At 37.7% G+C, this 72,089-nt stretch overlaps 1 protein-coding gene, 1 long non-coding RNA gene and 1 pseudogene across 3 annotated transcripts; 1 reads left to right on the plus strand and 2 right to left on the minus strand.

Annotated features, from left to right (window-relative positions):
• Positions 1-13,200: 13,200 nt before the first annotated feature.
• Positions 13,201-18,212, minus strand: LOC143582482 (WAT1-related protein At3g45870-like). The gene is made up of 5 exons (XM_077065032.1): positions 17,874-18,212; positions 15,703-15,916; positions 14,887-15,042; positions 14,416-14,567; positions 13,201-13,472 (listed from the first exon to the last, which is right to left on the minus strand). Exons 1-5 carry the CDS (start codon positions 18,125-18,127, stop codon positions 13,304-13,306), a joined length of 945 nt encoding a protein of 314 aa, XP_076921147.1. The 5' UTR covers positions 18,128-18,212; the 3' UTR covers positions 13,201-13,303.
• A 2,707-nt stretch (positions 18,213-20,919) lies between these two features.
• On the plus strand, positions 20,920-22,719 carry LOC143582483 (uncharacterized). The gene is made up of 3 exons (XR_013143980.1): positions 20,920-21,125; positions 21,207-21,748; positions 22,382-22,719. It is a non-coding gene; the product is annotated as an uncharacterized LOC143582483 (long non-coding RNA).
• Positions 22,720-35,409: 12,690 nt separating this feature from the next.
• On the minus strand, positions 35,410-38,437 carry LOC143582484 (ABC transporter G family member 14-like; annotated as a pseudogene). The gene is made up of 5 exons (XR_013143981.1): positions 38,393-38,437; positions 37,552-38,314; positions 37,283-37,459; positions 36,772-36,959; positions 35,410-36,223 (listed from the first exon to the last, which is right to left on the minus strand). The product of XR_013143981.1 is annotated as an ABC transporter G family member 14-like (transcript).
• Positions 38,438-72,089: the final 33,652 nt, after the last annotated feature.

A 72,089-nucleotide genomic window follows, 5' to 3' on the forward strand; every position in this document is an offset into this window, starting at 1 on the left:
TGTGTGTGCAGATATGGCGTATAAATTTGAGCCCTAGCATAATATGTGTGCTTTCCTCCAAATTACTGAGGAGAATCAACCGTTGGAGCTTATGATCAACGGGTTGAATCGCTCGAATCCGCTGTTTCCTCTGACAAAGAGCCCCATCATATACAGAAATCAGCACACCGATTTTTGGGGCTCCGCACAATATGTGGATGATCTGAACGGAAGACGATTGGAAGCAACTGTGCTTGGAAGAGAAGTATAGATAACAGAGCAACTTATCCGCACAAGCTTACACTAAAATGACAACTTTGCTAAACTGCTTTCTTATTCACAACAATGGTTGTTGAGAGTCTTTCAAGAGGCCATGGTCTATCAAGGAAACACCAACGAAAGGCAATTTCAAAAAGGAATGTTTCCACCTATATACCGATTTTTAATCCGCCATATAATTCATAGTATGTCATTAAGGCGGGCACACGGACATTATTAAGCTAGGAGTTGGCAACAGCTACTGTAGCTGTATTATATGATCAACCTTTCAATTTTTTAAGGATGATATTTGAAGGAATGGTTAGTAATTCAAGTTTATTATTATTAATATTCAATGAATGATTTCAGAAGTTCTTGACGGGAAAGGATATGTAAAGTTTTGAAGTATTGAACCAAGTGAGACTGTTAATATACCTATGGTTGTGGGGTAAGTTTTGTCAAGTTAGGTGTCGTATCCTTAACTTATTTTGCTACTTCAGTTCTTGAATTTTATTCGTCTTGAGATAGTTATAAGTACATCCTCAGTTCGCGAGCGAATTCCATCACTAAGTGTAACAGTAAAAGAAATCACCCCTCGCGGATGCATCACCTCGTAATCAAAACCAGACACTGGCGCATGAATAGGTTTCAACCTTGACTTGTCTTCCTCATCCAACTGCTCAAAGCATTGTTCGTACAAAATATCAGACGTACTTCCTGTATCAAAGAAGACAACCTGATTGTCTTAATAGGCCACAAACCGAGAGTTGTGCTTTATTCACAATTGGCAATCGTTGTCAGTCTGCCTAACCACTTACTAATGTTGTGTGCTACAGCTGCCATTACTAACTGGGAGCCAGATTCTCAAATCCCTATTTTATTAATGTTAACTGGGTCATTAACAATAGGATTATAACATCGAAAATACTAATTAAATTACTTTTGCTTATTTAAACAGATGTCAACTGATAATAACTCTTCATTCACCCTCAAGACTATTCTTGAGAAAGAAAAGCTGAATGGCACTAATTTTCCTGAATGACACCGAAACTTGAGACTTGTTCTCAAGATGGCAAAGAAGCTCTATGTTCTCGATGGACCGGTTCCATTAGAGCCTGAAAATAATACAGCTGCTGCCAGAAAGGTTCTTGAGAAGCATAATGACGACTCTGCTGAAGTCGCTTGCATTATGCTAGCCACCATGTCTTACGAGCTTGCTAAATGCTTGGAAGATTTTGGTGCCTATGAGATGCTTGAGCAACTAAAGGGCATGTTTCTGAAACAAGCCTGTCAAGAACGTTTCGACACCATGAAACAGCTTATTAGCTGCAAGATGGAACAGGGATCCATTGTTAGTGCGTATGTCGTCAAGATGAAAGGGTACATCGACCAACTGAAGAAACTTGATTATCCCCTGTCAGATGGAATGGCATCGTACTTCATCTTGAACTCTCTTCCCAGCTCTTACGACCAGTTTGTAATGAATTTTAACATGAATGGCTGGGTGAAGACAGTTCCAAAGCTTCATGATATGCTCAAGACAGCTGAGATGAACATTCCCACTAAAACTAATCAAGTTCTGTTGGTTCGATCTGCTGGTGTCAAGAAGCCAAACCCCAATAACCGGGGTTATAACGGTAAAGGCAAGAAGAAGGTTACTATTGCTGCAAAACATGCCATCAACACTAACAGGAATGTTGCAAAGGCACCGCCGCCTCCTCATGAGGAGCGTTAGTGCTACAAGTGCAACAAGATGGGGCACTGGATGCGTAACTGCCCCGAGCATCTAGCTGAGCTAGCAAAGAGGAGGGCCAATGGTAAAGGCTCCTCTAAAGGTATTTCCATATACGTTATTGAACTTTTCACTGTTTCTAGCAACACATGGGTATTTGATGCCGAATGTCGTTACCACATCGTTAATGTCTTGCATGACCCTGAAAACTGGGAGAAACTGAAACAAGGTAGCATGGAACTCATCGTTGGTGATGGGAAGAGAGTCCCAATTCTTGCAACAGGCACGTACCATTTTGCTTGTCCACTGGCCTTGTAGTTACTTTGAATAACTGTTTGTTTGCACCTGGTTTGACCAGGAACATTATTTCGGTTTCTTTACTTTTTGAACATGGTTTTAAGTACGCTTTTAATGGTTTTTCTATTTCTGCCTACTTGAATGATATCTTTTATTTTGAGGCTAAACCTCAAAATGGTATTTATGAGATTGATGTTCAAATTAACAATAATGTATTTAATCTTTCTAAACGTATCAGATCTGGCATCAATGATACGTTTCTATGGCATTGCCAACTTGGCCACATAAGCAAGGCACGAGTTAAAAGACTCCATCCGAAGGGATTCTTGAATCCACAGTACCGGACTCTTTTGACGATTGTGAATCTTTCTTAGCTGGCAAACTCGCCAAGGACTCCTTCACTCATAAGAATGAACGAGCAAAAGATCTGTTAGGACTCAAACATACTGATGTGTGTGGACCTTTCAGAACTATGTCTAGAAAACATGAAAGATACTTCGTTTCTTTTATCGACGATTATAGTCGATATGCTTATGTGTATCTTATGAAACACAAGCATGAAACTTTTGAAAAGTTCAAAGAGTTTCAGAACGAAGTGGAAAACCAACTTGGTAAAACCATTAAGAAGCTTCGATCAGATCAAGGTGGAGAATATCTCAGCTCAGAGTTCATCGCTCATCTAAATGAGCGTGGAATTATTTCACAGCTCACTCCACCTGGCACACTGCAACATAATGGCGTGAGCGAGAGGAGGAATCGAACTTTGCTAAACATGGTTCGATCGATGATGTGAAGAACCAACTTGCGTCACTCCTTTTGGGGTTATGCCTTTATGACCGCTTCCCGCATTGTCAATCTGGCTCCAACTAATAAGGTAGACAAAACCCCATATGAGATATGGCATGGGCGAAAGCCCGACTTGTCTTTTCTTAGATTATGGGGATGCGATGCTTATATCACAAATGAATCTGATAATAAGCTCGATCTACACGGCGTAAAAGTTGTTTTCGTCGGATACTATAACCAAAGCGGTTATTATTTCTCTCATCCTGATACAAATTCGATTTCTATCAAGAGGAAAGGCCACTTCCTCGAGAAAGAATTTCTCGATCGAGGAACTGGAGATAACATTGTCGATCTTGAAGAAATTCAAGAACCACAAACAACCACTGAGGAAGTTGGAGCGTCTGATCAACAAGTTGTTGTTGCTGATACATCAGACATGAACGCGAGCGTTCGCAGAAGTAGTAGGACTCTCGTACCAAATTATAGATACCTATGGCATTTAGATGGTCTCGAAGTCTTATTAGTAGCCGAGTCTAATGACGAACCTGCTAACTACAAATCTGCAATCTTGGATCCGGAATCTGACAAATGGAGAGATGCCATGAACGCCGAGATCCAATCTATGTATGATACCAAGTTTGGAACTTGGTTGAGCTACCTCCCGATGGTCGGGCAGTAGGGAGCAAATGGATTTTCAAAAGAAAAACTGACATGCATGGAAATGTGCAAACCTATAAAGCACGAATAGTTGCTAAAGGTTTTACTCAAACTCAAGGGGTTGACTATGATAAAACCTTTTCGCCCGTTGCTATGACTAAGTCAATAAGGATATTACTTGCCATAGCCGCGTACTATGACTACGAGATATGGCAAATGGATGTCAAAACCTCTTTTCTTAATGGACATCTTTCTGAAGATGTTTATATGGTTCAGCCTGAAGGTTTTGTCGATCCTAATTATCCTAATAGGGTTTGCAAATTGAACAAGTCCATTTATGGAATTAAGCAAGCATCTCGAAGCTAGAATCTTCACTTTGATGAGAAAATCAAAGAGTTTGGTTTTGTCAAAAATGAAGATGAGCCTTGTGTTTACAGAAAGGCTAGTGGGAGCACTATATCATTCCTCATCTTGTATGTGGATGATATACTGATCATTGGAAACAACATTCCTATGCTTAAGGAAGTTAAACACTGGTTGGAATCTTGTTTTGTAATGAAAGATCATGGAGAAGCCGCATATATTATGGGAATAAAGATCTATTGAGATAGATCTAAGTGACTTCTAGGGCTAAGTCAAAGTACATATATTGACATGGTCATTGCACGCTTCTCAATGGACAACTCCAAGAAAGGAGCCGTTCCCATTGCTAAAGGAACCGTGTTAAGCAAATCGCAATCTCCGGCAACGGACATTGAAACAAAACACATGCAAGCAATTTCATATGCTTCAGCTATTGGCTCTATCATGTATGTTATGTGATGCACTAGACCTGACGTCTCATATGCTTTAAGCATGACAGGCCATTTTCAGCAGAGTCCTGGCATTGCCCATTGGACTGAAGTAAAGAACACCTTGAGGTACCTGAAAAGGACCAAAGACATGTTCTTGGTGTTTGGAGGAGTGGAAGAAGAGCTCACTGTAAGGTGTTACAATGATGCTAGCTTCCAGACTGACCGAGATGATTCTCGCTCACAATCAGGATTTGTATTCACTCTCAATGGAGGAGCTATTTACTGGAAAATCTCCAAGCAGAGTTTGGTGGCAGATTCCACCACTGAGTATGAATACATAGCTGCATCGGATGCTGCTAAGGAAGCTGCTTGGATGAAGAAGTTCATTACTGATCTCGATGTGGTTCCGAGTATTCGCAAACCAATCGAGGTGTTCTGTGATAACACAGGTGCTATTGCTCAGGCCAAGAGCCCAGATCTCATCACAGAGCCAAGCACATTCTAAGGAAGTTCCACCTCATACGGGAGATACTAGAACACGGTGACATCATAATAAGCAAAGTAGACACAGATAAAAACCTAGCAGACCTGTTCACTAAGCCGATAACTCAGGACAAGCATGACCAACACATGGATGCTATCGGTCTTAGATTAGCTAGTAATTTGTTTTGATTTAGTATTCGGATGTATGAACATTTAAACAGTTATACTTTTGATTTCACTTTTGATTTAATGGTTAAATGCAAACGTTGAATATTATAATTGTGTTCATTTTAATACGTTTAATCCATGAATATTGTATTCTAAATTATCCGTAGTCGGTCAGACTCGTGGGAGCGATTATGAATTAAGACTATTCTGTTTTTGGACTAAAAGGGTTGACTTCCAAACTCACAGACCTCATTATGAATGATGTTGGATGTAACTCGCATCAAATCATCTTCATGGATCTTATTCATAAGATGCATTTGATATAGCTATGCTCATTTAGTATCCTTAGACCTGAGATACATATTAGAACTTTTGTTTACTAAAGGTATTCTTTGATTAGTGTCAACCGCTGTCGCGTAACTGCCAATCATAAAGGCATTGGTTGGAAGTATTCTGAAGTTCAGTGGGAGTTGTATGTAATCAAGATGGGATTATGTACTCTTACATGAAATGTAATAGTTAGACATCTTGGCGCCTTCGTTGATTCAAACTGGTAAAGTGTAAGGCCTCACCCAAACTTACTGTGTGTTTGATTGGACCACTTTGACTCGAGAACGAAAACGATAATGATTGAACGCCATATGAGATTGATCTGATCCATGTCTCATTGTTCAATTGATGTCTTATACGGAAAGGATAGATGACAACGATTTCTATATTTTCATTATCTTGCAATAGTGTATTACAAGATCTTTTTGTTAATGAATTTAAAATGTCATAACCTGTTGGGGGCAGCCATGTATAGCTAGAACACCACCGGTTGTCAGCGTTGACAAACTTAACCGGAATCCGTCCAAGTGGGAGACTGTAGGAAATATGGACCGGTCCGCTTAAGTCAACGCGGCTGACCGGGTTATGACCCGTAAGAGTTACACCGTGGGCAACGAACATAAAATCCGCTTAAATTAGTTAACCGGTATTAACGAACGGATAGATGACAACGATTTCTATATTTTCATTATCTTGCAATAGTGTATTCCAAGATCTTTTGGTTAATGAATTTAAAATGTCATAACCTGTTGGGGGCAGCCATGTATAGCTAGAACACCACTGGTTGTCATTGTTCAATTGATGTCTTATACGGAAAGGATAGATGACAACGATTTCTATATTTTCATTATCTTGCAATAGTGTATTCCAAGATCTTTTGGTTAATGAATTTAAAATGTCATAACCTGTTGGGGGGCATCCATGTATAGCTAGAACACCACTGGCTGTCAGCGTTGACAAACTTAACCGGAATCCGTCCAAGTGGAAGACTGTAGGAAATATGGATCAGTCCGCTTAAGTCAACGCGGCTGACCGGGTTATGACCCGTAAGAGTTACACATTGGGCAACGAACATAAAATCCGCTTAAATTAGTTAACCGGTATTAACGAATAATTAACGGGATTATTATTTATACTGTTTACAAATAATAAAACCCTAAAGTTTATTTATTGGATAAATAAACATGGGTCGGACTTTTAAACGAGTTAGACTTTTGGGCTTGATTAATATTATTATATGATAATAAATATTAATAAATATTTAATCAAAACAACGATGAGGCCCATCTCTCTATCGCTCGTTTTCATACATATTTAAACTCTAAAAGGTTTGGAGAAAAACATAAGGGCAGCCACAAAACCAATTTCAACATATATAGGTTTTCACATTAAACAAAAGAGCTAACGTCGTCGCCTCCTTAAGCCGCCGACTGACACCGCGTAGCGTCGCAAGTCACCACTGTCCCATCCGAACTCCATCAACTAGTTTGCTGCTGTCGCCGAACCTATTCGCCACCACCGCAAGCCGGGTTGTCTTGGTTCGTCACATAGCAACGTTCGTTGAACCTCGGTGTCTCAACCGGTTATTCATTAACCGATGTAAAATTAAATATTGTCGGTTTGGATTTATATTTAATTTAGTTGTTTCGATTTGTACTCGTATCGTATGTAACCGGATCCTATACGGTTCCGTTAAATGGTGATTACTCATTTTTATTCCGCTTCGTATTCATTTATTAACCAGATTAATAATTATGAAACCAATTTAATTAAACCGAGTTTAATTGTTAAACCGTTGACTGATCATCACTGGATCCCGATAGTATATACACGTCGACCAATATCATCTTCGTTTATATGTAACTACAATTTGTAGTATAACTACTTAATCTCAATTCATATTCATTTATAGACGTGCATTATAATCAACCACATACGTAAATCCACCATAAGTATTAGCCATACTAAAAGTGTTATGATACATGATGCCAATTAAATTTACAAATTTAAAGGACAACCTGTTAAGATGTAAGGATCACTTACCTTCACCAATAGAATCTACTAGAACTTAATGCTCCACCGGCCGCAAGCTTCCACGACGTAACATGCCTAGCAAATTTCAAGCCAACTCGCGAAATTTAGAACACATAATCTAGAATCAAATCAACCCAACATCAGCATTCTTCCATAATATCTTCAATATGCAATATAACCATCAACAAGTTTAACGTAGATCTTTATCCTTTATTAAACCAGCCTGACCCATTTATGTGAAAACATGGATAAGCTAATTTTTGGATTATTTTCAACTCTTTGAACATACTTCAATAGGTATAACATCAGATACTACTATTTCAGTTTTAAATCACAGTTTTACAAACATGTACAGTTAGTTTTATGAAACTTAATGTAGGTGTAGGGTACTTCAAACCTGGTACGACCTTTTATTTATTACATTATGTATTATGTTTATTACATTATTATTGTTTACTAACTAGGCTCATTGGGCTGAGGGTTTGTGGAGGTAACCCCTAACCGGGCGTGACCCAATAAAGGTTAGGGTTTCATGATGGTAGCCATATAGTTTTTATATAAGGAGCCTTCATCATTCATTTGAAGGGTATTCTCTTGGACCCTTGGCCTCCAACATATTTTTGTGTTTGTAAACAAGAGGAAACTCTTAGTAGTCACCTCCACTCCTCCACTTTTCCATGGCAGATGTCGAGCAACCGGGGATGAAGATCAAGGTGGCGGTTCGTTCATCTCGAAGACCGGGGAACATCTGTCACACCCAACCTAAGGCGAAAATGTCGGGGCGTGAGCTGATTGCTCACATCTCTCAAGGTACTATTATGCAATATTTAAAAGTGACAATATCTATTTAATTAAATTCAATTTTCAATTAAATCAAATACAAATAAGTACATAATCCTTAAATACAACAATACAAATTTATATTTCTAATAATCTTGATTAAAATATTCTACTAACTTAATTCTTCACTAAGTCATCACCAACTTGCTTTAAATTCCTATGATAACCAGCATATGCGTATAAAATATAAAGGTTTGTTAACAACTCATTTTGAGTGAGTAAAACACCAGTTAAGTGAGATATAATATAATATATAATAAATAAAGAAAAATGCAAACTGTGTCAAGTGGGATAAGCAATTTAAACCAAAGCATATAAACAAATCACACAAATATAAAGCAAGGATTAAACCGTTGCCATGCGGATGGGCATTGGTTACCAAAAATGAGTTGTCGGTAAGCTCTGAACGATGGCTAACACGACGGGCGTATGATCATACTAAACTGAGATTATATTGGACCTCTCAGACATGTATTCAAGCAAAGCATATAAGCATATAACACATTAGGTATAAATCGTTAAACACACAAGACTAACAGCTGCAAGTTGAGTATTAAATAATAGGTAAATAGATAAAGTATACATACGTCCCTAAAAGATTTAAAATAAGGAAAAAGGAGAGTGATTACTCACCTCGATGATTAAGCGAGTAAACCGAGACAATAATTAAACGAGTAAAGTTCACGCGATGAGTGATCTGATCCAAACAGACCTGAGTCTTATACATTAGAAAATAGATTCAATACCGAGAACATAACCATCGGAATCAATCCAAATGGATGTATAGAACTCCGGTTATGAGATTTTCAGCAAATAAGCGAGCTGGTACTTGGGACTCTAAACAGTTAGTTGGGAGTCGGGTTTTGGTCAGCACACTCAAAATTTCAAAAATCAAACAAAAATGTCTTCTGGCCCGAAAGCTAATTTTGAACAGAAGATAGATAAATCAAATAATCAATCTTGTTGACTATTTTGCACTTAAACGGGTCGGAGTCCAATTGACATGGTAAATCCCCTGAATCTCAGAAACCGATTGAGGGCTTTTCTAAAGGAGATAAAAACCTACAATATTGAAGAAGAAAACTTACCCAAACGAGGATTGGAACTAGGAGAAATTGTGGTCAACGAGGTCTTGAAGCTTGAAAGTCAACGACAACTTGAAGAACTTGACTAATCTTGAAGAAATTGACAATGAAGAAGGGAAATTTCGTGGGATATGGGGAGGATGGCTGGACTTCAGTAGTTTTTAGGGTTTATAGATGTGTTTTGATTTAATATTGAGTATTATAATTCATTTATGAAGGAATCCACTCGAATAGGAAATAAAAAAAGCTATTAATGAGAAAATTGGGTATAATAACAAACAAAAATTTGGCTTGGACAACAAGAAAAGCGGTTTGGGCTGATTTGAAACATTAATTTAGATATTTTGGGGCTTAAGTTTCATTAATTTAGTCGAAAAAATGCAACACTAGTCCCTGTACTTCTATAAATGCGATTTTTAGCCGTTTTAAACGATTTTAAAGGTTTTAAGCATAGTTTAACTAGTTTGAAAGTGATACAAATATAAAAAAAGTCTAACAAAGTTAAATACTAATAAATATAAGATTTTAATAATTTGAAAGATCCGAAATATACTCCCGAGTCTGGTAAACGAATACGAATTCAAATACGAAAACCCGAGTTGTTACAACATCGACATGAATCCGACCAGGATTCATTCCATGTTTCTTCATTGGTGCCATCCGTGGGACATGGCAAGGAACCATGATTCAATTTTACCGGTTTCGTGTATAGATATGTGTGTTTTTCGAGTGATGTATGCCAGATCTGGTTCTGATTTCTTCGGATCCGAGTTCGTTTGAGAAATTATCATATTCCATATTTGTAGATATGAAAAATCCTTTCAGATCTGTTTGTTTTCCAAAAAACCTACTTGGTTTGGATGTTCAAAGCCTCTACATCTGTGGTTTTCGGGGACAAAAAGATATATCTATTTCAAATATGGGTTTCATCATAAACCATTTTATTGGAAGTCCACTGTCACTGATCTAATATAAAAATAGGTACACCTTGCGTAGCATAAGGTACAACCCAACCAGGCATTGTACCCATTAAGGAGACACCATCTGAAAAATCGGTTGTACTCAGTTTTCTTGGGTAGGAACCGTACCTGGTCCTAACCTACCTGGTTACAGCAGGTTTCCATTATTGTTTGTCGGGTTGGGGTTCAGTTCTTACCCGGTTCCTAACAAGAACCGGTCTAAAAATACCAGGTTTCGGGTACCAAACAAAACCCGAATCGTGCACCTCTAATCAAATTGATGAGCCACCGTTATCGCACAATTCTTTAAGAATGTGATTTTCAAGACATAATTACAGAGATTATCATTTATCTTTGCATCAAATTTCAGTGTTTAGAAAAAGCTAGAAGCTTTTGGTATTTCAAATTTTACAATTTTGGTACTTGAACTTTCATACTCTTTTGTTAATTCATATAATAATTACATATTTAACCCATATTCAAAACCAACTACCCCCTTGACTTTTAAACACCATAACTTTTGCGCACGTTAATAGTTTTTTTTAAATTATTCTCTTTAATATGAATATCATATTGTTATACTTCTTTAACTTTAAAAAATTTACATATTATGTAAATATTGGTTAGGATCGACAACAAATCGAGTCAGGCAAGCCCGGGTCATGTGTAAGACCAAATTAGGGCCGGAACGAGTCGATGCAAAAATGGCTAATTTAGTTCGGTTCATGTTGGTACGGTTTTGAGTCGAAAGGGTCAAGTCAGAATAGGTTTTGGATTAAAACAATGCACCGTGCGGGCACCCAACTAGTTTTATTAAAAGCTCCAGCTACTCTACCAAACACTTAAATATTTCTAAAAATCCACAGCTACCAGCTACAGCTTCTAGCCACCAGCTTCCCGCTAGCAACTTCCAGCTAGTTTTACCACACATACCCACTCTCTCATCACCACTATCACCAACCGATCACACCATGAATTCACCACCCCCAAAATGAAACCTCTGCAGATTCTTTTAGATCCAACTCAAATCACAAAACAAATCCGTACAACCATGTCATCGTTGTTACCGAGGCGTAATCCGTCAAAACCCTAGCAACAATGTCGTCACTTTTGAAACTATAGAGGCGGAATTCGTCGAAACCCTAGCAAATCTAGTTATCAAAAATTACCTCTGCCACCACCACCTGTCAGCCTACCATGAAATTTCCTTTGGCTAAATCTGCTCCGCTTCGTCAAAACCCAAAATCGGGTTTGGGGCTAAAAATTCACTCCTCAGGTGGAGCGATTATCCCTCAGTTGTTCGTGATTTTTGGTGTATGAGTTCAATTCTTCCGTCGATGTCATCTATCTCCGGCCAACAACTTCCGTCTACATCAAGATCGGTGAACACAACACTTCCCTGTTTGGTTGTGGTGGTCGGAAGAGAGAGTAGTGGTGAATATATACCCTCTCAGTTGGTCGTATTTGATGTATTTGAACGGTACTGGTGGGGAGTGGTGGCTGGCTAGGGTTTAGGGAAGATGGTGAAAAGGTGTAGCTTGTGACGATGGTGAACGTTGAGAAGAGAATTTTCTCTCTCTCTCTCTCTCTCTCATATATATATATATATATATATATATATATATATATATATATATATATAGTTTTGATCAAATACAAATAAAATTAACGTGCTAAACATAAGAATCAAGTAGAGTAATTATATATACAAGTAGAATAATTATGTAATTACTCTATGAGAATTACTCAATGATGTAATTAAATAATTACTCTACTTGATTCTCACGTTTAGCACGGTAATTTTATTTGTACGTTAACCTTCCCATATATATATATATATATATATATATAGGATCAGGATCATGAGAGAACCTTTTTGAAATTATGAGAACCATTTTGGACCACAAAAAACCCAAAAATAAAAAAAATCATAAAACAAAATAAATCAAAAAAACCAAAATTCTTATTTTATCATCCCGGTTTAATAAAAAAAACTCGGTTTAGCTAAATTATATACACATATGTATATTATATACATATATGTACATTTACATGTTTTTTTGTACACACGTGTATAGTTTAAGATAAATGATGTTGTACATATGTGTATATTACGTAACTAAAGATTAAATAAAATTATACATATGTGTATAATACAACGTTTTTTTTTATTTTTTTCTATTTTTTTATTTATTTTAATGAAACCGGAATGAAATATAAGAATTTTGGTTTTTTTTACTTTTTAAAATTTTTTATTATTTTTTGTTTATGATTTTTTTAAATATTTTTTTAAAAGTGTTTTTAATGGTCTAAAATGGTTCTCAAAATTCTCAATATGCAAAGGCTTCTCTTAGGATCCTTACCTTATATATATATATTATTTATATTGTTTTAGTTTTAATTTTTAAAAATGTGTTTTTAAATAGATAGGTAAAAGAACCTATTTGACCTCATATGCAAGGAACATGACTGACTTAAAAAGAAAAATTAATTAAATTAGAATAAAAAAACAAATGGTGTAACATTTGAAAACATAAAGGTTAAATCACGTCAAATTTAAAGATGAAGTAAATGCACTGAAATTTAGTGCAAAATTAAATGACAATCTCTTTAATTATGTCTGATTTTTAATTAAATTATAAAGGAATGAGATGTAAGAACTTTACAATGCGAGACACAAATTTAGAAAAATTATAGATTTAGGGATGGGGATGAGACGTGAGTGCTCAAATTAATCACTAGACTAACTAATAGAGTGAGGTTTTTCTAATTAAATTGATTTATGTTTTTTTTATATCAAGTAGTTTTCTTGATTTTAATCATTAGAAAATTCAAAAATAATGCAAAATTTTCCAGCTGGGTATTTTGAATATGAACAAAACACAATACATGACTAATGAATCAAATACTTTTGGCTACTGATGGTGAAGGCCCAGAGAAATCCTGATCTATCAATGGCTCCGTTGAATGAGAACGACGGACAGATGAAGCTGCCGACTGTTGTTTTTCCCGATACGTTGCCCAAGTCACCAGATATAACCCTGCTATGATCAACACTCCTCCTAGAACACTGTTCACAAAAGCAACTTAACTGTCAAATACAAAAGTGCCAATTTTGACCCATTTACTTATGCATGGACCGGGTCGGGCCATCAAACGAACCGTCCAACATAGAAATCTAAACGGGTTGAAAGTCGAACATAAAGTTAAATATTCTCGACTGTAACATTCTAATTTCATATTTTGATGTAATGAAAATTAATGTTGGAATAGCCCTGCTTGCGGTGCGCACATATGATGTATATATGTGTGAACCCTCGGGTGGGCAAAAGTGAAATTGCACTAATTTTGACGTTATTTTACTAATCTCGTGAAAATAACGTTAAAAGTGACGGACGGTTAATCAGGCATCATGTAGTGGCGTTGATAGCTGAAAGATAAGGGTACATGCACCGATCAGCCGGTGTCCCGATGATTGAGTGCTATGTGCCTTATGTCCAAGGCTTGATGCAAAACTACTATCGAGCCGGGGGTCTCACCGGAAGCAGCCTCTCTATCCCTATGGGGTAGAGGTAAGGCTGCCTACATCTTACCCTCCTCAGACCCTACCATAGCTTTGCTATTGGTGGGATATACTGAGTACGATGATGATGATGATGATGATGATGATGATGATGATGATTAATGTTGGAAAATAAGAATACGCTGTTTAAGTGTATATAGTATACACTAATATAGTTCTCATCGTAAATCATGTGTTTTGATTCCTATGTCTTCTCATTAAATGAGATCAGTTAATGCAAAGGGTAAATTAGTAAAAGTATTATTTCCTTATTTTCTCTTGGTGTCATTCAATCTCATTGAGTTGATATGGTGCTAATTTTTGGCACCGCATTAGAGAATAAGATAGGTAGTATTCTTGACAAGGATATGGAAAACTGAGATCTGACATGTTAGGATGCATAAATGACATTTTATGGACTAGGAGTAGAAGCAGAGGGTGAGGAACATACCTTCCTAAATATATCGGGCTTCCAAGGAAGATTCTTGACAAGAAAGCAGTTGCAGCAGGTTGAAGCGGATTGTAAAGAGCAACCAAAGCAGGTCCCAGGATCTTGTTGGACCATGTTACAAGTGCATAATTCAACGCTGAAGTGATAATCCCCTGAAACAAACCAAAGTCATCATGTATTGTGTCTTATCTTCACACATGTCGAATCAGTTGAAAGTCAGCTGATTGTAATTATGTTTTTGTGATCATAGTTAAGGAGTTCCATGTACAAATAGATGTATATATAAAGATTATTTCCGTAGATGAAACTCATCTCTAAAACAAATTTCTCACAAGGATGTTATTATAAGATTACATTGGCTGGGTTATTGCGTATTGTTCCTAATCTACTAATTTAGCTGGTTTAAGAGGAAAGACATGTAAATACCTAAAAAGTTAAAACCAATTCGATGGCAAAGGAGAAGAATCTCACCGCATAAACTACTGCCCAAATCTCAGACGATGTCAAAGTCCAGTTTGCTGACTCGTTGCTCATGGCGACAGCTGTTACAACCATAAAAACAGTACCAAAAAAGTACGAATACGCTGTAACTGAAAGGTTTGCAGGATACTTGGCCAACAGTGGTGCCTGAATTAATTTCAATTAGAAGCAAATAAAACTACTGTATAAGTATATAATTCAACATGCAATAATATACCCAAAAAAGGATAAACCTTCATGCTATCCCATCTATGTTCCTAAAACTTATTGTCTTCTAGGTCAGGTTAGAGGCCGCAAAATTATCTGGTTGGGTGGGTTGGATAACTGGTCAAAACAGGCAGGTTGACACAATTAAACAAAAAATTTAATTACTTTTATTTTTATAAATAACGTGTGTGCAACATACACAATTCAAAATACACTTTGGGCGATTTTAAAAATTTGACCCATTCAAGCTTTTCTTTATTTAATCCCTTGACTCATCAAGATTAGCATATAAGTACACGGGTCAAAATAGCCATCTATAGATGTTATCAAGCTATGACTTATATAACACGAAGAGCTAACATTTGTCCTAGAATACTTTATGCAAATGCATCACTTTCTTATAAACATGCTAGCTGCAAAGAGGACATGATACATATAACATGAGCTTATTGATTGTGTCATCTTTACGTAACTACCAACTCATTTGTATGGATTAAAAATGTATAATATCTAGTTGAAGAATCAAATGATAATAGCTAGTTAAACTGGTAAAAAAGAAATTATGTTGCTTTATAGGTATTAAAATATACGAATGGGTACCTGAATAGCTAAAAAGGCTGCCATACAAAAACAGTTTCCTATTAAGCAAAGGACACCAAGGTGCCAATTGTCAATCCCTAAAGTTGCAAGACTGGAAAACATCCATCCAGGAAGTTCGGGTGCCACCAATTCTTGGTGATGTGCTTGTAGAGCAGGCCCACGAAATAGAACCATTAAAATAACTTTCATTTGTCCAAAGATGAAGAAATGAAATCTAAGAGTGAGAAACATTAAGAATTAGATGCTATTAATAATATGATATCCAAATCATGAGGCCCCTTATAAGTCAAACAACTACTAAGAGAGAATTAGAATTAGTAAGTAACATACATACTTTTCACGGAAATAGGCGAGGATCGTAAGGGCAAGGATGTCACGGTAGACGCAGAATACGATCTCGTTGATTCCGCCGTTGAGTCGTGATGACGTGGTATCCGCCATTGAACAACTGGACCAACGCCATGGCCAAGTGTGCCTTCCATGGCTCGACGACATCCTATCCTAGTAGTACTGATTTAATCTAACTGCTGATAGAGGAAGACGACACATACATAAGATTTTTCATTTTTAATAGGCGATCGATCAGAATCAGTATTATTATATTATTTTGGTGGCAAGTTGATCTCAATCATAAACAATCCATTCGGTCGATTATGTCAAGTGATCATGACATAGATATATTCAACTGTGGAATTTTGGAGTTTTCTGTCCTAGTCATTCCACCGTTTCTTTGTATATAAAGGCACCAACAACGCTCATCTGTCCAGCTAGCTGATATGCGCGGAATCATCATAAACTAGACTCAATGTGCCCGGTACAAATGGAATCCACAATCTTCACTATAACGGCTGTGGCGAGGACATACCGACTTTCCCCGTCGTCATACGCCCCCGACTATAAATAGGATGCTTTATCAAATGGTAAAGGACTCCTATTCAACTCTTTCGACCATATACTCTTTTAGCTTTACACAATTTCTGCAGTGTGGAAACACCCATTCTCCCTAGTAAGAACTCATGTTTCTTTCTTCTTTTTTTGACGACCAACACTTGAATTGTTGTAAGGGGTACTAGCAAAATTCGCCTTTCAGTAGGAAAAACCTCTATGACCGCCCTACTAAAGTGGTCATAATATATGTTTAAATGTCTATAGTTTATTGTTATTGTTTAAAACCTAAATATATTATGTTAGAAACCTATGTGTTACACGGGTTTTAATAAATCCAAGTTGTAAACCAATTTATTACATGTATTGAATAAATCTAAGATGTTGTAAACCAGTTTCTATAAAAAGTTGAATGTTATCAGCTACACGTGAAATATGAACTAATGGAGATTTTAAGAATTACAATTATCAAATAATGAAGATTTAATAATTATAAATACTTTATTTTAAAGTAAGATATAATTAAAATATTCTTATGATTTTGTGAGTTTTAATAAACTATTTATATAAACTATAGATATTTTATTATTTAAAGTTATTATTATCATTTAATATGACATAAAGGTGGAAAATAAAAATTTAGACTTCACTGTAAGTCAACATATGATAACCCAAAGTACTTATATATTATATAGGACAATTTTTTAACAGCGAAGTCCTGAAATTTGAGATCTTTAACTTTACTAAATATATCATCTTTCTCAAGTTTTACATTATACAATTTAATCTATTTTGTTTTCTTCTATTTTCTTTAATGTTTTTACAAAAACGTTGTATGATTATTTTTTAGATATATTTTATGAAAAATGAAAATACTAGTTAGAAAATGTTAGCAAAACGATTTTCATTCTTTAGAGAAAGTGTTTTTAACTATTTGTATAAATATAAAACATGTTTTTGATTATTTGTAAAAATAAAATTTGTATTTGTTTTTAACAGAATGTTTTTTTAACTTTTATTTTCTAAAGAAAATGGTTATAAAAAATAAAAAATTTCAAACGAGCAAACATGACAAGTTATCATATGATATTCTAAGAGGTAAGGTATGATAAATAACAAGTAAATGTTTAGACTTGCCCATAACGAAAACATATGTTACCAGAACATATACGATCGTATAACTTTGATTTATTTTATTTTTAGTAATACTGAAACCGAAAACAACCGTAAAACTTAACTTAAGTATGATTTAGCTATAAATAAAAGAGGTTACAAGCTAGAGACACTCAATATTGAATATTGTTAAGAGATGATCAACTAACTTTTCACGGAAATAGGCAATCGGTGCAAGTATAGAAAGGGCAAGAAAGTCACGATACAAGCAGAAAACGATCTCATTCACACCACCATTTAGAGCTACGTTCGTGATCACATGATATCCTCCACTCAACACTTGCACCCATGCCATTGCCGCGTGCGCTTTCCTTGCTTCACCTCCTCCGCTAACACCAACACCAACACCGCCATATGATATTTCCATCTAACCCATGATACGGAAGAAGCATGAATTTATAATTAATAAGTAGGTTGAGTTTCCATTTCAAGTTCAACCAATAGAAAATGACTCATTTGGTGGCTTGAGTGTAAATGAAAGAGATGTCATCTTAGGATTGAAGCAAAAGAATAAATTATGAAAAGGAAACAGCTACACTAGATAGATTCTTTTTTAATAACTAAATCCAGTTATTCTTTTAACCTTGTTTTTTCTTTTATTTTTTTTTCTGAAAGGCTCCTATATAAAGAAAACAAAGGAACCTTATAGCTAGAAGCCCGAACAAACAAGAAGAAAGAAAATACAAACCGGAACTAAAACAGAAAAAGAATCATCATCATCATCATCGTACTCAGTATATCCCACCAATAGCAAGGCTATGGTAGGGTCTGAGGAGGGTAAGATGTAGGCAGCCTTACCTCTACCCCATAGGGATAGAGAAGCTGCTTCCGGTGAGACCCCCGGCTCGATAGTAGTTTTGCATCAAGCCTTGGACATAAGGCACATAGCACTCAATCATCGGGACACCGGCTGATCGGTGCATGTACCCTTATCTTTCAGCTATCAACGCCACTACATGATGCCTGATTAACCGTCCGTCACTTTTAACGTTATTTTCACGAGATTAGTAAAATAACGTCAAAATTAGTGCAATTTCACTTTTGCCCACCCGAGGGTTCACACATATATACATCATATGTGTGCACCGCAAGCAGGGCTATAAAACAGAAAAAGAATAATAAATTTAAAACAAAAAACAAATATAACAGGAAATTTTCAAAGTTGAATTGACACTATTTGTCTCACTTTAAGAGTATTCACATCCATCCCTCTATCTCTAAATTCAAAATTATACTAAAAATCACTATATTTTCTCTCTTTTTTCAATTAAATAATATTTTTTTATACCTTTAACATGGCCATTTATATTTTCTTCACTCACAATCACTTTTAAAATATATTAAAAAGTTATAGATTTTGAAAAGTAGCTTTTCAAACATACAAAAAATCATTACATTTCTCTTATTCACTCACAACACCCTAAAACACTTCATACAGTATAAAAATTTAACTCACATTTTTTGATTAACTGAATGTGAATGCTCTAATTGACTAGTCAAACAGGATATTGGTAAATATTAAAAATTTTTAAAGGTTTTCTTATGGATTTTTTCGCATTAATAAAAATTCTATTGAAAAATTGAATCTTAATGTGTTTTTTTATTATGGATGGAATAATGGATCATAAGATTTAGTATTTGATTTTGCGTAACTTGTTTTTTACGTGGTGATGGTGCCAGAGAGGCTGACTTAGCTTCAGGCGAAAAGAGAGACGAATACATTGTTTTTTCAAAAATGTATAAAGTTGTATGTACGATGTTTTCGAGTGACACCAATGCCATTTTAAACGGCCACTCCATTAGTTTTTACCCAAAGTCCTGTACAACTTAAAGCCAATCATTAATAAATGTGTTAATGATTTTAGGAAAACATTCTTTTTATAATTAACTAGTTTGATCCCCCTGTTATGTAGTTTATTTAGACTTTTATTTTTAATCGTTTTACTACTTTATAATTTGTAATGATTTGTTCTATTTTTAACGGATTTTTGTTTTGATTTAATACGTGCATATTAGTTTGTTACGATCATTATATTTTTTTAACGTTTGGACTCTTTCAATTGAGATGTGTAGGTTTTGTATATTTATAACGAACGAACACAAACATGTTGATTTGCTTTAAACGAATAAACATGAACACAATATTGGTCATATGAAAAAGGGACGTTTGATGTAGATGACGATGACAGTTAATACATGAGAGGGGAGATTGACGATGGTGGGTGTTAATCGAAAATTAGCCGGTGATGGAGAGGATAAACCGACGACTGAGAATATGTAAATGAGAGAATTTAAATAAAGGTTTACTCAGAAGGTGTTTCACAAATAAAAATCAATCAATCATACCCAGTGAAGTCCCACCAATAGCAAAAAAATAAGAAGGGTTTAAGAAGGGTGGGATGTAGACACACCGTACCTCTATCCAAAGGGATAGAGAGGTGACTTCTGAAGAGACCCGCAGCTCTAAAATACATATGTATGAGACAATATACATGGAATCAAAGTTTAACAATAATATAATTAATAATAGCACGTTAAATAGTAGTTGTAGTAGTAGTAGTAATAATAATAATAATAATAATAATCTATATATACTATATATAAACGAAAACTCAAAAACCCTAAGTGTCGTGATGTGGTCGCTTTTTTTGGAGTCACCAGATTTGCTTGATTTTTAAATGATGGTCTCTCATTGATTTAACCCGTTTATGCTTTAATTTTCGCGGGTCTTATGGGTCACCAAACCCGGATCCTCCCTAAATTCTTCGACCAAACTGCGTTCTCCTCTTCCCATTCTCGAACCCTAAATCACCATCCTCCCCCTCTATCTCAAATAATAATTGTACGAGCCGTTATACGCAAAGGTTTGTATTTATGATCTATTGATTTGATAATTTATAGTTTGATTTAAATGTTGCTGTGTATACTTATGTTTTGAAATTTCAGAGATATGATATAGTCAATGGTGTTGTTGAAGTTGATGGATTAAAGGATGATTCTGCCACCGATCAGGCAGAGGTAATATACTTTCAAATAGTATCATCTCATCTCTTTTATCTGTACAAGATTCTGATTTACTATTTTAAACAACATTTCAGCTAATAGTTTAGGCTTTTTGTCACGAGTTTCCATATTTTTGTTTCTAATATGTACTGATTCCAATATTGGCATAATCATCAGATTACTGAAAGATATGAAGATGCACTCAACTATCTGAAGGATATCAAGTGGTGCAGGATAAACGAACCCAAGGGTTTCAAACTCGAATTATTTTTCGATACCAATCCGTATTTTGAAAACTCAATTTTGACCAAATTATATCACATGATTGATGATGACGAACCCATTTTAGAGAAGGCAATAGGGTAACTATTATATATTCATAACTATATTTTATCTCACATGCGTCTTAGTGTTAAGCTCTTGTAATGTTTGGTATTTTTCAGGACAGATATTGAATGGCTACCAAGGAAATGTTTGACACAAAAGATATTAAAAAAGAAGCCAAAGAATGGATCAAAGAATGCTAAACCCATCACAAAGACTGAGAAATGTGAAATTTTATTTAACTTTTTTAGTCCTCCACAAGTTCCTGATGACGAGGAAGACATTGATGAAGAAGTGGTTTTTTTTTATGCGCATATTGAGGTTATTGATTGATAGATTTAATAATGAGGAATATCGTTTTCAGGCTGAAGAACTTCATAATCAAATGGAACAAGGCTATGATATTGGGTGTCATAGTATTACTTATACTTGACATGTTAATATCACTTTTTTTTTCACTGAAATGATATGTTTGCTTTATATGCGCTATGTAGCTCAACCATACGGGACAAAATTATACCACATGATGTTTCGTGGTTTATGGGTGAGGCGGCCGAGGAGGATGGGTTTGATGGCTCAGAAGAAGATGATGGTGAGGATGATGATGAGGATCTGGATGAAATTGATGAGGATGATGATGAAGATGAAGAAGAGAGCAAGAGTAAGAGAAAACCAAATATAATTTTTTCTTATTTTCTTCCTTCTAGAGGTGGTTTCGTTCATGATTTTACATTCTAGGATTATGTCATTTAGTGTTTTTCTAGATGTGGTATAATTAGGTCGATTTGGGTCATGCTATGGGTTAAGTTGCATTATTTAATCAAAAGAAAAATGAGCCAAATGGCCTTTTTTAAATGTGGTATAAACAGGTCGATTTGGGTCTTGTCTTTGATGGGTCAGTTGTATAATCTAAACATTTTAAATTAAAAGACAATGGGTCATAATGGTTTCGTCCTAGGTGTGTATGAACAGGTCAATTTGGGTCATGTATAAATAGGTTGATTTGGGTCATGTTTTTAAATATCTGAAGAATTCAACTAAAAGGAACAGGTAAAACGGGTGAAACCAATTTGAAGTACCTATCTCCCAGTTGGTTTGACCCACATTAAGAAGTACCTATCAGACTATTGACGGCCTGTTTGACCCACACAGCTTGCCACGCTAGCATCTTGCATACTATTTTGAATCATTAACTTTTTGCAAGTTATTCACTGTCGAACTGTGTGACAGGCGAGCAACCTCCAGAATGCAAGTAATTGAATATAACTCTCCAGGCGAACTGTGTGAACTGCAGAAGGGCAGCATATCAAAAACTGGTGCGACAGGCGAGCAACCTCCAGAATGCAAGCAATGGTAACTTTGAAGGCTGCAAGTGATGTGGTTGAGAGTTTGAATGTGTTGGTTTAAGAATTTTGGCCTATTTACTTTTCATTGTTGGATGTTTTTTTTTATAAATTGTGTACTGAGAGTTATATTCAATTATTTATCTGTTAGTGTCCAGTTTTTATGTTAGGTTACATTCTTGATTTGTTGAAAAAGAACAATTTAAGTATGTATGTTTTGGCACCATTTTTGTTGAATGAATGTCTTGCATGTTTGAAGTTTACCGAGTATGTTCGAAAGCTTTGTAAGATATTAGTTAGAATGAGCTACCTTAATAGATGGTCCAAATTCATCATTTTTAATAATGGGCCACACTCATTAATTTAGTAAACGAGTAAAAAAAGCATCTTTTTGTGAACAATTATAATTTTAGTTAACAGGTCAAAATATCATTTTCGGTAAACAGGTCAAAATTATCACTTTCACTGAACGGGTCAAAACTTTCATTCTTAGAAACTGTACAACTTTGGCGATGACCCGTTCAAGAAACACAAACAGATACATGGGACAAAATAATCCCAGTAATAGAAAATTTTTAAGATGACATTGAAAATTAATAAATTACACACAAAAAGAATAGTAAATTAGGCACAAAATCTCATCAGTTTGATGCCAAGATCAAAGTCCACAACATGAATCAGGGCATCCGTTCGATGGAAAGTTGGTTTATTTTTGTTTATTTAATAAACGATTGGACATGAACAAATTTTTTTTTCATTTATTTATAACTTATAAACTTTTTGAAAAGTAATAAGGTGTTTGGGATTGCTTATATTGTGATAAGAAAAGTTCAATAAGTTACACTTTTATAACTTATTAACTTAATGAAAAGTTATAAGGATGCAAAAATAAGGAATCCCAAACACCCCCAATGTATGAAGTCATGTTGCTTTTTTACCATACACTGCAACTAAGAGGTTTTATTAATTGAATTCTGTTTGTAAAGTAAATTAACTGTCAGTTTGTGCATATATTCTGTAACTGTGGTGTTACTTTGATAATTTGTTGAAATTGTTAATTACTTTCTAATTTTGTCATTAATTTCATGTTTATATTTTCTGTCAACATTTAGAGCTCTTGATCAAATTACAGTTGTAATTTAATGAGAGATTCTTGAACAGAGCTTATGCTTTCAAATCAAGTCAATACAATAAAGTCATCACATTATAGGAGACATGATAATATGAAATGGTTATATGACTTTGTCTGTGGTCACAATTTCGTGTTAGCCAAATATATCAGACATGCGCCTCATAAGATTAAGATTCATATATTTTTCAAACACCATGACTCAAGTCATGATCATTTTTTCGTATGCCAAACAGAAACGTAACATAATAATTATTTTGATTGCAGATATATTCCATTGTAGATGTTTGAAAGCAAGGGCATTACTAGAATTAGCATCCGTGAGAAAAATGATAATGGGAAAAAGAATCATCTGCCATCCATAGGTAAGTTTTGAAGGAACTTCGTTTAACATTTTTGTTAATTTTTCATGTATGATTGAATATTATTTGTTTAATTTTAGGTTCAATTCATGAAGCGGCATGAGAATGAATTGTTGGTAATTATATAAATTATGAAACATCAATCCCAAAGAAATCGAACGCCTGGTTTTGTTCGCAATTAATACACAGGTGAGCTTCATTTTCTTAACAAAATAAACTTGTAGTTTATGATAGATTTCTACAACTTATGCAACAATATTTAGAAAAATGCAGAGTTGGGCGAGCCAGAATGACAGTAAAACGAACTCCAAAGCTCTAAACTGGTCAAAAATCATCACCTCTAACAACTAGCATAACAAGTCCTTTTTTTTGTTTCATGTAGCTTAAAATTAGGTTTTTTTAAGTAAAGAATGAAAAAACCTTACATGCTACATGCAGTAGATTCTAAGGTTGGTGGGATCACACAAGGAATTGGGTTGTATGAGGTTCAACTGCCTATTGGCGGTACAATGTGACTATGTGTTTTTCTTGACACTCTTGGACATGAGGTAATCCATTGGATTCTAATGGATTTAGGTACAATCAAAGGTCCCTACATGTATTTCTAATACAGGTCAGAAGTCAAAACATGTATTTTTAGTCAACTAAAAAAATGCCATTTTGACCCACTGAAATAGGTTATGTTTTTTGGGGAATTTAACCTTGATATGTAACTCTCACATAGCCAAAACAGATACTTATGAATGAAACAAAACTAAAAAGTGTTCCCATATGACATATTTGCAAGAAGCATGAAACAAAGCTAAAAATGTTTTAGCTGTTTGTCGTGTAACTGAATAACATGATTTTTCGGAATAGTTTAACTCGCTTTGATCACCATAATTTTGGTATAGATGAGACTGTTGTGGGCTCAAGAGAGTCAAAATATGAGAGAGTAATTCCCTAGAAAATGCAGGATTCAGGAACACCAGAAGTCAGTGCATTACATTAAGAAGACAAGAGCAAGTAAAGTTGATCAAAGAACAAGTGCCATAGCCTAGCTGGTATTCTTATTATTCATTCGTTAAACGAATATTACTATTTTATCTCCATGTGTTATTTTGGACTTATGTTTGTCAAAATATTAACCACGCACTAAAATTGTGTTTATATATTAACGTGAATCAATTATTTAAAGATTTTTCTTTTTTTATTCCAAACAAATTCCAAACAAATTATAAGGTTATTAAGTCTCTTTGTTTTTAATTATTGTGTAGGTTAAAACTTAAAAAGGATACTAACAGACGAAACCCCATCACCGATAATTGGCAATGAATAACACTTGGTATTTTATTTGCTATTTACCAAAATAATAATAATACTAAGATACAGAAGAGGATGCAAATTGTTCAAGTCTTCAATTTTTTTTGTTCATCTACTTACGATTTTTGTTTCTAGCAGTCGCCTTCCATATCTGTAAACGGAAGTAGTGGTTTATTAAAAAACACATTTTTTTACAAAAGAAAATTTGATGGACAATTATAAGAAAATCAAAACACATATAATACAAATATGTGTTTTTGTTAATATGACGCAAAATCAAACCTAATAACGCAAAAGATCTCCAAATTTGAAAAAAAATGTGTTTCCGTAGACCATGCAGGGTGGCTCCGCCAAGCCAAGGGAAGGGTCCGACGTGGCACACTGTTCATGCAAAGAGTTCCTTGAAACACCACGCATGGTCCTTTTCCTTTCACCTGTGACGAGACCGTCATGCCCCTTCACCTCTTTTTCGGCTGTTGGAGCCCAGCGACTCTATTTAAAAGATTGTTAATTAATTTATTATTATTATAAATACATATATATAAACAAACACTTCTCCAATCATTTTAACAAACCCATTTCAACTAAAACAAAACCATTTCAATAAAAACTAAAATACAATGAAACTTAAAAATTATCAATACCTCAAAACTCATCTAAAAATAATAATATTGATAGTTGATAAGATGAAAAATAGACAAACAAAAACAAGACACATTAAACAATTACTTATACATGAAATTAAACTCTACTGTAACAACAAATATAACCCATCTCGGTAGACAAAAATTACAACCGAAATGACAATAAAAACGACAGCTAATTTTAAATTAATATAACAAATTATAAATTTAAAAAAATATTAAAAAAGCCTTAAATAAACCCGCGTAACACGCGGGCTAAAAGCTAGTAATAATAATAATAATAGAAGATACCATTATGGTGTGTGACCAAAATAAGGTAAATAGAAGCCCATAAGGTAATCATTTCTCCCTAAAAATTCTTAACTTTAATTTTACTTCTCTAAGAATTCCTATCCTCAACCATGTCCTCGGAGAGGTTTAGGTCTATCAAATCATGCTTAATCCTCTCATCCCATGTCAATTTAAGACGTCCTCTACCCCTCCTCCCTTCTACAGTAATGTGTTCTACGGATCTAACAAGATTCGTGGTTTGTCTTCTCTTCACATGTCCAAACCATCTCAATCTCGACTCTCTTATCTTGTCTAATTTGTTCGCTACCCATAATCTCTCCCGAAACACAACGTTTCTTATTCGGTCTAACCTTGTATGCCCACACATCTAGCGTAGCATTCTCATTTCTGCTACCTCCATCTTCCGCACTTGTGCCTTCTTGATGGCCCAACAATCTGTTCCATATAGCATTGCAGGTCTAACTGTGACCCTATAATTTTTCCCTTTAGTTTAGTTGCGAAACTCTTGTCGCACAATATACACGTGGCTGCTTTCCATCTACACCATCCTACCTGAACTCGATGGGTCACATCGCTGTCTAATTCCCCATCGCTCTGAACAAATGATCCTAGATACTTAAAATTCGTTACCTGCGGAACCATCTGCCCTTCAATGGTGATCTGTGCGTCCTCATTGTCATTTCCCCACCAAAATCACAGTGGAGGTACTCCGTATTAGAGCGACTAATCCTTAAACCTTTTGTCTAAGGTTGTTCGCCACTCCTTTAGCCTCATGTTTTATCAAGTAACACAATATCGTCTGCAACATCATGCACCATGGGAGCGTCCCCTGAATCGACTTTGACAACTCATCCAAGACTACTGTAAAAAGAAACGGAATCAACACTGACACCTGGTGAAGACCTAACTCGACGGGGAAGAAATCAGTATCCCCACTGGCGCACGAACACTTGTTGCACTCCTGGTATACATATCCATAATTATCTCTATAAATTTCCTTGGGACTCATCTACCCTCCAAGCACCCCCAAAGCACATGTCGTGACACATTGTCGTAGGCCTTTTCTAGGTCAATAAACACCATAGGCAGGTCACGCTTCTTCTCCATATACTTGTCCATCAATCTTCTTATAAGATGTATTGCCTCTGTGGTGGAACGTCCCGACATGAAGCCAAATTGGTTCACCGTAACCTGCGTTTCCCGTCTAAGTCTAACCTCAATAACTTTTTCCCATAGCTTCATAGTATGGCTTAGTAGTTTGATTCCTCGGTGTAGTTACCATAACATTAGGCGTCTCCTTTGTTCATATAGATAGGAACTACAACGCTGCTCCTCCACTGGTCTGGCATCTTACCAGATTTGAGGATAATATTGAACAGAGTAGTTAACCACATGACTCCTTCCTCTCCCAGACACTTCCACAACTCGATGGGTATGTTGCCTGGGCCAACCGCCTTAGCCCTTCCCATCCTCCTAAGTGCAGTTTGCACCTCTTCTGGTGTGTTTCGTCGACAGTAGCAGTTATTCGGTTGTTGTCGTTGGAATGTTGTGTTGTCGTATTCTTCTTGATAAACTCTCCCATTGTTAAAAATATTGTGAAAGTAGGTTTGCCATCTTAGCTTGATGTCCTGCTCCTTGACCAGTATATGCCCATCTGTATCCTTTATGAACTTCACATGCCCTAGATCTTGCCTTCTGTCACACCCCGAAAATCTTATCTTAGCAGCGGAAGACTTAACTAAGTTAATTTCGGGTTATGACAGATGCCGATAGCCAAATCATGAAACAGAACGCTTAAATATATCAAAGGACTTGTTTATTTATCAGAGCGCACATGTCTAAATTTACATAAAGTATTATTATTACAAGTCCACACACGTCATAACATCAAAACCACACGCGTTCTTCGTCCCATCTCCTCCCTCGCGACGCCTCCAAGTTTCTCATTTACCTGAAAAGTATGTTAAAATAATTTTGTCAACACGAATGTTGGTGAGTTTCTCAATTTAAAAACCGGGATGTAACAGTTCTCGACTTTGCACCAATTTATTGATCATTCTTATCATTGATAATTTTTATTATTCACCATTCTTTTTAATGGGAATTTAATTTCCACTTTTCCAAACATAGTTATATATTTCTTAAACAAAACGTTTTAGTTGTAAATGAGCAAAGAGTACAACACATGTATGACTATCATTATAATAAACTCGAAACATACCAAAATCAAAATATTCTCACCTTTTCAACCAGAGCGACTGGAAGAGTAGGGGGGCGTCGCCCCGATAGATCTACCAATATTTTTAGGCCCTTTCTCTCTAGGTTAACGATTTTTCCTTTTATAATGACTCATCCCATTTAACACAATTTGTAAAACGTATAACCCTTTTCTTTACATACTTTTCCCCCAAAAACATTTATAAATCAATAAAACGAGGGGATTTACGAGAAAACTCACCGTTTTCGGTAGATGATCGGTTATTCCAACTTGACTCGTAACCTATTATTAAATGGTACACATTTAATAATAATTTTTATGTTTTAAGTTGTTACACAACTTAAAATATTTCACACATTTCTTAAAAATGTTATCTTTAATTTGTTTGTGTGTTTATTTTAGTTTTTAACGATACATTGGCGATTCCGTTCAAGTCCAATTCCTATATGATCATTCAACACACACATGGTTTCTAACTTATAAATTTAACCCGAGTAGCAACTAGCACATTCCATGCACAAATGTTCTATTTAGCAAATAAACAAGTAATAATATATTATTATATTATTTAATATTGTCTAATATTATATAATAATATTAAGTTCTATAAATTTATATTTAGTTGCTGGAATATTTAATATTTTAGATCTTTATACTTATTACATTTATAAAATCGTTTTCCGGTTCGGTCGATTTTGTCAGTTTTATATTAATCGGTGAACCGGTTAACTTTTTCTTATAAAGTTGAGTTTTTAACTATTTTTAAATATTTTAAGTGTGAATATACACAAGTTTATAAGTCATTTTATTAAAATAGTTTGTTTCTTATTTTATTTAAAAATTTCACAAAACTAGCAATTTTGACGTTTTCGGGTCGGTTTTGTCGGTTTTATATTAATCGGTGAACCGGTTAACTTTTTCTTATAAAGTTGAGTTCTTAACTATTTTTAAATATTTTAAGTGTGAATATACACAAGTTTTATAAGTCATTTTATCAAAATAGTTCGTTTCTTATTTTATTTAAAAATTTCACAAAACTAGAAATTTTGACGTTTTCGGGTCGGTTTTGTCGTGACCTGAACCGTCAAAGATCAAGTTATTCCATCTTAACCTTTATATAAACATTTACTTATGTAAGGTATATATATTATATGGGTTTACGGGCTGTTTTAAAACAGTTCCCAAAACCGTTTTAAAACAACTCGGTCATAGGTGCCACAATAGAACTGAAATTTGGGATGAAACGGCGGTAAAAAGAAGCTAAACCATGGAAACTCCGGACATCGCGTAAGGTTTATGGCGCTGGCCAAGATGTGATGGCCTAAATTTTGCTCTCATCCATTCGAATGCCATCACCCGACACCAAATATCCCAAGAAGACGACCTCGCGAGTAAGGGAATGACACTTCTTTTCGTTAGCAAATAAACGCTGATCTCGTAAAATAGTAAAAACTGCTCGTAGGTCCTGCAAGTGTTGTGCCAAAGTCTTGCTAAAAATAAGTATATCGTAGAAATAAACGATGACACAAACGCCAATAAGATCCCGAAAAACATGATTCATAAGACGCATAAACGTACTCGGAGCATTAGCTAACCCGAATGGCATAACCATCCACTCGTATAACCCATCTCGCGTCATAAAAGTGGTTTTCCATTCTTCCCGTTGTCGCATTCGAATTTGGTGGTATCCACTTCGAAGATCGATCTTGGAGAAAATGCTAGAGCCGTGCAACTGGTCAAGTAAGTCTTCAAATCGTGGAATAGGAAAACGGTACTTCACCGTTATTTTATTCACCGCACGACTATCAATACACATTCGATATGCGCCCCTTGTTTTTGGCACAAGTAAAGCGGGAACAGCACACGGACTTTTACTTTCACGTATAAAACCTTTTTCTAACAACTCTGTCACATGACGTTGCAATTCAACAAATTCTTTCGGGTTCATTCGATAAGCAGGTTTATTCGGTATACTCGAGCCCGGGTGAAAATCAATACAATGCTGAATTTCGCGTTCCAATGGTAAGCCTTCCGGTATTTCCTCCGGAAAAAGATCACGAACCTCAGTGAGTAAAGGCCTTACCGCCACCGGTGGAGGTGGTGTCGGCAGATTTTCCTTAACAATAAGAAGTCCAAAAATCCACGGGGGTTCCGGTTTTAGAGCGCACTCCAAAAGTTCAGTTTTTGAAAGAATTAACGCTTCTGTTTGTGAATCTTTCAGGTTAAAAGGTGCCAAAGTAATACTCAACCCGTCTTTCCGAAAACTATACGTATTACGATACCCATAATGTTTCACGCGACGGTCATACAACCAAGGTCGCCCCAAAAGTATATGACAAGCATCCGTGGGAATGACCTCACACCAAATTTCGTCCGTGTATTTGTTACCAATTGAAAACGGTACTAAACACTGATGTGTCACTTTAATTAAATTTCCTTTTTTTAGCCAAGATAGATGATACAGTTCTGGATGGTTTTTAACTGTTAATCCCAATTTATCCACAGCCGTAGTGGCTATCATATTATCACAACTCCCCTCGTCAACAACAATATCACAAACTTTACCTTTTATCATGCACTTGGTTCGAAAAATATTATTGCGTAGCCACATAGTGTCATCACATCCGATGCAAGAGACGCGCTGAGAACGCGTTGAGATATTAAAGCATCATCCCGATCTGGGTAAAGAATTGTAGCATCCTGGAATTCATCGTCCGCATCATGATTATCATCAAACGTGGGTACCGAATCATCAACGAGTGCAACAACTTGCGTGTTTGGACAATTTCGTTGTAGGTGACCCAACCCTAGGCATTTAAAGCACCGATTCCCCCCTTGCGGGTTTGACGCCGACGGTTTAGCTGCTGGGACAACAGTTTTTGGCTGGGCCACAGAGGCCGGAAGTGGAGTGGAAACGGAAGTCGATCCCCGGTTTTAATTGGGCCGAAGGTTTGAATACCGTCCCCTCACAGTAGCTTGTTTTTCCACTTTATAAGCTAACCTGCACACGTAATCAAAAGTATAATAGGGGTGTAACTGCACGACATCCGAAATATCGGTACGTAAGGAACCCAAAAATCTAGCAATAACTTGTTCTTCGTCTTTGTTTGCGCCACACCGCATCCTTAATCGTTCAAACTCCAAAATAAAGTCAGACACACTTAAAGTCCCCTGTTTTAAACCATGGTATTCTTAAAAAGCTTATAGCCTATGATTAACAGGTAAGATTTTTTTTTTAATAAACGCTTCATCTTATCCCATGAATCGATTTTATGTTTACCTTCTTGGACTCGTTTTTTTTTCAAGTCTTCCCACCATAATGACGCGTGCTTCTTTAATTTAATAGCAACGAATTTTACCTTCATGTAATCAGAGACATCCTTGAGATCAAAGACCCGTTTGACAGTGTGCAACCAATCAATAAACTCGTCTGGCTGAACACCGCCTTCAAAATCTGGAATTTCCACGCGAATCCCTAGGGATCGCAGTGGGTCGGACACGGGAGGTGGCGGGCGACGCACCCTGGCATGTCGGCCGAAAGGGTTGTCGTTAATCCCGTCCCTCATATCGTACCCATCCGACTCAGTTTGTTCGGAATCGCTTTCTTGCTGCCATCTTCCTTCGTTGGCCGGTTGTAATCCTGCATCCAAAAGTTGTTGGTGCAGCCTTTCAATTTCTTCTATGTCTCGCGGATCACGTTCATAATCACTGTTGCCTCTATCGGCGAATCGACGTTGACGTATGTTATGATCCGACATGGCTTTGATACCACTTGATAGCGTGATGGTCACACGGTGTTGATCTATGTCAACGCTAATTTCCTGAGCTATGTCAAGAACACGTTTGAATCCTCCAAACGATAAACTTTATTAAGTTCTCGAAAATAAACAACCAAGTTTCAAACGTAAAAGAGAAAGAGATTAAATATAAGATCCAAACTTGAGGAACAAGTCTCAACTAAATAAACATAAAAAATAAGCAAATATTATACTAAAGATAGATTAAGGGTTGGCCAAGGTGGAGGTAGCTTGGGCCGGTCCCGAACAAGCTTGCGAGTCCACTTAGCCACTTTCGTTTGGAATCGGTTTAACAAGCCCCGAAACCCGCCATGCTTGACTCATTCCGCTCGCCATCAGTTTGGTCTTTTGATAAATATGGGTGAAGTATTTTATTCCCAAGTCCAGAGGGTTGATTAAGAAGTCCCTCTAAGCAAGAATGATGATAATCTAGTATTAAGAATATTAAACAAATGACAAATATCAAAAGAATAGTGAGAATTCTCACAGTTACGAAAAAAATAGTTTGTGAACTGATGTGGCTACTAACAAAACATTTTTCTTTGTGAAAACGAAGGCATATTGTGACATAAGAGTAAAAAAGTCTTATGTTAATAGAAGGGGTAAGTAATTAATTTTCTTTTGCACTTGGATATTAATTCTACGGAATGTAACGTCAGGTTGACAAAAGATAGTCAGGGAATTCGTTACACTATCATTTAATCTTCTTGGCGCAAGAGTAGGAAAAAAAGGTGCTGGACATGATGGCGCCGATATATTGGTGTATGAGAGGTGATGTGTTGCGCTATCATGTGGCGCTAAAGAGTAATAAGAGCGACGTACGTATATAGGGGTCCGCACATGACATCAGAATTAGTTGGTGTAGGAGCACTAAGTTGATGGTCATTGTCTGTTGTGTGATTTTCCTAAAATTTTATTGCAGTTAGTATGGAACTACAAATCAAATACGAAAAGAATCAGACAATGCATGCACAAACCATTTGCCTTCGACACTTTTGGATCCCTAGCTCCCGAGGCGGTTCGCTTCTTGGAGCGGGTGCAGAAGGTGGTCCACAGTGACTCGCAGAGCCCGAGGAACCAAGGATTTATATTTAGTAGAATAGGCTTTGCGATTCAAAAGGGGATAGCGGCGCAGCTTGTTGCTAGCTTACCCATTATCCAGATGTAGTTCGGTTTGTATTATATATAAAAGGATCAATATTTTCTCTAAAAAAAACATAAATCCTCACCTGGTAAACATGCATTATGTCTTGGTTTGCATTATATATGGTAACATTCATTTAAAAAATAATCAGAAAATTTGCCCTAAATTAGTTTCCCCTCCCTTCTTGTTCTTGGAGCCTAACCCACTCTACCAATACATCGGAAGATTGACCATCTCGAATCAGTCTCTATCACTAAACATGATATTATTTGATTTATCTATTGTTCTTATCATAATTTCATGATCTTGGTTTGTAAGTTTAGCTTGGTTTATGTTCCATAGACGACACGTGAACCTGCAATGAATGAAGCCTAGAATCATCGACTTTGGTTGACTATTTTTAAGATGATTCTTAAGATGCCATATACTACTTTGTAAGATAGGAAATAAAATCAAAGTTGTTATTTAAATTTGGAAGGAAATGACATCTCGTAAGGATAGGAAATGACAAATGCATGTTGTTTTATACTTTTATTCGTCAACTAAACTTTAGTTGCACCTATTCCGTTACTTGTATATATGTATGCCTAGCTAATAAAGGAAAATATCGTCTTTAGGTTGGAGATAAAGATTTGTATGTTAACTTAATTTGTTCTAAATCTTAAAGTTCTTTCTTGAAGATAATATAAAGAAAATTGCGCTAACTGTAGATATATATTCTAGGGGTGAACACGGTTTGGTTCGGTTATTGGGTGAAACCCAAACCGTAACCACAGCTTTCGGTTATTTTAGAATATTAACCGATTGGTTTTTGGTTATTCGGTTATTTACGCTTTCGGTTTCGGTTATTTTCGGGTTTTTTTTTTATTTTGAGTAGACATTACAAAAAAAGAAAAAGAATTCAAAAAAATATAGTACCTCCTATATATTGAATTCAAAATACAAAAGTATGCACGTGTTACGTGGAACCAAACCAGGGGCGTCTCCGAGATTTTTAATACCTCGGCCGAGTCGAAATAAAAAGGCACGCAAACCTTAACAAATAACAAAATATACAAACTAATTTTTATAAGCGACGATTAATGTTATAACAATAAACATAAAAAATATATGTTGTATTAATGTAACACCCCAATTTTCGAAACCCTAAAACTGAATACTTATATGATTTGTTAATACAAAATTTATGAGAATTAATATAGTTAATGTAATATAAACATAATTTTTCGAACTTGATTAAAGAATTTGGAATGTTGTTGAAATAAAAATTATTAAGTTAAGGATGAAATATAACTAAAGCAAAACTATATGGACAAAGTAAGTAAATAGTAGATTTAATTATGAAAAATAGATGAAGGGCCATTTGTGTTAATTCTTTAAACTTGAGTCATCACCTTCAAATTACAATCGTAAGTTTTTTGGTTTCCAGCAGGTTTTAAACATCAAAACTAACAACCAAATCAACCAATAGACGATGCCAATTAATTAACTGAGGATCCTTTACCGGAAAAGATATATACATTTATAAAAGTTTGGCCCCCAAAATTAACGTGTCCCGGCCGGAGGTGCGACAAACAAACCCTTCGGGCCGCCCCTGAACCAAACATATACAAAGTTGTTTGAGTAGTATAATTTAAAATTGAACAAATTTCTTAACTAAAAATAAACTAAAAGTTTGACCAGAATCTACATTTATTATATTATTCATCGTTAAAGTTTAGACTTAATCTTCATCATCTTCATAATTTTCATCACCGTCAATGATAGATTCTTTTGGTGTATTGTTTCTGGTCATAACATCTTAAAAAAACACGTAGAAAACATAGGTTCGATTAATCGGTTCGTTTTTTTTAAAATGGATAACCGAACCTAAACACAAAAATCGGTTTTCGAAAAACTAAAAAATTAACCGTCGGTTAATGTTTGGTTCAGTTTTTTTTGGTTCGATTTTTTTTATTATTCGATTTCAATTCAGTTAATTCGGTTTTTTACTCACCCCTAATATATTCTCTAGCGTCATAGTGGTTATCTATCTGTAGGTATGCTTTGAATTCCGAGAATTTTGATATCAATATTAAGAGAAATTTTTTTTCTTCTAACCAATTTAACAATCCAAACAGCATATTTATAATTAATTCATTCAGGACTTTTTCGTTATCTTTTATATTCATGTTAGTAACACAAATTTGGGCAACATGTTTTTATCTATATCTAATATTATTTCTCTTCATATAACCCAGAAAACCTGTCCTCTTGTAAGCTTCACCGCACTTTGTGCAACGCAAGATAAGCAACAAACCGATACCCGATCAACATCAATGCCATAACCGCAAAATCCATAGTTAAGTTATTTAATCCAATCGATTTAACCGCTTGAAAATCCGCAACTTTGCAATAAACCCCCTTAGAGCATTCATAAACATCACTCTCATTGAATTGAACCCCAAGAAGAAGCTTGTAGCAATAATAACTATAACTCAAATATTTTAACCAAAGTATAAATGGAGGATTTGTTGAACATAATAACCGCCCGCGATTAGGAAAACGAGGGTTGTGACCGAGGCTAAAGTTGTGGCTTGTTTTACATCCATAAGTATAGCAACAAATGCTAGCCCGAGGCTTTGGGCCACAAGGACCGTATAGAGCACAACGAGCCAGGAAAGGATGAAGGTGGTCGGGTCGGGCTTGAGCCCACCCATCCAGTATAGTATGACTGTGAAAGAGGTGGGGAGTGCAAGCTCGAGTGGGAGGTCGCCTATGGTTCTTGCTAGAAAATAAGAGGACAAACGATACATTCCTGATGACCGTTCTTTTATTAGCATTCTTCTTTCTTGTGGGAAGGTAAAAACCGCATTGTAAAGTGGGTAAAACCCCCAAAACACTGAGAAAAAGAATAGCATTCCTATCTGCAAAAATAAAAGAGAAAAAAACAAATACTTTATGCTAGCCAAGTAGTGTGAATAACAAGAGTGTCATCATATGCTAGTCGATCTGGCACAAAAAGGCTGTAAAAAGAGGCGAGTTGAGCCGGAGCTAGACTAGGCTTGCGCTTGGCTCAGCCTCGTTTAACTAACAAGATCGAGCTTGAGCTTTGATAGTTTTGTGCTCTGCTTCTATTGCTCGAAGTTGGCTTGCGACAAGTTTTTCGAGCTGAAGCTAGACTCGTATATTATTTATTAATACATAGTAATAATGATATTTATGCATATACTTTAATTAAAATTTTTATATGTAACATAATATATTTGATAATATGTATTATTTTGCTATATTTATCTTATGTTTATATACAATAGTTATATAAATATTGTTTAATATCTTAACTAAAAATTATAAAAACTATAGGCTTGTTTAGGCTAGCAAGCCAGCTTGAGCAAGTTTAAGCTGGCTTGATTAGAGCTTTTATCGTGTTAATCTCGAGTAGTTTACGAGTGGCTTGATGAAAAATACTCACGCGATCTGCAATATGGGAAGTCGGAGTGTGCCACCATAAGAGTCCGGCCAATACAGCAACACTTACAACTTGAAATATTCTAAGCTTATTAAAAGCTTCAAATCTCCTTTCTCTAAGTCCCCTCATGAGAAGCACCTTAAACTGATGCCACCAGCTTGTACACCATTGCTCTGATTGCACAAGGCTTCCTACTTTTCAACAATGTTAGTCTACACAAATTGTATCGTCTAGAGGTGGTGGGTCAGATAAGTTAAGGAACATGCTAAAATGATTAATCTTTCGTTACGGGTGGTGAGACCACGTTTAAACACTTTTTTATCCAAATCTTGTCTATTCTTTTTATTTATAATAAGTATGTACGTCATATATTATTATATACTTGCAAACATTTTATAAGCATGTCACGTTTACTTTAACTCTCTTCAATAAAGCATTACCCAATTGACTCATTTAATAAGTAAATGAGTCGAAATTATCACCTTGTTAATCACACAGTATTCTTTTATAATACTTGTCAAACCTGCTTTAGCTTGATTATCGTTGCAAACACCAGCATCATATAAACCCGTTTCCCATCTTGCTGCAAGGTTGGTTTCAAAACAAGTAACGAGTTTTTGCCTGACTGATTTCCGCTCTTCCTCGGCAGTTTCACCTTGCTCATTATCATGCATTGTATCAGGTGCAATCCCTGTTTGACAATTTTAAACGAAGTATTTGATGAAAAAAACATCAAGAGGAAATTATAGAAAATTAAAATATAAATAGTTAACGTTAGTTTACCGTTAGCAAGGTCCAGCAACAGGTCAGCAGGGTTGACCGTGACAGGTGTCGAAAACCCTATTGAAGAGAAATATTCCAAAGCAGTGGAAGCAGGGCCATAATATATTTGCGAGCCTTCAGAAAGCAACACCAGTTTATTAAACACATGGTAGATCCGGCTCGATGGCTGGTGAATCGTGGTGACCACAGTTCGTCCACCACTAGCCAACCGTCTGACGGTGGTCATGATCCTCTGAGCCGTAGTCGAGTCCAAACCAGAAGTGGGCTCATCTAACAATAACAAACTTGGGTTAATCAACATTTCTTGACCTATACTCACTCTCTTTTACTCCCCTCCTGATATACCCCTAACAAGTGGACCACCTATCATACTATTTTGACACCTGGCCAAACCCAACTCGGCTATCACTCGGTCAACGAGGTTGACTTTCTCGTCTCGGGCCAAACTGTTTGGCAACCTTAACATAGCTGTGAATAAAAGGGTTTCGGTCACAGTAAGATGGGGGTAAAGAACATCATCTTGTGTCACAAAACCGGTTCTTCTTTTAGTAGAGCTGCAAAACGGTTGGTTGTTATATGTTATCTTTCCAGCCAGTTTACCGGTTAGCCGGCCTCCAAGAGCGGTTAGTAGGGTGGTCTTACCGCTACCAGATGGACCCAGCATGGCTAGAAGCTCTCCGGGACAAACCATGCTCGTGACACCGTTTAATATCGTCTTCTCTATCGCGCCCTTAAGTTTAACTTTATATATAACTTTGTCAAACTACAAAGTGGGCAGAATGAATAAGATAAATAACATGACTTGTGAATATAATTAATTTTGGGTAGTAATGGAAGATACCTTTAAAGTCACGGGGTGTAAAGCCTTGTGTAGGGGTTTATCATGAACTTGTTCCTCCATGGTGCTAGTGGTGGTGGATGTGAAGGTGAAGGTGAAGGTGAAGGTTTAAACTTGAGTTTCTTGTCATGCATAATACAATATATATACATGTAAGAATGTGTACGCATGCTTCTTAAGTGTGAAAAGATTGCCTGGATTCTGGGTACTAGAGAACTTTTAATTTGAGTCCCGAATTAGTAACAATTGTGCTACTTTTTATTTGATTATATTAATTTAATCAGCAATGTTAGGGAATTCACTTCAAATAAACAAATTAACTAGTATTAGGGTCTTTCTTTCTTTTGTAGGTGTGAGCTTAAATGTTACATAGTAAAAAAGATTACGAATCAAAGCATGTTTCAATACTCTATTAGTTTTATTTATTAACACACGTCATAAAGATCATACCAAAACAAATACACAAGATCAATAAAATATTAATTCAAATATTTTGAATTAATACCTATACTCATATTAGGCCTAATATTAAGTCTATATGTATTTATTGTAATTGTAACTCTTCCTTGATTTTAGCTATTATTCTTGTTATCAATAAGAATTATCTTTTAAAATAATCAATCAATTATCCTTTTCCCGAAATGGTATCACAGCACATGGTTCTAAAACCAATTACTTGTGTCAAAAATTTTTTTTCTGCCTCACGCCGTTGCATCTCTACTCTTCCACCATCAACACTCAAATATTCAATATGCCTAATACAAATGAAACCCTCACTGTCACAAATACCCCATCTAATTTGACGATCGTTAACTTCCCTTCGTCTATGAAATTGTCATCCACCAATTACCTTGGATGGAAAACACAATTCGAGGCTCTTCTACACGGCCTCGATCTATACAAATTAATCAATGGCTCTCATCCCGCACCTTCTCCAACAATCACAGTCGGGACTTCTACAACCCCGACAAGTTAATAAACTAAGAACTTACCCTTGCTCAAACCACCACAACCAACAACACTCTCCATTAACCTGTATCCGCCTTTATGGCACACGGTTGTAATAATAATCGACCATGGGTTAAATGAAACGCCACAGCTTCTATTCTCCCCACTCCACCAAACACAAACCCGTCACTCACAAATAGTCGCCCTTTCCTTTGGAAAAGGCCAATGGTGTCACACCCAAGGCCATACCCTCAGTAATTGCTCGGTGTTAAACAAAGTAATGCCTCATGTCTTTGTCCCTCCATTCAATCGAAACTCACCTGCTAAAACAACTCCACAAGCAAACATGATGGCTATACAAAACACTTCAATGCAAAACACCCCGATGCAACACAAATGGCTAATGGATAACAGTGCATCCCATCACGTGGCTAATGATCTCAATGCATTGCCCAACCATGCTCCATATGATGGTACCGAGGAACTCGTAATAAGTGATGGTTCGTCTATTAAAATTACTCATATTGGTTCTCTCATCATACACACACAAACCACTACTCCTATACTCAAAGGTGTTCTTTGCGTTCCTACAATGTCTAGAAATATTATCTTTACATCTCGTTTATGTTATGATAATTATATTCTAATCTAGTTTTTTCAATGTGCTTTTCCTATCAAGGATCGAAATTCGAATCTCCTACTTCTTAAATGTCAAGCTAGCCATGGAATTTATGAACTTCATTCAACTTCCAATCAACATCCGTCCACAATCATGATCCAAAAGACTACCTCCAAGTTTTGGCATCATAGATTGGGCCACCCAAATACTAAGATTCTTAAACCTTTGTTTTCTTTTGTTACTTGTATTTTGCATTCGAATAAAACTTGTAACATTTGTCACATTATAAAGAGTCATACGTTACCGTTTCATGAATCTGCTTTAACTTCCAATGCTCCGTTACAATTTATTTTTTCGGATGTTTGGACCTCACCTATCACCTCTATAGATGGTTATAAATATTATATAATTTTTGTGGATCATTTTACAAAATATATATGGCTATATACACTTAAAAATAATTCCGATTCATTATCGACCTTCATTAGATATCAAAATTTCGCTGAGAACTATTTTCAAACAACTATTCTCCAACAACAGTGGCGAATATATTAAACTTTCTTCCCACCTACAAACTAATGTCATCTAACACCTGACCTCACCACCTCATACACCCGAACATAATGGATACGCCGAACGTCGACATCATCATCTTATTTAACCTGGTTTATCCCTTCTTACACATGCAAAATTACCCACTACATATTGGCCATTCACATTTGCCACGACCGCTTTCCTCATCAATCGCTTGCCTACTCCCACCCTGAAAAATATCTCACCATATCTCAAACTTTTCAACATACAATCGAACTACGAAAAATTAAGAAGTTCAGTTGCCTTTGTTATCCTTAGTTAAAACCATATTCTCCTCATAAGTTACACCCAAAATCTGAGTCGTGTATTTTTGTCGATTACTCTCCTAGTCAAAGTGCATACTATGCACTTGATCCTACCTCTAGTAAAATCCACACTTCTAGACATGTCACATTTTATGAAAATGAATTTGCATACCAAACCCTCACAAGTGCTACTGTCTCACCTCATAACCGACTAGATTGGTTACCTATACCCATTCCTATTCTTTCCCTACCCAACCAAAATATTCCTAATAATACTCCAACCTTCTCCCAACTTAACCCATCCATCGAACTCACATCACCTTCCAGTTCATCTTCTACCTCTAGACCAAATCACATAATTAAAATCCAAGCCCAACAAACGTTTCTCAAGACTCCAACCCAATATCCAGCCTAATAACTACCCCACATAGATTGGGCCGGTGACAAAGACAGTTATCGAAGTACAACGGGTTATAATGTTTACTTAGGCTCCAACCCAATTGCATGGAGCTCTAAAGGTAACCCACCAAGTCCGTTCCCCTACTGAAGCCGAATTTCGGGCGATCACATCCTCAACCACCGAAGTATTATGGCTAAAAGCTCTGCTACATGAACTTGGGTTCTTACCTACTACTACCCCCACCATTTTTGTGGCAATCTAAGTGCTACACAATATTCTGCTAATCCCATATTTCACTCATGTATGAAGCATCTTGCCCTTGACTTCAACTTTGTCCGTGAAAAAGTCCACGATAAATCAATCCGTGTCACTCACATTGCTGGAGACGATCAACTTGCCGATGCACTTACCAAACCCACTCCACGTTCACAGTTTCATTATCTCATGACCAAGATTGGGATCACTACAAGATCGCCCATCTAGTGGGGACATATTAACACGCATCATAAAGATCATATCAAAACAACTACACAAGATCAAAAATTATTAATTCAAATATTTTGAATTAATACCAATTCTCATATTGTGCCTAATATCAAGTCTATATTATTAGTATATAGTTTGTATTTATTGTAATTATAACTCTTCCTTGATTTTAGCTATTGTTCTTGTTATATATTGTAAACTTCTTATCAATAAGAATTATCTTTTGAAATAATCAATCAATTATCCCTTTCTCTACAATTATGTTTTTGTTTTTCTCGTTCTTTTGACGTATGATTATATCGAAATCAAAAATCTTTACATCCACCACAATGCAGAGTTTAATCTAGTTAGTTATTGTTATAGTAGATCTTCGGTTTATCCTTTTATACATAAAAAAAATAAAAAAGCATAAATACCAATTGCACGATACACCAACTCCTTCAACAAACATCTTCCTATGCGGTGGTGACTCACGCGATCTTTTTTTTAAACGACTACCAAAATAAATTTTATTAATTAAAAGAAAACCAACATAGCAAGACGCTATATCTACAACTACCAGTATATAAACAACACCTAATCAAACAAGACACTGCAAACAAGATCTTTGTCAATCCTCTCAAGACACCGACGTAGACTTTAACCTCTTCCGAATCTATGAGAAACCAAGCACCAAATAATAATTGATGTCAAGGCATGGAGCATGTTAGTCTTCTTCTTTCTGAAGCCTAAGAACTTATGTTGCTTCAAAATATCTTGGATACGAAGCCCATAAATACTTGGATCATACAACATTATGAAACCACTTGCCAAATCATTTGAGCTAGCCCACTGAAGAGGTAGGTCCCAGCAGAGCCCAGTTGGACCCGCAAGACTCACCTTGAACAGGGACGTCTGCGCAACGACCAACTGCTCCCGCAGGACCCACCATGCTCAGAGAAAACCTTACGCGCAGTACGCCAGCTGTACCCGCAGGGAAAGCCTCCCAATGGTGAAGTACCCCGCTTGTTCCCGCAGTTGCGGATACAAGCCATCAGGGAAGGCTACCCGCACTGACAGCAAGGCTACACGCACAAGGCACTAGCTACTTCAGTAGTCACATGAAGGAATGAGCAAGGCGGGAATAATCCCGCCTAAATGAGCCAGTCCGTATGCTTCTGGAAGGTCTTTTGTACTATACCTACTAAGGTATGGGCAGAACAGACGATCTGACCAGAACAGCCCATGAACCAATCACAGGGTGACAGCTCACCGACAACAGTACGAGGAGGAGCACCCTCTAGTACTGTTTGTCACTATTAGCCGCTGCCTACTCACCAACCCTTACTATGGGACGTGCGCAGCCTACAGTTAGTGGAACAGTGCATAGCCGGCAGTAAAGGAACAGTATACAGCCGACCTTGTTACTGTCGGCCGTAGTCTATCCACCAACCAGCATGGCCTGTGCGTAGTCCACTGTTGGTAGAACAGGAATACTATTCAGCCGGCTGTACCTTCTAGGAAACCTACCTTCGGCTATAAATACTCCAACACCTTGGAATGGTAAGGACATCATCTGATATCTCATTCTTATCTAGCAATCTCTTAATATACACTTATATTCAGAGCAATCTAGTCTGATTCTCACGCCGGAGGGTGGTCACAAAGAGGAACCCCCCCTTCTCAGTGACGAGCTTACGGTGTCTGTTTTGCAGGTCACCTGAAGAACAACCTTCTCTGCTGGACCTCATCCTCGTGGGAGACATTACTTAACCCCCAGATTATCCGTAATCTGCCCCGGGTCACTTAGTGTTTCTTCATTGGCGCCATCCGTGCATAAAAGCTAGAACTAATTCTTAGTTTTTTCAAAAATTTCTGAAGAAATGGTTAACGTTACTCCGGTCCCAAGGCCAGTAAGCGACCAAGAAACCCCGGTAACCACAACCCCAGCAACTGGGGGGAACACCGGCGGTTATACAAATTTTACGAACACTACCCCGGTTACCCAAGCCGGGGCAAGTGCAGTAAACAATATTCCCCTGGGGTTCACTGATACCCAGTTGGAAAGACGAACGAGGGTCCCTCGCCAAACACTAGATCAAGTTAAGGCGTGGGCCGAAGCACGTCAGAAAGAGTTCCAAGCTGAGTTGGATGAACGCTTGCGTTCAGTTCAACAGGCTGACGAATTCGGCAGTACTCGCCAACATCTCAATATGAACAGTGAGTACGAGTACTCAGACGATGAGCGGGAAGAATCTGATACCGACGCAAACCCTCGCCATAAGGCAAAAGGGAAGCGTAAGGAAACGGACTTCCAACCGACAAGGAATTTTGGGGAAGCCTTTAAACCAACGAATGCGGAGAGAAACCCGCGTGACTTCTCCAAAACCTTTAGACCAACTGCTGCAAATGCAGGAAAGTCAAAGTTTGCAAGGGACATTGCGGAAGCAATCGCCCCGAGAAGTGCCAAACAAATATCCAACATTGGCACTTATGATGGTCTATCCGACCCAGACGACCACTTGAACAGATTCATTGCGGGGGCAACCGTCAGTAACTGGACAGAACCCACGTGGTGTTATATGTTCCAGATGACTCTGGTTGGAGCGGCCAGGGCATGGTTCGATCGTTTACCGGTCCACCACATATATGATTGGGCGGACTTTCAGAACAAGTTCAGCCAACACTTCAGCCAACAAAGGAAATATACTGAAGAACAGTGGACGATCCTCAACTGCGTTAGAGAGGAGGATGAATCTTTACTAGACTTCATCACTCGCTTCAACTCCAAAAAGCAAAGTCTGGGCAACATAAGTGAAGATCTTGTTCGCGCCGCTTTCATCCAGGGCGCCGAATACCCAGAGCTTATCCGCACATTGACGGGTAAGGACGGCATGCCATCCACATGGGATGCCATCATGACGGCGGCCAAGCGCTTTGCCGAGACTGAGAAGCAACTGGGAAGGGATCTTCCCCAGAGTACACACCTCTACACGCAAAGGACTAGAGAAAACAATGTTCGGATCGCCCGGCAGAACAAAAAGAGGAAGCTAGGTATTTGGCAGTCAAGGGTAAACTTTGACACCTCATCCAGCTCTCACCCTCTTGTTGGCGGAAGAAATAACACACACCCTTCAAGCCAAAAACACCGGTGGACGCCACTCACCAAAAGCGTCACGGAGATATTTGCCACTGAAAAGCTACCATGGCCAAAAGCTCCAATGATCCGGCAGCGACCTAATGCGGATCAGAGCAAATCCTGTGACTTCCACGGGACAAAAGGTCATAGTACGGAAGAGTATACATCCTTGAAGGATATTGTTGAAACATTCGTCAAGGATGGAAGACTTGCACACCTGGTGGCATCAATCAAGAAGGGAGGAAGGAACGATAACCGGTACTGAGGCAACGGACGAAAGCCCGTTGACATCAGCATCAACATGGTTCATGGTAAGATCAGAGGAAGAAAAAGGCGAACGACAGAACCATGCGCGTGGAAGGAAGCTGAGGTGCGCTTCCCGCGAGTGCCAGGAGGACCCAGCAAAGAAGGCCCTATCGTCATCAAAAGCCAGCTGGGGCACTACATCACTTCTCGCACTCTTGCTGACAACGGCGCCTCGTCAACGGTGATGTACAGGCAGTTCTTCGACAAGCTAGATGACGAAGACAAGGAACGCCTGGAAACGATCTACGCCTCGATGGAAGGGTTCGATGGCAGCAAAAACACCCCCCTGGGTATCCTATCTTTCCCCGTCACTCTTACGGACGGGAATCACTCACGCACAGAAGACGTGGATTTTGTCGTAATGAGGAAGCCACACCACACATACGACATTCTCTTCGGAAGAGACGGGATGGCAAGATTCAACGCCGTGGTATCCTCAGTCCACGGCATGATGGGATGGCCAACAGCTGAGGGTGTAGCGATGATCACCGGCATTCCCCAGGTATGCATCGCATCTGTCTCATCTAAACCCAAACCAAAGATGGCTAAACCAACCATCACCGAACCAGAAAGATGGGCCTTCAACGGCAAATACCCTGACCAGGCCGTTTCCGTTGGCCCAACAGTTGTTGATCCCACACGCACCTTACTCAAGCGCTTATTACAGAAAAACGCTGACATCTTCGCGTGGACACCAGCTGACATGACTGGTGTACCCCGAAGTAAGGCAGAGCATAAGCTCAAATGCGATCCGGCTGTTACGCCAATCGTACAAAAGCGCAGAGTAATGGGGCCAGAACAAACTAACGCGTGTAGAACCCAAGTCAAGGAACTCCTTGACGCAGGCATCGTACGCGTTAGTAGATATCAAACATGGGTTGCAAATCCCGTTAAGGTACCGAAGAATAACAAACAATGGCGCATGTGCATAGATTTCAAGGACTTGAACAAAGCATGCCCCAAAGATTGTTATCCGTTACCCGAAATTGATCTTAAGGTGGATTCGTTAGCACCGTTTCGCCTTAAATGCTTCCTGGACGCGTATAAGGGGTACCATCAAATTCACATGGCCGTTGATGATTAGGACAAAACCGCTTTTCGGACGCCCGATGGCACATTTTGTTACCAAATGATGCCATTCGGACTTAAGAATGCCGGGTCCACATACCAATGCCTGATGGACAATCAGTTTCATGCCCAAATTGGGAGGAACTTGGAAGTCTACATGGATGACTTGGTCATCAAAAGCCCTGACGCAGAAGCGATGTTGAAAGACATCGAAGAAACTTTCAACACGCTCAGGAAGATAAACATGAAGCTCAACCCGAGCAAGTGTGCCTTTGGAATGGAAGAAGGGAAGTTCTTAGGGGTCATCGTCACTAAAGATGGCTTCAGAGCAAACCCTGAAAAGGTCGAAGCCATTATCAAAATGGAATCACCTACTACCATCAAACAGGCTCAGACACTGAATGGACGACTAGTCGCACTTAATCGCTTTTTGGCAAACCACGCGGATAAGTCGTTTCCTTTCGTGTCAACGTTGAGAAACTGTTTAAAGAAAACGCACTTCCGCTGGACACCAGAAGCGGAAGCAGCTTTTCAGGAGATTTGGTCACGCTTGATCGAACTCCCAACGCTCACGGCACCAAAAGTGGGGGAGGGGTTAATCCTATACCTTTCCGCAACAGATAGAGCAACCGGGGCGGTCCTGCTAGTTGAACGGAAAGGCACCCAGATGCCAATCTATTATGTCAGCCGTATCCTAACAGACGTAGAAACCCGGTACTCTACCCTCGAAAAATTAGTCTTAGCACTTATACACGCCTCACGCAGGTTAAGACGATATTTCCAGGGTCACCCAATCACCATTCTCTCCAACTTCAAACTTGCAAACGTTCTACGCAAACCCGAGTTATCGGGACGCCTAGCCAAATGGGCAATTGAGTTAGGGGAATACGCAATAAAGTATAAGCCAAGACCAGCCATAAAAGGCCAGGTTTTGGCCGACTTTATTGCGGAAGTGCCTGCATCGCGGGAAAAAGAGTGCCCGGAAGAGGCTCAACCCTCTCCAGCACAGGACATCAATGATGTCTGGCGACTCTACACTGATGGAGCAGCCAGTAACGAGGGTTCAGGCGCAGGGCTGAAACTAACCAACCCAGTAGGCCAAGAATACACTTACGCTATTCGACTGGATTTTCCAAGTACGAATAACGAAGCCGAGTATGAAGCATTCTTGGCCGGGCTGAGAATTGCGCGTAAGATGGGAGTGAAACACTTGGAAGCCCACGTGGATTCTATGTTAGTAGCCAATCAAATCAACGGGACGTACACGGCCGTGAACGACACAATGGCCCTGTACCTCGCACAAGCAAAAACCCTTATGCGCGATTTTAATGATTGCAAAGTCATACACGTCAAGCGTAGTGAAAACAAATCTGCGGATGCGTTAAGCAAGCTTGCATCATTAGCCTTCACCCACTTGGGAAAGGACATCCGCATTGAACTCCTCGAGGCACCTTCGGTCCCGCACAAGAAAATTTGTGTCATCCAAACCGGCACAGAAACGTGGATGACACCAATAATAAAATACCTTACGGCAGGTACACTACCAGAGTCAAAAACACAGGCAAGAAAACTACGCTGTAAAGCACTGAATTATCAACTCATCGATGACATCCTTTACAGACGTAACTTTCTTGGCCCACTCTTAAGATACGTGGACAACCAAGATGCTGACTATCTCCTAAGGGAAGTACACGAAGGCATCTGTGGAGTACACGCAGGTCCCCGCGCTGTTGTAGCTAAGCTAAACAACGCGGGATACTTTTGGCCGGGGATGCATACGGATGCGCTGGCATACATCAGAAAATGCAGGTCTTGCCAGCTCTACGCACCCAACAGGCACCGCCCGAAGAATGAACTTGTTCCAGTCACCTCTTCATGGCCATTTCAGAAGTGGGCCATCGATGTGACAGGCCCATTTCCTACAGCAGCAGGAAATGTTCAGTTCCTAGTGGTAGCCATCGACTACTTCACCAAGTGGATAGAAGCAAAACCCTTAGCCCAAACAACCGCGAAACATATCAAAAAATTTATTTGGGAATTTATTATTTGTCGTTTTGGACTTCCACAGAATTTGGTGAGCGATAACGGCACCAACTTTGCTGACAAGAAGCTACAACAGTGGCTGAAAGAACTTCAAATCACCCACACCTTTACCTCAGTGGCACACCCGCAAGGTAATGGTGAGGTGGAAAGAGCAAATAAGAGCATCGTTGAAGGCATAAAGAAAAGACTCTTGGAACACAGATCCGGCTGGGTGGACGAGCTTCCGCACGTCCTTTGGCAAACAGAACGCTGAAGAAGGCCAGTACGGGAGAAACCCCGTTCAGTCTCACTTATGGCACTGAAGCCATGGTCCCGATCGAAATTGGTTTTCCCTCACCAAGGGTCTTGATTCAGCCAGAAGACAATGATGCGGAAAGACGGTTAGATCTTATGCTAACCGAGGAACGCAGAGACTTAGCCGCAGTGCGTGAAGAGAACTACAAGCGACAAATGCAAAAGTACTACAACACGCGGGTAAAACTCTGCAACTTCAATGTAGGAGACTACATACTGCGTAACAACGAGGCTTCGAACCAAGAACGCCCAGGAAAGCTGGCCCCGGTCTGGGAAGGGCCATACATTATCAAAGAAGTTCTGGGAAAGGGCGCATACCGGCTCGAAAGGCTCGATGGCACTCCCATCCCAAGAACATGGAATGGAGCTCAATTACGCAAATGTTTTATGTAGATCAATTCCAAACTTGTAAAGAAAAGGCCTAGAGCCACTTCTAATGGAAATGATTCTCCTTTCACAATGTGTTGATAGCCTTACCTTTATACTTATGAACTTCCCACACTGATGTGCCGGTATTCACCGCATAAATAGGGGAAGAAGTAAGTCGTTACGTGTGGAAGGCGGCAAAACCCGCATAAACACAACGGTAAAAATTTCAAGTTTTAAGGAAAACCTCCACGCAGGTCAGATGTAAGTAAAGTCTAGCCATCCTTGTAAGTGCAAGTGACGGTCTTACCCGCACAATCACGAACAAGGAGGCAAAACTCAAACCTATTATCTGCCACGTTCAAAGGTTAACTTATTCTAAACACTTAGAAAATTTCAAAGGAAAAGATGAGGAAAACTTTCACGCAGGACAGATATAAGTAAAGTTAAGCCATCCTACTAAGTGTAAGTGACGGTCATACCCGCACAATCATGAAAGAGGAAGCGAAACAAACTTATAATTGGCCACGTTAAAAAGTTAACTTATCTAAGTACTAAAGAAATTGCTAAGTTAAATCAAAACATGCGTAAAATAAACAAGGCAAGGAATTAACACAATCTTTATTCCATCAAATTCAAATATTACAAAGATTGCTGGGTGCATACCCGCATACAAAAGAAGCTATACAAAAACAAAAATCTACGCTAATGGTGGAAAGGGATCTTCAGGATCAAGCTTCAGGACCACTTCCACTTGGACCCGCTCCATCAGTAGAGCGTGGTGGTTCAAGGAAAGCTTTAAGGATAGCTAGCCCATCATCAGCAGCAGCGACTTCGTTCACCTTCTCCACCACCGGATGCGGGAAGGCGGCATACTGGTTCACTGCTTGGTCATAAACAGCTTCAGTATCCACATCATACAAAGGGAAGTTGGAAGGCGGGATGCCTTTCTCAACGAACCCTAGACCAAGCAGGAAGCCGGCCTTTTCCCCATCCTCATGAGAAGCGTTGAGGGCTGCGCTCATAGCATCGTCATAAGACGTCTCTGAGAAGACCCGATGCACAACCTACAAAAAAGAAATATACAAGTATCAAAACCTTTTCTATTTACAAAGAAAAGCGTAAAGACATGAAAAGCTTACCTGAGACAACGCTTCTCGAAGAAGCCATTCCTTGGCAACCAGAGCTTCTTGGAGGGCGGCTTGAGCTTGGGTACAGGCGCGTTTGGCTTCACTTTTATTCAGGTTGGCAAGCAACACTTCCTTTGCAGCAGCCTCTTCGACGCCCTTTAGCTTCCGCTCAGTGTGGTCAAGCACGCCCCTCTGGTCCAGGATCTCTTGGAGCTTCTTCGCGTCCTCCATCGCCAAGGCATCATGAGCCTGTTGGAGCGCCTCTAATTTAGCTTTAAGTTCCTCATTCTCGAGGCGTAGAGGCTCAGCAACAGCTTCAGCCTTGGTGGCCCTTTCAGTTGCGTTCCTAGCAGTTTCCTTAGCCAGCCGAAGCTGTTCGTTAACAGCTTGGGCAGCCTTGGAACGGGCCTCGAGACGGGCCTGAACCTCAACTTCAAGGGCCTTAAACGCCTTCTCCTTCTCCACAGCCCGCGCCTGATCTACTTCTTGAATGCGAGATGCTTTTAACATGTCGTTTTCACGACAAAGCAGCTCGACGCGCGGCTGCATCCGGGCCAGGAGAACCCGAAGCTCATTGGTTAGCCTACCTTCCTGGTAGCTAGCCATGGCTTCCCCCAACGCACCACTGGGAGCTGCGTGACGAGCCCACTCCACGCACTCCACAGGTGTGCGAAGGGTTGTTCCTCGGCGAATGTTCCATCGAGGAACATACACTTCATTGGAATCCGACACTGCAAAAAACAAAAAGCAGTTAGGAAAGGATGATATATAAAAAAAAAAAAAAACAGGCCAAAAGAACCCTACGCACCTGTAGGGTCAATAACAGGCCGATAGCCGCCAAACCCATCACCTGAACCCAAGGGAAATCCGTCCAAGAGGTCAGGTAGATGGGAAGGAGGCAGAGGTTGGCGAGAAGCCCCATGCATACCTGAAGGATCGGCCGTCGTTGCCGATGACGAAGGAGGCATGGTGAAGGCCGCCGCGGTCGCCGCTGCGGAGTCCGCAGCAAAAGTAACCGCCGGCTCAGTGAAAGAGGCGGTAAAAATGGCACTGACAGCCGGCGGTGATGTCATCACAGCTGGAACAGTTGGCTCAATGGAATGAGCAACTGAACCAGTTGAAGCAGGCGCAGCCGCCTGGGTCGTCGCCTCAGGTAGCCTGACCAAGCCTACCGTCATGGGCGGGGGGGGGGGGGTACTCCTCCCCGCTCCACCCTGGAATGCGTCAACATCCACGCCTGCACAAAGAAGATAAGTATTAATGATGGAAAGCTATGCAGTTAAAAATATAGTTTGTACTTATGGGTTTTCTTGAGCCTAAAAGTGCGGACAGGCGGGGATGAACCCGATGGAGCCGGCCTCTTCACGCCGGTCACCGTTGTCATCCTGGGCTCTCCGGAAGTGACAATCGTCGCAGCCTCCGGAGCAGTGGTCTTATCACCACCGGGGTTCCCCGCCACCTCCTCGCTCTCGGCCTCTGAGTCAGACCGAGGCACTGGATCGGCAGTGGAGGCCACCTTCTCCTTCCCCTTCCCGCTGGCAGCCTTCTTCTTCCGCACCAACGGAGGACCATCTGCGGATTCCTCATCAGAACATATGATTAGAGGAATTCCAGCAGAGGTTTCAACATTGAGGGGTCGAGGGTTGAATAGCGCCTTACCTGGCCGCCTGGCGCTCAGGATCTCGTGGCCTAGCGGGTAGACCTCCACGAACCGATCCGCCGTTTCTTCTAGGATGGGCAACTCGTTCTCATCTAGAGCACGAGTACCCATCCGAGCGGGACTGTCAGCCTCCCGCGGATACAGGAGCGACCGCAAGTCGTTCCCCTCTGAAATAAACAGGAAAGAAGTTAGAAGAGATTCTAAATCAACAAAAAGAAACAGAGCATACCGTAAGGAACAGAGTTCAAACCGTATTCGAGGATGATCGGGATCTTTCGCGCATCCGCATCCTTCCACACCCGGCTCATCCCGAGCATCACCATCCCGGACTCCGCAAACCGGTAAACCGGAGATTGGACTCGGGATATCTTCGAGAACCATTCCGCCTCCTGGTAGTTGGAGGCGTGAAGGCTTGGGAGAGCTTGCCCATTCTTAAATTTCATGGCAAGGGGGATGGCGCGAGCGGAGATGTAGAAGAACTCCCGCTTCCATGAACGAAGACTGCGCTCGGTTGCGCAAATCTTCAAACCCTTGATTCGGGTTATCAGCGTATACCACCCCTGGATGCACCTCCAAGAGTAGAAGGTCATCAGGCGGTCGACGAAGGGCTCAATGCCCAGAATCCGGCACACCCACTCGAAGTGGCGAATCTTCGCGATTGCCATCGGGTGCACCTCGGTCAGGTGCACACCGTGCCTTTCCAGGACACGGTACACAAACTTTGTCAACGGGAACCTAAGATTCCCATAGACAAAGAATGCAGCATATACCCCGATCTTGCCTCTGGGGGCATCATACACCGTCTGATGGGGTTCAGGAAACTCAGGCTCGAGAGACTCGAGCATGAACTTCCTGACGATGTACTGGTATAGATCGACAGGCAGAGCACACTGGCACTCGCCAGCAGTACTCTTGTCATCACCGTACACCCCAGCTTCCTGGGCTGTAGCCTCAAGATCGTGAGACGACATCTTGCAGATATGAAAGAAAACGATTTCAAGAGAATGCTCGACTGAAAAGATGAGTATTCGCCGGAAATCGTTTGGAAGATGAAGAGAGAAGTGAAAGTGTTGATTACAAAGAGCCCTCTCCCCCTTTATATACTAATCGCAATTAATGCGATGAATTTAATGCGGAAGAGAGAGAAATCGCCGGTGCAATGAAACTATGACACGTGGCAAAAAGCAAGCTGGCAACAGCTGTTGAAAGGACGCGTACCATTAATTTCGCGGCCACGCGCCCGAAAAATCGCGCCCACGCGCCTAAAAAAGCGTCTGGAATGACCAGGTACTGTCACGTCACCATAACTTCCTGCACGTCCTGACACAGTCAGAAGAAACCGTCGCACGACGTTTCAGCAGTTTGGACTGTTCTTATCCTTTCACCAACTCTTCGAATTTCAAAAATTTCAAAAAAATAAAGATTCAAAAGTAAGCGGGAAAATACCCCTTACCTTGGCAACCAAGTAACTGTAAGACAGGTGAGGGTACAGTGTTAAGGCAAAACCCTTCACATACTTAGCACCCGCAGGGAATTGACGCCAGGAATACCTTGGAAGTAAAGTAACCGTAAGACGAGTGCGGGTACAGTGTTAAGGCAAAACCCTTCACATACTTAGCACTCTGCATGGAATTCAAACCAAGAAGGATCTTCTGGGCCATGCTTGCAGAAACGGGAATAACATCCCCGCATGACGGGAACGTCGAGAACTATATTGTTTGAAACTCCAAGATGGAATTGGTGGTTTTAGCATAATTGATCACTATGTTGAAAACTACCAAAACCCCATGGAGAATCCACACAAGTGGGACTCAACGCTCCTGACTTGCGAGGAGGTTACAAACCTACCCGCTTCATACCCAAAGATCAAGCAGAAAAGTCGGGAATTTCTGCGTGACATCAGGAAAACCGCGGGAAGAATCCCCACGGAAAACTTTAAAACTAAAAACCCTTTTCAAAACCCCTTGCTAGTCCAAAAGTTCACCTCACTTATTAATAATTCATGAGAAGAACATTGGACTGGGGGGACTTGAAGAGGTAGGTCCCAGCAGAGCCCAGTTGGACCCGCAAAACTCACCTTGAACAGGGACGTCTGCGCAACGACCAACTGCTCCCGCAGGACCCACCATGCTCAGAGAAAACCTTACGCGCAGTACGCCAGCTGTACCCGCAGGGAAAGCCTCCCAATGGTGAAGTACCCCCGCTTGTTCCCGCAGTTGCGGATACAAGCCATCAGGGAAGGCTACCCGCACTGACAGCAAGGCTACACGCACAAGGCACTAGCTACTTTAGTAGTCACATGAAGGAATGAGCAAGGCAGGAATAATCCCGCCTAAATGAGCCAGTCCGTATGCTTCTGGAAGATCTTTTGTACTATACCTACTAAGGTATGGGTAGAACAGACGATCTGACCAGAACAGCCCATGAACCAATCACAGGGTGACAGCTCACCGACAACAGTACGAGGAGGAGCACCCTCTAGTACTGTTTGTCACTATTAGCCGCTGCCTACTCACCAACCCTTACTATGGGACGTGCGCAGCCTACAGTTGGTGGAACAGTGCATAGCCGGCAGTAAAGGAACAGTATACAGCCGACCTTGGTACTGTCGGCCGTAGTCTATCCACCAACCAGCATGGCCTGTGCGTAGTCCACTGTTGGTAGAACATGAATACTATTCAGCCGGCTGTACCTTCTAGGAAACCTACCTTCGGCTATAAATACTCCAACACCTTGGAATGGTAAGGACATCATCTGATATCTCATTCTTATCTAGCAATCTCTTAATATACACTTATATTCAGAGCAATCTAGTCTGATTCTCACGCCGGAGGGTGGTCACAAGGAGGAACCCCCCCTTCTCAGTGACGAGCTTACGGTGTCTGTTTTGCAGGTCACCTGAAGAACAACCTTCTCTGCTGGACCTCATCCTCGTGGGAGACATTACTTAAACCCCAGATTATCCGTAATCTGCCCCGGGTCACTTAGTGTTTCTTCACCCACGACACAAACTAATGTTGAACCTTTTCTTCGACCTCCCATGGGGGTCGGGGAGGGATCGAACATAAAACTATTGGTACGTCCAAACTTCATTGCCCATTAAATACAAATCATAATGTCTTTAATCCAGTTGAACATCTTTGCAAGCAACACATACTGTTTAGAGAAACTTAATTTGTAAAAATCGTGATCTGAAGATTAAATTTGTAATTTAACTAAACTACAAGACTAAAATTATAATTTACTCTTACTATATACAATTCTAATGAAATCATAAATAATTGAATGGACAAGATTTAGTGAAGTTTAAACTTTATGGTCTACACGACACCTCCTAAATGAAAGGTTAATGTAGTTGAGAGTCAATAAAAATTAAATTGAGAACGTGGTCCCTCGAAAACGATTGCAAATATTCAAAAGAAATTGGAGGAAATAAAATATTAACCACAAGTGACTTTAGTATTGAGTTTAAGTGTTTAAGTGGGATGAGGAGAGAATTGATGCTGATACTTGTAATAGTAATGGGCTAAGAACAATGTGAATTATTCAAATAGAGAGAAATCAAATGAATACTTTTCCTGTTAAAAGTAGTTGATTCTTTATATACACTAGACTTTCAAATATATATAAAAAATGGTTTGGACATTGCTTCAACCGATTGCAAACTTTTCCCATTTGGAAACATTTTGGGTTGGTAGTAATTTTTTGGTTGACACTCGGTTGACATGTTATATAAATACATAATTAAAATATAATATATTTATTGTTGTTTTCTACGAGTTTCGTTTTTTTACAATCTAACAAAAATATCATGTAGTTTGACATTCATAAGCAAACATTTCTTAGTGAAATAAATACAATCATCGTGTAAATCCTCATCATTCATTCACTTATACAAATTAGACTTCACATATTTTATTGCCAAGAAGCATCTTTTTGCGTTGCGATTGCGACGGGTAATACAAGAGCTAACTTTAAAAACCATAGAACAATACAAATGAAGTTGGTGAGCAAAAAATGTATATAGAAATCCCAAACATTTTATTTGAATATTACAAATTTTAATCCATTGAACTCACCCAACATATTGTTTGAGTCATCGTTACTTTGTTTCTTTTTTTAAACTGGGTAAATAGATTAAACAGAATTTTGAGACTCTGGCTTAAAAATTATCCGCGCTTATCCGTTGACTTTTTGACCAAGTGTTCTAAATGAAAATTGTTTGCCCAAGTATGCTTGACCAAATTAGAGTAAGTATTTTGGTCATATTGATAGTCGACAGTTCCGGGTCAACGAGGGGAATTTTGATCATTTTTGAAGATATTTGAGGAAAAAGTGGAGAAAAATTAACGAGTTCAACATAATGCTTACAATATCAACATGGTTGATTTTCTGGATCATTTCAAGAGTTCTTCAAGTCAAATGTCAATTATCAACCACAAAAGTGTTATTTCAATTTGGTCAAGAGTGTCTGAATTGATTTTTTTTTTCACCCACACTTGATTTGAAAACACATTTTAAAGTTATTGCAAATAAAAGGGGGGGGGGGGGGGGAAGAATTATATGGAATTTCATTGCAATTATCAGTCGAATCAATTGGTAAACTCATTTCAATGAAAGAAACAGGTTATTGAAGAAATTAGTATTATTTGATGACCATAAAGAGTTTATTTCATTTTATGATTTTGGATTGGCTCGGAGCCGAATATTGTAGTTTGAATCCTCGTTCTTATGCCTATAGAATTGTATCTAAAAGTGATAAAGAGAATATGATTTATTTGTAAAATGGGAGATGCTCTTTATGAGGGGGATAATTTCAATGAAAGACATTGGGTTATGTAAGGCCCCGTTACCGGTGCCTCATATCGGACGTTGGATTTACTCATAAACATAGTTCTAAATATCAGAGTTAATTAAAACATTCGCGAAATACTAAAACTTTCATAAAACATTACATATTAATTCATAACTTGTCTTAAACAAACATCTTGTCTTTCAAAATCAAAATATTAAATTTAAAACATCATGCGTCTTCAGATGCCAGTCTCTTATTCTTCTACCATGTGTCCCCGCTCAAGCCAGCTGTCTCATCCTGCTCACCTGCGTGCACACTAAAAGTCAGCTACGCTGAGTGAGTTCTAATTAATCACACATCATACAATACATACACTTACCTTTAATCATGCATCTGAAGATACATAATAATTACTTTACTAATTTACTTTCATTTCATAAGTTCATACATACGATCATCTTTTATTACTTTCATATTATATAATTACTGTCCATTCTATCTCAGATATTATTAGGGTCTGATCCCTCTTTCCTTGTCTATCTCAGATATTGTTAGAGTCTGATCCCTCTTTCCTTGTCTATCTCAGATATTATTAGGGTCTGATCCCTTTCTTCTCTATCTCATATATTTTTAGGGTCTGATCCCTTATTTCTTCATCTTCGTATGTACTGTCTTTACATACATGTAACATACATATACCTTCCTTAATCATTTATACATACTCATATGTTGTACATAAATCAATCATACACATTCATCTATCTTATACATACCTCCATTGTCAGCACGTGCAATATCCGAAGATCGTTCACTTACCAACAAGCTTTCATTCACATTTAAGATATACATAAATAACATACAAATCATACTTGGCATACACTTACCATTTAAGGTAAGTGTATTAACTATCACATCGAGTATGCACACAGCCCTAAAAACATAACAAGGAAAATGGGGCTAGAAACTCACCTGGATCCTGTTACGTTCTCCGCTTATCGTTAATCCTCTTCTTAAGTTAGCTCGGCTGACAGTACATTAATTACACGTATCAATACTTTCCCTTATTGTATTTCAGCCAAAATGGCTAAGTATGGTCTAATCTAATGATCTGTTTTAGAATACAATATTTTATTATTAAACCCCAATGTATTCAACCACTTGGCATTCAATTACTTTATCATGCTTTTCTTAGCCTTCTATCTTTCTTGTCTGATCTAGGATTCATATTATGAGGGTTTTTAAGGATCATGCAAGCGTTCACCATGCCATTTATCCGAATGCCTTGGTGCATTCAAATGTATGTGAGTTTTCAAGTGTATGCATGTATTTGAATTCCTTAAGTGTAATCGGGTCTTACTATGTATTTGAATGTGCATGTATTCGAGTGTACATTGTATGCGATCCATTGCACACTGGTATCAAGATTGTATTCGAATGGTCCATTTGTTCTCTAGTTATCCTCTCTATTTGAACAAGCTTATATATATATATATATTGTATGTATGTATATATATGTATATATATATACACAATTGAGGACCATGTAATCGGGTTTAGTGATGTAACCGATCACCCAAATGTAGTCGATTGTAGATGTATGTGAATTCACCTTGTAATCGAATTATGTAATTGTAATCGAATGAAACCAAGTAATCGAGTCCTAGGATTGTATGCGAGTCTTATGTAATCGAGTCCAAAATGTGATAGGGTCCCTATTGTATTCAAACCTCTTTTGTATTCGAGTTTCACTATTGTAATCGAGTATCTTGATTGTAAGCGAGTTCCTTAATTGTAATCGATATATGATTGTAAGAGAATACATCACATGTATGCGTATAAGACCAAGTAACCGATTTTGGACATTTTAATCGAACACCAAGGTGTATTCGAACAAGCTGCACCTTCTTTTGGTTCTTGGATGAACAATGGCAACGGGTTTGGTCTTTTAACCCACTAACAATTTATGTTTCAACCCATAAACTTATATTATGAAATGACCCTACCCCGTAAACATTCCCAAGGACATTCCCGGCTATGACTTGATCCGCACATTCCTAAAGTTTGGACTGTTAGGCTTAAAACGTTCAAGACTAGATCTAGGGTTTCTTTTATGAGCCATGCATGACCACGAACTCGTTAAGCCCATTTTAAACATCAAATTGTTACTTTATGGTTCGTTTATACCCGATCTACTCTACGTTTAAGTTTCGTAGCCAACCGTTCATAAAAACATAAACTTTAAAGATCAAGAACGTACCTTTACTTGTTTTAAAGCTACGATTTTGCACTTTTATCTTGTATCTTGCTTGTATATCAAGGATTCATCAAGATTTAGGCTAGGTTTGATCTTAGATCTCATCTTCCTTGCTCACGGCCTCAAGAGTGTTTGTGTGTGTGTTTTTGGAATGTGTAGAGAATTATGGAAAGATGGAAATGAGGATTTAGGGTTTTAGGGAGGTTTAAGGGAGTATTTATACTCTCTAAAGCCCATGGACCTAAGGCCCATCCCGTCCTTTATTCTATCTTTAATTACCAAAGTCCATACACTTTATTATATTTAATCTAAATTAAATATTAACACACGCTTAACAACATAACTCATTTTATTCATTAATATTAAATTCAAGATGTTACAAGTCTTCTCTCCTTAAAGAGGTTTCGTGTAACAACCCCAATTATAGGGCTATCTTTTTTCTCTCATAATTTATTTATTAGTTATTTTAATTTGACTTATGTTACATGCTATGATATGGTAGATAAACAACAACCCTACAAAGAATACCAAAACCCATTAAAATGATGATCCAACAAATTCAAACATAATTAAATTTGATCCCAAGTTTACAAACGAAACCTGACACACTTCGTTGAATAAGACGAGATTATAGAGCTTATAAACTACTAATAATGTAAATGTTTATTATATAAATATATAAGTATCCACAAACTTGAAGTTAAATAATCTATTTATAGAACTTAATACACACATATAACATTTCTTACGCGCATATACTCGTAATAGATTATATAAAACTAACAATAATTTAGTTACATATTATGATCCAACAAATCCTTCCATGTTGTATACCTAGATCCTCCTTCAAGAATCCACCAAAACCCTACCATATCTCAGAAGAATAATCCCTGCCATATCCTTAAAATGATACACATAATCTTAGGAAATCTCCATCCTCTCTCCTACGACTTTTTATAATATCTATCTTACTTCTAAATCTCAATATCTCTGGATCCTCTGCAAGTAATTTCTTCATGAATCCCAAAAAGATCATGGCAAAAGTCATGTACAAGTCCTCAACCATTGATAAGGCATACAAGGACTTTTGCAATTCTATAAGTACTGCATCAAAATCCCTTGGTTGTTCTTCACCTCAAAACTCCATTACTTACTCTCTTTTTCAAAGCCCTTTGATGCCTCCTAAGAATGTCCTTCAAAACAATCATCAAGACCCCAAATTATTCCAGCCACAAGTTGTCCTTGTAATCTCCTGTTACATTTTGCTGCTGGAAGTTGAGCCCAGGAAAAATTCAAGAACAAACTTTAAACAAGAGATACCAACCCCATGTGACCTTATTTTCAGCCTACATCAGTTGCAAGCTCAAGCCCCAAAACGAAAACCTCAAAAGTAAACCTGAAAACTCCTTAATTGATCCTAGAAAGTTTCATGCTTATATGTAAGGCCCCTGACCCTCTCTCGTTTTCTGTTGTGTTCGGCAAGAAGAAGACCAAAAGCACCTTTAAACCGCTTAACTACACCTACGCACCATTCTTATAAGCTTCATGCTCATGCATGCATGATTGGTTAATCATCCTATGTCTTGTGATCACACAATTTCTCAGCCACTGGACTTGACCCACAAAGCCCTAATCGAGCCCAAGAATCCTCATAGCAGCCCCTAGTTCAATTCCAGATTTCAACAAGGTAAACCCAAACACCTAAACTTATCTCGATAAATTCACATGTGAGCAATAGATTTCTTCAAGCTTTTTCCCGAAAACCTTTGCCTTACCGTGTCCATGTTACTCACAGCTCTTTGGACTCTCTAGAAACCTTCCACTCATGCGTATATTCAGCCCTAAATTAAGGTACGGAAAACCAAACCGAAAATCTGCATTTGCAACGTTAATTTTTCTGCTTTATACACTAATTAGGCACGGGCGATGACCCATATGACCCATAACTTGTAGCCACTAAACTTATAATAACCAAACCGTATTAACCTTTCTCAACTCGTAACAATCCTTGACATAAGTCATGAATAATCCGGTTTTTAAAACCGTTGAGAACAGGTAAAAGCTATATTAATAAACTTGTTATTTAGAAATAAGACCTTAACAAACCAAAATGACTTTTCATAAACATATATACATGTCTTGTAATCTATCCAAAAAGTATATTTTAACTCCATACATCAACTCAAAACCGGGCCTTACCTTTAGATGCCTAAAATAGTGATATTTTTGCATTAAAAATGATTATGGCGAAATAAACTAACCAAAGAGGTTTTCATATATGAAAATATGATAAATTATAAAATTTAACAATTATATAAGTTATGAAAGTTACTTCATATCAATCTAATGATAAAGGCCAATAAGACATAATTTCATTTCCAAATCGAATAATAATAAATTAAATCCCAAAACCAACACCAACCGCATCATTTTTGGTTCTATATTTTTATATAACTTATTTTGCTGTAAATAACCAAAATATAAGTTTACATGTCATCCAAGTGGCTATTTAATATACTTTAAAATATTTCTTAATAACATTGTACTTATAATGCACTAAATTGCAAAACTAGGTAAAGCCGACACCTAGAACTTAAAGATATAAAATCACACATTTGTTTACTTATTACATAACATATAAAACTTAATTATGGGAGAAAATAATGGAAGTTATATTTATATATTATTTAATACAAATTATTACATTTTATTAGGTACTAAATGGCTAAAAATCCAAACCGGTTATTTCAACACTTTTTAATGAACATCATATTTTTCTATCAAAATTTAGTCAGGATTATGTTAAAAATACCTATCTAAGGATTAAAATCTCTGTTTACGTGTTCAATGCACAACTATGCGTATTTAAGATGCGAATTTTACGAAAACCGACAATAGCGAGTCATATTTTAAAATAATTATTTATAACTTATTTTCAACTATTTTATAGATCATATGAATATGAGGATAGGTGTCTTGATAATAAATAAGTTACTAGGAATTTAATTTGTTTATTTATATCTATAATAGGATATAAATTCGTAAGCTAAAGACTGATATCGTAAATAAATAAATAAGAAATTAAACTACTTTTTTCGGACCTAATCCTATCTTAATTATACTTGCACAAGGCATTTGATACCTGATGACCGTCGTCTGAGTCAATCAAAAACCTAATTATACTAAATAGTTAGAGCAAGTAGGGTATCGTATCACAAGGAGTATGTGGTTAATGCAATTCGTGTAAACACTTTCAAGATTATGAAGTAACAGATTTAGTGATGATCACACAAGCAATAGTTTAAATTAAGAGAACTAAGCAACGAACGAACAAGCGAGTTGTAAACAGTTAAACAAGCAAATCACACCCGGGAATTCAAGTAAGCAACCAAACATTATCTCATGCAACCTAACAGATTTATTATTAACGATTAACTGAAAACTGATCAACTAGACAAAACCTTAGACGCCAACAATTACTTTACACACGACACTGGTTATCAAACAGTCATTGCCAGTGTGACTCAGTTAAGGGTAATTGCACGTTTTATCGTATTCAATCTAACCAAACAGTTATATGACTAATTATCTAGCAACTGGTAACAGATCGTTCATACCAACGTAAACCTAAACCAACCGAACACACAGAAATAATAAACATCAATAATCATATATCAATCTTTCAATAACAAAACATAAGTATTCTTAATCACATGAGAAAAACTGTAAATGGTTACAAACAATACATCCCGGGTGCGATTCTATGAGATTAGCCGAGCCGAGACATTAACGAATCTTCAATATGGATGATATGGATCATATGTGGGGTCTTGACACGAGCTAGAATGATGAAAATCGCCTTCTTGGACTGCTGGAATCGCCTCTTGGTCGTCACAAACGAAGTTAGGGTTTTATGTTGATGAAAAACAAGTTATAAACTCAAAATCCCGTCTGCACACCCGTTGCGGTACGCGACAGGTCTTCATATGTGTCGATCGCGTACCGCGATTGACTGCGGTCAACTTTTATTTTATCACCCATCGCGGGTCTTTAAAAGGGTTGTAACGGGGCCAGGTGCAAGGGTATGGAAGGGAAATATTTAAGTAGCTCAAACGATCCGACCCGGCTTATTACAAAACATCTAAATAAACGAAACTACTGTACAACTAACCAACTGATTATATACATCTAAATAAGCAAACTATCATACATACTGATTTCATATTTTTTTTCTTTCTTTTTTTTACATAAACGAACTACTGAATACATAATTGAATATAAACAGACATCTTTTTGTATTTTTCTCAAATTTTTTAAGCATAATAACGTGATGCTTAACAATGAGATAAATACAAATACAAAACAAAAGCAAATACAATTACAGATACAAATAAACCTAGTAAGCCGGATCGTCTCGTAACATAATGTCGGGGTTAAACAAACGAAAAATAAGTCCAAGAAATGTTTTCTAAGGGACCCAACCCCCCGCTCCTCACATTAACCATCCTCATATGTATAATGTATGAGGCCCCAACCCCCCAGTACCCACACTCGCGCTCATCCAGATGAGGCTTAACCTAATTGCCTCTATCACTTTTGCATTTTGCCAACTACGATCCCGTAATCCATGAACATTAATGAAAGCACTCAAATGACATGTGTGTATTATATATTATATGTGTATTATATATATATTTGGGTCAACTCACAGACGTACCGGAGGAATAGGGTTGACGATATAAACATGTGTACCTGTCCCCATGCCTCGTTATCCCCGCCTAAACGACCACATTTTCAACTTCTCGTTATAAAAACATTTGTGAGTAAGACTAATGAGACATTGAAAAACCAACCATGACCAGAAACCTATGACTTGGCATTAATGGCAATAATTAACAGTTAACAACTTTGGTTTCTGAACACTCTTCGAGGTACTATCGGTCAAATTTCCCCCATCCCCACACTTGAGGTTTACATTGTCCTCAATGTAATAATACTTAACATTGTCCTCAAAGTTAAAATATATAAAACGATTAATGAACATTTTAGGGACGGGGTTGAAATTAACTTTTTGACTATTAAGCAATTTTAAAATTAGGGGCTCAAATGTGGCGGTTCAACTAACAATTATACAATTACACTTTTAACGTTTAAAGTAATAAAAACAAAATAAATTATGAAACTGAAATCACCTGATATTAACGGGACTGGAGAAGGACCAGTCGGCTCGCGAACTCTCATAAACACTCGTATACTCTCGTCTCGACCAAGTACCAAACTGACAATCGAACCTGCAAAATCTCGAGACGTGTAGAAGCAAGCTTCTCACAAATGTAAGACATAGGTCTTTTAAGAGTTATGAAAATGAATTTTTGTTAATTTTATTAAAACAATTACCGAGCCAAATTAAGTCGTTTCATAATAAATTCTGTTAAATTAGTTAAAAACGTTAAAAGACCTAACTCACTTTCGTAGGAATCACGATTGCATTTAGCGTATGCAACAAGCCCTGTAAACCTCCCGGTAGCCCGGGAGGACGAGTGGGGTCTCGTGAGGGTTTATAGTGAACTACACCCACAAAGTTCCAAATACAACACAATACACAATAAATCAAAATACAGCAGATAATAACTCAAATAAAAACGAACTGGAAAGATACTTACAAACCCCGGGTTGCCTCCTGGTTAGCGTTGAATTGATGTCTACAGCTCGTACCTGAATTCCTCACGGTGGTCGAAGTGCACACTTATCCACCGAGTTTCCAATATGAGCTCGGTAGCTTACATTCCAAGTCCATAACCGCTTTACAGTGATTGGCATGCTACTTGAATGATTATTGTGAGGCCGCTTCTTAATTATTTACCCAATATCTTGCAAGCTTACTTTTTTTTCATTCTTTACCAAGCCTTCATCCCCACACTTGTTGTTTTGAATAATAAGTACTGGAGAAGGCATAGGATTCACATTGGCTACCTTGGGCTCTTCATACTCTAAAGGAGTTGTAGCTTCTACTTGAATCACACTTTCACTTTCTTGCTTTGGAAGATCAACAACCTCATTCTCTTCATCACCATCAAACACAGTACCACTAGCCAACTCTTCTTGGTCTCGTTTGATTTATGTATTGTCCTCAATATTCGGATTGAGCGAGGCCAAAATTCTTTAATGTCTTAGCTCATATTCCTTTTCTTCTTCCATCATCTGTCTCTTATGTTCCATTAACGTGTTCATGATGGTATCGAGCTTAGAGTGCAGAATATTTTGTTGGTCTTCATCAACCGACTGAGGATATTCATAATCATTTTCTTCATGAGAATATTCATAATCATCTTCTTCATGAGAATATTCATAATCATCCTCATCCTAGTCTGGTTCAGTGTGTATAATCTCTTCATTAATTTGATTGGTCCACTTAGACTCGAGAGATTTCCTTTGTTGTTCTAATTCCTTGTTATGCTCAACCATAATATTTATCAATTTGTCAAGTTTGGATTCCACCGTGTCTTGGGAACTTGAGGAATAGGGCATCTTCGGTTCGTAGTTGGCATAATATGACTCTTGATTATATTGGTCATCCATGTCTGATTGATAATCTTCATCAAAATTTGGTGATGTGTGTTTTTCAGAGTGTGAATAATATGACGAAATCTTTTTATCTTCATAGCATGTCGTCATATATCTTCGCCCATGGCAACTCTCTTGCCGATTTTGTACAACTACTAGACAATCTCGATAGTGATGCGGGCCTTCACAATAATAAAAATCACCATAATTACTCATAGTGACAGTTGTGTGCTCGGGTTTTGGGATGGGTTTTGGTTTTGACCCATAAGCGGTGACTGTCTGCCCGAGTGACGGGTGTGTAAAAACCTGTTACCTGCACAAACAACACACCCCGCTTAAAATGGAAAATTAAAATAAAAAACAAAAATAAATTTAAAATTACGAAACTAAACTAAAATAAACAAAGAAATCAAATAACACGAAAACACTAAGCGCACTAACTCCCCGGCAGCGGCGCCATTTTTGATGACCGTCGTTTGAGTCAATCAAAAACCTAATTATTCTAAATAGTTAGAGCAAGCAGGGTATCGTATCACAAGGAGTATGTGGTTAATGCAATTCGTGTAAACACTCTCAAGATTATGAAGTAACGGATTTAGTGCTGATCACACAAGCAATAGTTTAAATTAAGAGAACTAAGCAAAGAACGAACAAGCGAGTTGTAAACAGTTAAACAAGCAAATCATACCCGGGAATTCAAGTAAGCAACCAAACAGTATCTCATGCAACCTAACAGATTTATTATCAACGATTAACTGAAAACTGTTCAACTAGATAAAACCTTAGACGCCAATAATTACTTTACACATGGCACTGGTTTTCAAACAGTCCTTGCCAGTGTGACTCAGTTAAGGGTAATTGCACGTTTTATCGTATTCAATCTAACCAAATAGTTATATGACTAATTATCTAGCAACTGGTAACAGATCGTTTAGACCAACGTAAACCTAAACCGACCGAACACACAGAAATACTAAACATCAATAATCATATATCAATCTTTTAATAACAAAACATAAGTATTCTTAATTACATGAGAAAAACTGTAAATGGTTACAAACTATACATCCCGGGTGCGATTCTATGAGATTAGCCGTGCCGAGACATCAACGAATCTTCAATATGGATGATATGGATCATATGTGGGGTCTTGACACGAGCTAGAATGATGAAAATCGCCTTCTTGGACTGCTGGAATCGCCTCATGGTCGTCACAAATGAAGTTAGGGTTTTATGTTGATGAAAAACAAGTTATAAACTCAAAATCCCGTCTGCACACCCGTCGCGGTACGCGACAGGTCTTCATATGTGTCGATCGCGTACCGCGATTGACTGCGGTCAACTTTTATTTTATCACCCATCGCGGTACGCGATGGGGACTTTAGCAAGCCCATCGCGCACCGCTGGGACCCTGACACAACAATTTTCACTTCTTTTCTCGTTTTGCGTGCTTGACATCCCGGGTCTTCATTATGTGTCACAACAGGTCCAAAATGAGTGCTTTAACGCCTGTGACCTGAAATCCAGTAATACACGTATGAAGTATCGATAGTTCTAAAATAAACAGTTAAAACTAAATAATAAACGAACTAAAACGTAAACAAATTAACCGACCATTAATACCAAACCTTATTTTACTACAAAACCATACTTTGTTGTAACTTTACAAAACAAATCCCATAGTTTCAAATAAAGGAAACGTGGTTACAATTAATATGGCTCTCAATTTTCAACCATAATCTCAAATATCATAAGAAAATACAAAGCCTAAACTTCTTAGGTCACCAACACATATTATATATAGCGCATATTACTTTTTATGACACGTTATATGAATTTAGGATGTCTATCATGTGGAGCCATTACCGGCGTAGCGTACAAGATTTGTTAGTATTTGTGTCTACATGCTTCTATATGTTTTTTTAAACTTATTGGTGTATTATTAATCAAGACCGATTTAGCTCCCTTAAACAATCCCCGACTTTGTAGCACAATCATTAACTCCGAAAGGAGCCACATGATATATGGGTAGTACTATCTAGGAGACCCCCGCACACAGTGTGCCTACATCATGGGACGAACACCCACTGATTGATAAATGTATATCTTGTGACATATATCCGCGCCATTTGTAACTTATGTTTGTGCACACATAAGTGTATTTGACCCATAACAATAAGGGGCATGGGTAAGGGGTATTTATTTTAGATGTTCATCGGGTCGTGGACACAGGTTTGATTGTGAACTTGCTTAATGTGCACCATACTATTTAGATCATTTATATATATATATATATATATATATATATATATGTTTTCATAACTTAAACTCATGAACTCACCAACTTTTTAGTTGACCAAATTATTTTAAGCATGTGTTCAGGTACTTTTATTCAGATATGGAGATTTAGAGTCTTAGAAAAGAGTTCACTTCGAGATAGAAGATCCTTTTAGAAGACTTATGTCGAACTGTAGAGCTTAACCTGAAGAAGCCATACATTCTCACCTAATTAGATGGTAGTTGAATTTCTAGCTTCGTAGTTGTATTAGACATTTGATTGTAACTTTGACCTAGTGTCTTAATATAAATTTGTTACCTTATTTCGGCTGCGTTTTGGTTGGTATTCAATCGTCGCGTCCAGCCCCTAGTCGGGGTGTGATATATTGGTATCAAAGCATGTGGTTTTAGCGAATTAGGTTTCCTTAGAGATTCCTAGGCTTAAACAACAATGCCTTAGGGACAAGACTATTAAGACATCCGCTTTCCTTAGGCTTTGACTTCCTTTTTGTACCTTAAGAAAACCTTAGATTCCTAAGCCTTGATTTATAGGATTTTTACGGATAAGTTCCAAAAGTTAGTTGATAAGAGTATGTGTATACCTAGGATGATCACTTCTATAACTTTTTGCACACACAAGTAGTTCCATGGCATAACAAATAAACTAGAAATACAAAGAACACACACAATATGACTACAATGGGGGACTACTAGAATGCTATGTGAGGTGAACTAGCAATTACGATCAGGAACGTAATTGTGAATTTACAGGCGCATGAGCATTCTGCGAGATCCTATTGGGTCGCCATATGTTTAAGACATAGCAACAATAATCTAAAAGATCAAAACTAATGTGAACCTAATATAAAAAAAACAAGCTGTTAATAACTAACTGTCATCCTTGTCAAAATATAATTATTTACCGCTTGATTCATCAATCTATCTTCTAGGATTCAATGCTCTCATTATTATTTCAGTGAGATAACAATTTTGTTTATAAATGTCAATAATATTTTCTTATAACCTCTTTGAAATTCCTGTTCAAAACACTTTAGGAACCCCTAGCTTGGGTATCATCATATTAATTCTCTTGTTGATCCCCATGTATACCTTATAAAGATACATGCTGACCCACTCTCAAAGCACAAATCGTACTCCAACATCGTTACTGGTTGAATTTCTTATCTAAGCTTCTACATTCTTGAAGAAACTAAAGAAATTTGGATTAAGCTAATATTAGTCAACCCGGAATATCAAAGACTTAAGTCGTCGATACCACCCTTCAATAACTCTCAACAACATTTGACAATCCTTTCCTTATTTTCAATTGACATTGAAGATTTTTAACACCGCCACACAATCTATTGGTCTGCTCAAACTGATTTCAAATCCGCTCATGCATGTGACTCATTTTCTCTCCAAAAGCTTCCCAAATATTTTTTTCCCAATGGTCTATCTCACAAGTTCCAAAAACATAACCAAAGACACTTAGATAAATCATGTACCTTGACACTATGCTGTTTTGAAAATAAAATCTATATAGCTTATTTTAAAAACATACATGTATCCTACTCCTACATGATTATATTAAAGTTTTGAAAAGTTCTAAATCATTATTATTATTATTATTATTATTATTATTATTAACATTAATATTATTACCATTACTACTCATTATTTCTGGATATAAATAAAACTACAAATGTTATTTTTAGTGTTTCCACTTTTAACATTATTTTTAAACCTTTTACAATTGAATAAGTATTATTATTACCTTAATTTCTATAAAGTCAAAAAAGTATTATTATTATAAAATTACCAAAAAAAACTACTATTGAGATTAATACTATTTTCTAATCAACGTAGTTTTAAACCATATAATAGCTACAAATTCTTTTTAGCCATTAATATTATCTTTATATAAAAGTCGTGACACGTATAAATTAAACTAATGATTTATGCTCGGCATCGTCCTAGACATTGGAACCTCTTATAACATATCTTCCTATTACGATTTGTGTGCTCTAACCTAGTGAATTTTCCTTATGGCGTAATAATATTCTAACCTCATTTCTGTAATCACACCTTGTTTTCTATAAACTTATTATCACTTACCATGTAGCTCAACACTCTTCTCTTCCTTGTGTAGAATTAATATTAGAAACGAATTCTGGTTATGCCCTCATTCAAAATAATATTCCTTTATGTATATCGATCTATATTCGCTTTGTGAAAAACCTTTGCCAAATCAAAATGAACGTTATACCCACCCATGTTGCTCCTAATCGCTCACTTCGTGTTATATATTCATCTATTCTCTCTTTCATGAAAATCGAGTTATTTATCGCACCTAATTTAATTAAACTTTAAGTCCTGGTTGTTCATATTATCCCCATAATCATAGTTGATAACTTTAGATCTATTCGTTGGCTAACCTCTATCACAATTCTCAAGATTTATGCACTCATTTTATTTATTATTTTTATGTACTTAGATCAAATTTCTAGGACGAAATTTCTTTAACAATGGAGAATGTAACAACCCCAATTATAGGGCCAATTTTTGTTTTCTCTCATAATGTATTTATTAGTTATTTTAATTTGACTTATGTTACATGCTATGATATGGTAGATAAACAACAACCCTACAAAGAATACCAAAACCCATTAAAATGATGATCTAACAAATTCAAACATAATTAAATTTGATCCCAAGTTTACAAACGGAATCTAACACACTTCGTTGAATAAGACGAGATTATAGAGCCTAGAAACTACTAATAATGTAAATGTATATTATATAAATATATAAGTATCCACGAACTTGAAGTTACATAATCTATTTATAGAACTTAATACACACATATAACATTTCTTACGCGCATATACTCGTCATAGATTATATACAACTAACAATGATTTAGTTACATATTATTTGACATAATTTACGAGACGCACCATAATAATTGTATTCATAAAGATACATTGCTATCCTAATATGTATTGTATTTGCTATAAACAATCACACTATTAGACATTTATTCCTATAAAATTTAAAAACTATATGTTGGCAATCCACAAACCATCGATGTCAGGTCCCTTGATTTCAGCTGGATCTTACTTAATCATGTCATAACTCACACAAATAAATGTGTCGACAAGAAAGTTAATGACGGGTTGCTATATTTAGAAAGATAACCGTTTGTTAAAGGCGGAATCAATAACAAACATACGGTTGCTTAATTAGTATTCAAAGGTAACCAACACAAACAAGATTCACTCAAAAGATTTCCATTTATATAATATCAATCATACAAACTGGATAATCGATTTAGGGTTTCTTGAAGGAGGGTTTTTCGGTACGTATTCTAGGACAGCCGTCACACAAAATATTCTATTTCAATTAATGTGTCGCTCTCTGTCTTAGGTGGCGTGCCCTAAAAAATCTATTTATAGGCCTGCCACCCTAGGACAGCTGTCATTCCTTCTAGAAACCCTAAACATTAATACATATTCAAATTACATAATCACAAAATAACCTAAGTGTAAAACAAGTCTTCCGGGTAGGCTTTGCATTAATCTTCATTCTCCGAGTACGCTGTGTACTCTGCCATCCTTTAGGACTTGGTAACATAGAAGTGTGCTCGGATCAGTTTCCGGGTAGACTTTACTTAAAGAGTATTTTTACCAAGTAAAATACTCACCGGGTAGACTTCAATCTTCTTGACTTTACCAGACAAACCCTTACGAGCAACCTTGTTCTTCAATGGTCCATTTCAACTTTTTGCTATAAAATAACTTATTAGCAAAGTGTACTCGAGAGTACTGTTCCTTGCTTGAGTTGAACCTTGCCCGATATTACTTAAAGATATTCATCTCAATCATCAAGCTTGTTCGGACCACTTTTATTAATGAATACCTTGCCCGGTCTTCCAATCACTTGGTTTCATGAGCTTGGTTAGCCAAAAGCTTACTCGGGAGTGAACTTTACTTGGCTTTGAAGAACAGACTTGCTTGACAAAGTGAACCTTGCCCGGCTTTACATAAACTAGTGAACCTTGCCCGGAAATGCACTAATTTGCAAACCTTGCTCGGATATCCACTTAAGAAGACTACTTGAAGATAACCTTGCCCGATAGACAAAATATCGTACCCGGCTAAGTAAAAGCTTGCTCGGAGGTCTAAGGTGTGCCTGGATCCATACTTAGCAAATTCTGAGGAGGTTGAGAAGATTCCAATCTTCCATATACTTCATTTTGGTCAAATCTTTGACTCAACAATCTCCCCCTAGATTGGAACACCACAGCTGACCCAAAAAATTTCTAAGGTTACATACATTTAGTCAAAATACACATCAAATTAAAAGTCAAATTACATATTCAAATGACATAAGCACATTACATAATCAAAAGCTGTCCGAAGACATTACATCACAAAGCCTACTCTACTAATCTTGTCTCTTTATTGCATTTTGAGCGGCTTGTCTTCTATTGATTATCTCAGATGCAGCTTTCATTTTGAAGATATTAAGGAT

The sequence above is a fragment of the Bidens hawaiensis genome, unplaced genomic scaffold (genome assembly GCF_021521415.1).
Source record: "Bidens hawaiensis isolate Kalapana, Puna unplaced genomic scaffold, B.hawaiensis_p1.1 tig00031757_1, whole genome shotgun sequence".
Taxonomy (NCBI): Eukaryota; Viridiplantae; Streptophyta; class Magnoliopsida; order Asterales; family Asteraceae; genus Bidens; species Bidens hawaiensis.

Coding starts and splice junctions, on each gene's coding strand:
- LOC143582482 (XM_077065032.1), bottom strand. CDS start 18,127: ATGGAAATATCATATGGCGGTGTTGGTGTTGGTGTTAGCGGAGGAGGT. Junction 15,043..15,702: donor CAGCCTTTTTAGCTATTCAG/GTACCCATTCGT, acceptor AAATTAATTCAG/GCACCACTGTTGGCCAAGTA. Junction 14,568..14,886: donor TTTGGGCAGTAGTTTATGCG/GTGAGATTCTTC, acceptor GGTTTGTTTCAG/GGGATTATCACTTCAGCGTT.